Here is a 72,089-nt window from a genome sequence, read left to right as displayed (position 1 = left end):
TATAATAGTTTTTCCTGTAAATACTTTTGTTTATAGCGAAACACAGACTTGATGAATCTGATAAGAAAAACGCGTGTAATCATCAACAGATCATTTTTCACTTCCATGTATAATGATGACTGATAAATTGCTGGGAACAATGTTTGCTGACAATATGGGAGTTTCATACCTTATATTTTTACGTCACACTACAACAATGTTCAATGTACGATATTATGCTGAAAATATCTCTATTAACTCCCCATGTGCGTTTTTTTGCAGTGGTGGTCAACAAAGGAGAGTATCATTCGCTGTGGCTCTTATGCACGATCCAGAACTGCTTATTCTGGATGAGCCAACTGTTGGTGTGGATCCACTTCTACGACAGAGCATATGGAATCATCTTGTACATATAACCAAAGCTGGTCAAAAGACAGTTATTATAACGACACACTATATCGAGGAAGCTCGACAGGCGCATACTATTGGCCTTATGCGCTCTGGTCGTCTTCTAGCTGAGGAGTCCCCACAGGTCCTTCTTTCCATGTATCGGTGCCAGAGTCTAGAGGATGTATTTCTTAAATTGTCACGAAAACAGGGTGCTAATGGGGCTGTCGCCACCACAGAACCAATGAACATAAGTAACAATATCTCCCTATCAGCCTTAGCATTCGGAAATAAGAAAGACAACCCCGTCTATGTTAGTCAAGAGAGTGGCGTTGTGGGTCTGAATTTTCATCAGAGTAAAGAGATCCTTATTAGTGATGCCAATGGATCCACTCTAGGAGTATGTTATCTTAAAATCAACATTTTGTCAAGTTTGTAATTTTTAAATCTTTTTTACAGATTAATGATTCTCCACCACATCCTCCTAATGCTGCAATTGATTGCGACGATTGTGGAAGATGCTCGAACTGTTTTAATGTAAATAACAACCAATTTATTTAGAAAAAAATTGTTTTCCCTAAAATATATTTCGATTTCTCTGTAGATTACCTCCCGAGGAAAAATACGTGCTCTTCTTCAGAAGAATTTTCTTCGAATGTGGCGAAATGTTGGCGTTATGCTTTTCATTTTCGCTCTCCCTGTTATGCAGGTGATACTCTTCTGTTTGGCAATCGGAAGAGACCCTACTGGACTCAAGTTGGCCATAGTTAATCAAGAAATAACTGGAGATGTAAGTCTGAATATTAAATATTAAATATTTATTTTATTTATTTAATTTATTTAATAAAACCACTACAAATAGGGTACAGCCCTCTTACAAATGTGTGGCATAATAATAAAGAAAAGGAGTAAACGAAAATTTACAAAAAGAAAGAAAAAAGGTAAAAAAAATAGAAAACAGATGATTAAGAAAAAAATATCACTGGTCAAACCCAGTTTAGAAGTGTCTCTGGATACCCTATTATTAAATAATTATAACTCTGAGTTATGCTTACTTTTTCAAAATTTTGAATTTAGATGACTACTAATGTTTGGGATTTTAAACTTCATACGTTCGTTAAAAATTTAAAAAAAAAAGAAGCGAAAACATAATTTTTTCTCATATACCATTTAGTTATTGTCTTATATGATTCAGACCTAAAGTTTAACCTCTTTAATTTCTTATTAGGCAAGATTTTTTGGGAAAATTTTGATCTAATGTTGAATATTTAGGGCAAATGATCCATTAGATCCTTTGATTCTTTAAGATTTTTCTCAATAAAGATTGATAAAATTTTATCATCTAGGGGGAGGGGGAGACGTTATGCGAGCAATGCATACACCCAAGATAGTATATAGTAAGATAGTAAGTGTTGCACGTACATTATCTACGAATAAAACATTTGTGAACAGTAATATGTTTATTTTGATCAGTAGATTTCTCTATTAGGTGAGATTCTTAACAAAATCTCACCTACTATAATCCTAACAAAATTTCATGTCGTCCGATCGACCTCAAATTTGGCCAAAATGTGTTTCGCCACTTCCTGATTCCGAATATATATGTGGCTAAGTTACGTTCCCGGCCGGCCGGCCGGCCGCTTTTTGGAGCTTAATAGCTCCTAAACTAAAAAAGATATCGACTTGCGGTTTTCGGCAAAGGTTATATATCGGGTGAAAATTGCAACTTGGTGCATAGACCCCCCACCCCCCACCCCTCCTTCCGCCATTTTGAAGACCCCCCTTTTTTTGTTTTCTCAATTGCTCCGCCCCTATGGCATTCAGCGGACTCAAATTTTAGTATGTTATAGCTGGGCCTTAGAGCTTTCCATCAATACCAAACTTAAGGTCCCCCGACCCCCCTGACCCGAGCTATAAGGGTCCAAAAAAAATTTCTTAAAATGGCCATAACTCCGGTTCTAATTGTCAGAATTTAAAAAGTGAGGGCTTTTTGGAAAGCTCTCGTGAAATGCCACTTCCCCTTCTAACATCGCAAGTTAATAAAACCACCGCTAGGGGCGCTTTTTTTAAAAAGAAAATTTTTAAATCTTAAAAGTTAAATAACTCAAAAATTCCATTGTGCATCGGGCTGAAAATTTAGTATGTTGTAGCCGTTGATTATACCTATCAAACAAAAAAAACCTTAAGTCGATCCATAACCCCTGACCCGAGCTATAAGGGGTCAAAGTTCGAACTTTGACCGGCCTCTATCTCCGGTTCTAATTAACATAGCGACCTAAATTTTACCTTTTTGGTTTCGTCTCGATGAGCACTTTCAGATGGAAGTTCAAAAATTCACCACAGGTGGCGCTGTGATAGCGTCAAAATTCATCGAAATTCAAGGTCACTTTTCTCAAAAACGGCATTGTGCAAGTTAATGAAATTTTAGTATGTTGTAGTCCAGTCTAGGACGTTTCCAAAATGGTGCGTATGCGCGCCGTGGTTAAAACAGAACCGGAGATATGAGGGGTCAAAGTTCACGAAATTCAAAAAATCATATCTCCGGTTCTATGTGACCGATTTTGATGAATGAAGGCTTAAACGAAAGATCTCACCAAATACTACAACTTTCTAGAATATTTGAACTTCGTGGGACCAACACCAGGGGCGCCACAGTCGAAAAACCAATTTCAATATCACATAACCTCAATTATCTCGACTGTCGCTAAACCGATTTTGATGATTACTTCGACACAATTGTAGAACACATTTGTCTCTACATTTCGTCCATACATCATTTTCCGCTCAGACTACGCTATCACTCCGATTTTGCCGTTTAAGTGTGAAAAAAATGATTTTTCCCATAAAAACGCTTTGAAATCACTCAGATGCCAATTTGACTGCCTCTACTCCACCAAGACACTTAAAATAGGGTTTTAAATGGAAAGTCCCACAAAATACAACAATTCTTTGATATAGTTGAAGTTCAACAAATGACTACTTGGGGCACTCTGGATGAAAAAACGAGTTAAGAAACAAAAAAAAACCTCGCTTATCTTGGCTTCTGAGTAATCGATGAGATCATGTTCTATGGGAAAATTATAGAGAACATTCTGGTCTACATTTCATCCATATATCACTTTTCTATCAGTTCATCCAAATCCTTGATATTTTGGTTTAAATACAAAATTTGTATAATTTCACGAATTTGATTCAAGATAACTGAATGGCGTCTCCCAACTTCAGCTCTAAATCGAATTTGCATGCACTCCGAGTTAGCTCACGTTAAGAATCTCACCTACATAAGCCGGTTAGGATTATCTGTCCCTTTTGGTTAAAACAATGAAAAATATATCGAATATGACATTAAATTTAAAACCATATCTGAGATATCAATACGGTTCATAATTTCTTAATTTTCCCCTTGTTAGAAAACTATATATATATACATATATATATATATATATATATATATATATATATATATATATATATATACTAATTTTCACGCAATGAATATATATTAACATTTAAAAATTGATATTTCACATTTTCTTTTTCAATTATAGATTGTTTTTAGATTAGGTTGGAAAAGAGTTTCTTTAACCCTCTAAAGTCCAATTTTTAAATATGCAAAAAAATAGTGAGATAATATTTGGTAGACTAATTACAGTCCAATATACTAAAAAAATACCATCCGTTATTACCTCTTTTAGCTTAGGCGCCAAATAAGAAAATATTATTTTTTTAAACTCTCTTCGCTTATAAAATTCACTTTTTTATGTGTAAAAAATAAATTTACTTCAGTCAAATTATTTGTCTTAAATTTGGAAATGTGATTTTTGTACAAAAAGTTTTTCCTATTTTTCTCTGATATATCACACAAAACTGAGGATAGCAATGAAACGAAGAGTCACATTGAGTTCAAACCTTTAGAAGAATATCAGTAAAATTATGACAGAGGGGTACTAAAGCAATTTTAAATAAATGCAATCTCTATTGTGGCAAAATACGATTTCTGTGATTCTAGGAGGAAGCGGAGCACTTTTGAATGTGGGGCAGCTTTGAAATTGGGATTTTTTTAACCTATTTTTAACAAAATTGAGCCTCATCATGATATAATTTAGCTGCACAAACACATTGAGAAGCTAAATTACATTATGATAAAGCTCAGTTCCCTTTCAACATAAAAGAAAAATCTCAATATCAAAGCTGCCCCATATTCAAAAGTGGCCCATTTCCCCTTACCACTGGAATGACTTTTAAACTTTAGAGAGGGTTATTTTTTTAAAATTATTAAGGGAATAGCACCAGCGATCGACAGTGTTCCTCGGATCGTCAGGTTATTATCAGATTGTCGCACCAATTCAAATTAATTTTTAAAAATTAATAGCTACTTTTTACAATTTAACTCTCACAAAAATGCAGTGCATTAGCTCAGATTTAATTTATAAAACCAATTTTCCGTGAGACACCTGAATAACAGTGTACATAGTTGCAATTACATCTATTTTGTATTAATTTATTTAAAGAATTTAAAATTCAAATACGCAGATATAGGTTAATGGATCACTAATATACCGATTAGCATTCAGAAAAATACCAAATAGTATTTTGAGGCTTATATTTTCAACTAAATATCGAGCATGTCTCTTAACATTCCGATCCGGAGTACTCTTCCCTTATGTATTTGAATTTATGTAATCAAATTAAATGACGAAAAACATTTGTTCAATGATTAGCTTACCATAGGTTTATTTCGTTAATATCTACAGAATAACAATGTTAGTATTTTTTTATTTCAGAATTGCACATTTAATGAAGGATGCAAGTTTGGTAATCTATCTTGTCGCTATTTAAGCCATCTTAGCCCCAACATCGATCAAAATTATTATCCTGACCCAGACGCAGCGATAAATGCTGTAAAAGAAGGCAATGCTTGGGGAGTTCTCTATTTCACAGATAACTTTACGGATGCTTTGGTTGCAAGAATATCACTAGGTATGTTCAGTTTATGAATGCTTGTTCTGTGAATTAGGTCTTAATGTAATGATGCACTATTAATTACAGGACGTGATTCCGATGATGAAACACTGGATCAGTCGGAAATCCGTGTGTGGCTAGACATGTCAAATCAACAGATTGGAATTATGCTAAATAGGGATTTGCAACTGGCTTACAGGGACTTTGCACAGAGTTTATTGAAAACATGTGGAAATAATCCGAAACTTGGCGATGTTCCCATTCAATTTGAAGAACCCATCTATGGAACAAATGACCCATCGTTCACGGATTTTGTGGCGCCAGGAGTAATTTTAACGTAAGTGTGGAATGTTTTTAGATATGTACAAGTTAATGATAGTAATTTTCGTGATTTGTCTGCAGAATCGTCTTCTTTTTGGCCGTGGCTCTTACGTCGTCCGCACTCATCATCGAACGTACTGAGGGTCTTCTGGATCGTTCATGGGTAGCAGGTGTAACACCTACAGAAATCTTATTCTCACACGTGATCACGCAGTTTGTGGTAATGTGTGGCCAAACTGCCCTTGTGCTCATCTTCATGATTCTTGTCTTCGGTGTAACATGCAATGGTGACATTTTCTGGGTCATTGTGCTTACACTGCTCCAGGGTTTGTGCGGAATGTGCTTTGGCTTTGTAATTTCTGCCATTTGTGAACTAGAGCGCAATGCTATTCAACTGGCCCTTGGATCTTTCTACCCAACACTTCTCCTTTCCGGTGTCATCTGGCCCATCGAGGGCATGCCCGAATTTCTAAGGTAAATATTATTTCAAACTTTTTTCTAAACTTATTTCCGTAACTTTATTATTTTTCACTTTAACAAAAAAAAAAAGCAAATTTAATTTGGACAGTAAAAATCATATTTTTTTTCACAAAAATGGGTCCATTTTATAATAAATAATAATAGTTATTATCTTTCTGCTTTCAATTTTATAAATTTAGTACTGATCAAAATTATTTTTTTTACTTCTTATTTGTACAGTGTCCTTAATTTCTCAATTTCTCTTTTTACTTCCAGATACATTTCACTGGGTCTTCCATTAACGATGGCCACTACATCATTGCGATCAATGCTAAGTCGAGGATGGGAAATAACCGAACCCGATGTCTATTTTGGATTCATATCAACCATCCTCTGGATTGTGGGATTCCTTATCATAACATTAACCGTACTTAAATTTAAGCGTGGTTAATCTTAGTACCTATTTATTTGAGCTAAAAAATTAATTATTGTTAATTTTGTAATGAGTAACGGAATAATTGCTTTGTGGTGTACAATAATTTATCAAAATATTTCACAATTAAGGTATTGTATATTTTCAGTTTTGCATATGAGTGCAAAAAAACAACAATGACAAGGAAAATTCCAATTATAATCACAACGTGGAGAATCTCTGCATTGCTTTTTGGCCTGATTTTGAAATTCGGCATTATTATATGTTTTAATACGGAAGTTTGAGAAAATATGGGAATCTTTGCTTCAAATTCTACTTGAATTTTCTTACTGTAGATCTTCTGTTAGGTGATAAACTTGTTTTCATTCATCCTTACTTTAAAAATTTACAATACAAGTCATCATTTCCTTCTTTAGATTACTTAATATTTGCGGAGAAAGTGAAAAATGGTTTAAAAGAATGTCTGTGATTTTTTACACACAAAAAATCATTCTGTATATGTTAGTATGAAATAGCTTGAAGTCCATACATGTAATTTCAAGGATCTATTTGTAATATAATAGGGGAAAGTGTAGATATGATAAAATAAAAATTGATTTTTAATAAAATGATTGAGAGGATTTAATTTCTTTTTTTTTGTACTGTATATCCAAATATTATTTCGCTTGTTCAAATATTATTATTATATGTATATATTCCGCTTATTCAAAAACAGGTGGCAAAACGTCCCAGCATTGGTGAATGCTCGAATTCATGAGATAGACCTATCGGTGGATTATATTTTTGTATGTTTTTGGGTGCATATCGGTTTATTACGGTTAAATTTAATCACAAATTCAAAAACAATTCTGAACTAGAAAATTGGTTAACCCTTTAAGGACGATTGGAACACTGGTGTCCCATAAAGAAAATAATTTTTCCTGACAGCCTAAAGTTACCTTTTCCTTATGTGTATACGTAACTGCAAAGTAGAAAGTTGAAGGAATCTAGGATATTTTTTTGGAAGTCTCCACCTATTTGCTACATAGTAAATTTTTAAGCTCAAAAATGACGAACTTTTAATTTCTTATAAAGACAAATAATTTTAAATATTTTTTATACTTCCAATTTTTTTAAGCAAAACCGTTTTGGGGAAAGAAACTACAATACTCAAATATATTATTTTTCATTAGATTGAATATTATCATTCATTAGTATTGTTAGAAAAATTACTTAAATTTTTAGGCTATTTTTGTCCCTATTCTTCATAGAGACAAAAATAGACCAAATCAGACTCTGTTGGCTTTTCGAAGGCCAGATATCAGACATTTTACTGATTTTGTTCATTGGTTTCATTTTTAATACTGATTTTCGGTCCGCGAAAACTGTCTCGTCGTTAAAGGGTTAAGAAATGTGCATTTAAGAATGGCCTTTTCATTAGTGACATGCTTATGCGCAAATAAAAAGAAAGATTCAAGAAAAACAAAACACTTACGATTACTTGACCAATTCATCATCGATTGAGAATAATACGAATAGAGCCAAATAAGAAATGTTAAGACCTTTCCAAAAATCCAAATTTAACCAAATCGGTTATAAAATGAGCCCTTGGAAGTGATTGACCTTTGACATTCAATAATTCAAAATGGTGATTGTCCAGTCATAGGAAAATATTTGGAGGAAATGTTCGCCTGGATATGCGAATGCGAAAGCTAGTCTGGGCTAATTTTGAGAAAACCTACAAAAAAAACATTCTTTTGGAGGGTTCAAGGGGGGTGAAGAGGAAAAGGAGAAAACCGAGTGAAGATATAATGTTTGTTTATTAGGTGTTACCGAAGACCGGATGCTGATATCTTTACCGTTTAAGTTCCAGTTGGAAATAAGAGCTCTTTGAATTTGAACAGTAAAATGGAAAACCATATACCTACTTTTAAACTTCAGTGACATTATTGTAAGTCTGTTACGTTACACAGTAGTTCAATTAAATTTTTAAAAAATGAAATAATTTCAATTCATTATTAAATTTATTTTTACAAAAAAAAACAAGTTCCAAAGCCATTAAAATGATTTTTTTTTTCAATTCACCTTTAATTTACAGGTTATACTAATAAAGTGAACAACATTTTTTGTCCACTAATTCAGGAACAAAACATGCTTAAAAATTTTATAGAAAAATCTCTTTTCCTTTTTTAAATCATTTCTTTTAGAATTATCAGAAGGTAAATTATTGAAATCGCTGTCGCACCCATCAGCTTTTTAGTGGCCGAGAGAAATCTACTCGGACACCTCGCAGATTCAAATCCTTTTGTAACGACTCATTTACAATATAATGAATCGGATTAAACACTCAAGATTGACGATTGAAGCATCGGCGTCTCAAATTTCTTTTAGGAAATGTCTATAATTGTGTTTCGCTCTATAAGAAGTCTGAAAAAGTGTTTTTCTTTCTGACCCCCAATTTTTTACCCGCTCGTCCTTAAAGGGTTAAAGCAGTATGGGAAAAATATGAAGTGTTTGATTGAAGCCCAGAGGTATGTACGAAGCTTGAGAGATTTCTTCCGTGGCATTGCCACTATCTATGCTATTCAGTTCGTATTAGGTGAGATTCTTAACAATCTCACCTACTATAATCCTAACAAAATTTCATGTCGTCCGATCGAGCTCAAACTTGGCCAAAATGTGTTTCGCCACTTCCTGATCACGAATATATATGTGGCTAATTTACGTTCCCGGCCGGCTGGCCGGCCGGCCGGCCGCTCTTTGGAGCTTAATAGCTTCTAAACCAGAGGTGTGCAAGAAACCGTTGAAACCGAATTAACGTCAAATGAAACATGTACGTCAATGGTCAAAACGCTACTATAACAAACTTATTTTGACGTTAATTCGGTTTCAACGGTTTCTTGCACACCTCTGTTCTAAACTAAAAGAGATATCGACTTGCGGTTTTCGGCAAAGGTTATATATCGTATGAAAATTGCAACTTACAAAACTTACGAAACTATATTTCGTCCATACATCATTTTTCGATCAGATAATGCGATCTGTCCGATTTTGCCGTTTAAGTGTGAAAAAATTGATTTTTCCCATAATAACGCTTTGAAATCACTCAGATGCCAATTTGACTGCCTCTGCTCCACTAAGACACTTAAAATAGGGTTTTAAATGGAAAGTCTCACAAAATACAACAATTCTTTGATATAGTTGAAATTCACCAAATGAACACTTGGGGCGATCTGGTCGAAAAAACGAGTTCAGAAACAAAAAACCGCGCTTACCTCGACTTCTGAGTAATCGATGAGATCAAGTTCTACGGCAAAATTAAAGAGAACTTTCTGGTTTACGTTTCACCTATATTCAGTAGAGTCTCTCAAATTCGAACGATTGGGGGGTATTTTTGACATTTCTCACCTCCCAAATTCGAACGATATTTTTAAAACTAACTGAATTTATGTGAGATTAAATTGCACTTTGAATCAAATGCCCGTAATTTCTCACAAGTTTTAGTGGTAACATACTTCCTTTTCATTTTATTCGCACATAATGTGTGTAAATGTTGAGGAAACAGCGCGGAAATATGATTTTTAATCATCCACAACACGAATTTTTTAACATAACCCTACAATTGACATTTTAAATGCAACCGGCGTTCGAATTTGAGAGATTCAGATTTGAGAGACTCTACTGTATCACTTTTCTGCCAGTCCATTCAAATCCTTGATATTTTGGTTTTAATACAAAATTTGTATAATTTCACGAATTTGATTCAAGATAACTGAATGGCGTCCCTCAACTTCAGCTCTAAATCGAATTGCATACATTCCGAGTTAGCTCACATTAAGAATCTGACCTACAATAAGCCGGATAGGATTATCTGTCCCTTTTTTCTTGATGTGTAGAGTGCAACAAATATTTTAAATTTCGTCTTTTTAAATTACTGTTTATTCAAGCTTTTCCTACCATTTAAAAATACTTAAAATCTGTAGCAAAGTTTTTAGCAATTAAATATTCTGCCAAATTTAAATCGACACTACTTGGCACATAATTAAGGATCTTGTAGTGTTGTGATAAAAAAGCTTACGATGACAAAGACAAAAAAAGTAAAAAGTAAGTAAGTCAGTAAAAAATCAAATTCGAAAACTTAAAAAAAATCAGTAAAAAATTAAATCTGGTCGGTAAAAAGTCAAATTTGGTCAGTAAATAAAAAATCAAATACGGTCGAATCAAATCAAATCTGTTTTATGTTTTATGTTTTATGTTTTATGTTTTATGTTTTATGTTTTATGTTTTATGTTTTATGTTTTATGTTTTATGTTTTATGTTTTATGTTTTATGTTTTATGTTTTATGTTTTATGTTTTATGTTTTATGTTTTATGTTTTATGTTTTATGTTTTATGTTTTATGTTTTATGTTTTATGTTTTATGTTTTATGTTTTATGTTTTATGTTTTATGTTTTATGTTTTATGTTTTATGTTTTATGTTTTATGTTTTATGTTTTATGTTTTATGTTTTATGTTTTATGTTTTATGTTTTATGTTTTATGTTTTATGTTTTATGTTTTATGTTTTATGTTTTATGTTTTATGTTTTATGTTTTATGTTTTATGTTTTATGTTTTATGTTTTATGTTTTATGTTTTATGTTTTATGTTTTATGTTTTATGTTTTATGTTTTATGTTTTATGTTTTATGTTTTATGTTTTATGTTTTATGTTTTATGTTTTATGTTTTATGTTTTATGTTTTATGTTTTATGTTTTATGTTTTATGTTTTATGTTTTATGTTTCATGTTTTATGTTTTATGTTTTATGTCGCAACTAATAATTTCTGACACTACAATTGTGAAATTAAACAGTACATATATGCTAAAGAATTTTACCTAATATTAATTCACAAAGTATCTAGAATATTTCTGTCAGAATTTCCGTTTATAATTCTATGAAGTTTATCTGCACATTTTTTGCTTAATTTTTCTTATAATTCTCACATTTATTTTAATCCTTGATTTTGAAGTAAATTGTGAATAAATTAAATTGTTACGTACAATATTTTCTTTCAAAATTTTATCAATAATAAAAAGATTATAAAGAGGTAGCAAAACGTACCACATTTGCAAAATACTCTAACTCACGAGAAACTGAGATTCTTTAAAGGTGACCTCGAAATGCGTGCAATTCGGGGTGCTTGCAACTCGGAATGCGTGAAAATTCGATTGTGAATTGAATTTTGGGGGTAAAGAATCGCGTCCAGTAAACTGTTTCTGTCGGTCGAAATGAATAAAATTGGCTCGACGCGATACTTTACCCCCAAAATTCAATTTACACGAATTCCTAGTTGCAAGCACCCCGAATTGCACGCATTTCGAGGTCACCTGTAAAGAATCTCAGGTACCATAAGCTTATCTGGGCTTCTCACTGGCCATTTTCTATTTTAAATAGTCTGAGTGAAGAAGGCCAACAAAAGAAAGAAAAGTTTTTTTTTAAATCGGTAAATAAAAATTGGAGATAGAGTTCGGTCCATATGGATATAGTAAGGGTCGGGGTACAGTGGATTGGGGTAGAGAATGATGGGATTATCATTAGAAAGATCTTGCTCTCAGATACACTATATGCTAAAATTTCATCTAAATCCCTTCATAAACACAGAAAATGCAATCCGGGCAAGATATTTTTGGTTATAGCTTGGGTCAGGGACATCGAGGGTGAACTGCGACCCACCGCTGGAACGGTCTCGACCTCAGCTACAACATATTAAAATTTAAAGAAAAAGCATCGTCTATTTTGGAAATATTCAAGATCAATTAATCGAAAATGTCGAAAATCGATTTTTCGATTAATCGATCCTTCGATTTAATCGGATGAAATTGCAGTGTCACAAAGGTTGTAGTACTCCACGAGGGCTTTCCAAAACACCAAAATTTTTCCAAATTCGATAATTAGAAGCGGAGATATATCCATTTGAAAATTGAATTTTTGACCCCCTCTAGCTCGGGTCAGGGGAGTCGGAGGGGGTTAAGTTTGGTATCAATCGAAAGCTCTTAGGCCCAGGCTTAACATACTGAAATTTGAGATCGATCCATGCCATAGGGGCTGAGTTATTGAAAAAAAATTGGGGGTATTCCAAAATGGCGAAAGGGTGGTGAGGGGGGCTGGGGGGGCTGGATCTGATATCACCTACTTCTAGCCACCTATCGACATTTAACCCTTGCCGAAAACCGCTTGTCGATATCTCTTTCCGTTCTCTCTCCAGAAGTGGTTATACGACGGACGGACGGACGGACGAGACGGGACGTCCACGAAAATCGATTTTTAACGCATATGATATTCGTGATCTATGAGTGTCAAAATGTGTAAATCCAAAATTTGGGCCCGATCTGACGAGGTCGGATTTCACCTAGGACCACAAAAGCTGAGATTGTAAAGAATCTCAGCTAATTAATCTCTTTGTGTAAGGACTTTAACGTTCAAATTAGCTTCTCTGTCTCTGTAAAAGAACAAATTTAAGAAATATAAGGGCATTATCAATATAGAGAACTTTCAAATTCTTTCATAAACTTTAAAACTTGCGCTCATCTTGTCATTCTTTTAGTTTGTGATTCGAAAAAAGCTCTATGCGTGTTTCCTCCATGTTTTATTGAAGTCTGCTATTTTTCTCGTAATCTATATACACGGAACATTCGGCGTACACGGCATGGCTGGTAGCATGGCATGGCAGCATGACAGTTAATAGCGGCGGGCGGCGGACTGCCACGCAGCTAACAGAATGTTTACGACTCACACACCAAATTGACAGTCGTGTTTTGATTTTTTCGTGAGAAAGGTGTAACTTTTTATCTCACAAAAAAATGTATTAATCGCCGATAATTCTTAAATATTTCTTTTTAATTTGTATCTTGACCATTTAATGTGTCATTGTGTGTGTTGAAAAAATGGAAAAACTAACAATTGCAGGAACATTTCAGAAATCTGTAGAGGCTCTCAAGAATACAGTATGCAGGTAACTTGAGTCATTTGTTTTGCACAATTTCGTACAATTTTCCATTTTAATTGTCTTTATTCTAGCCAAAAAGATAAACTCCACCATTTCAATCAACTCAGTGAATGTATCCAATCACCACATTTTCATGTCAACCACTTCTTGCACACCAGCACAGCAATCAGTGTCCTCTTGCTCTTTTGTGAGGATACTGATCCCACTGTTCGCATGAATGCCGAGGAGAACCTTTGCAAGATTATACGATACTGTGAGAATGGAAATATTCCACGTGTGCAAGTAGATCTGTACCATGAAATCAAGAAAAACGGCAATGAGAGATCCCTTCGCATCTGCCTCAACATCTTCAGTCACTATTGCCCTCAAATTAAACAACGAAAAGCTCGGTCCTATGCTCAGAATCTTCTGCAATGCATAGCTGCTATTGCAAGGAGAAAAGAGACACTTCTCCTTGAAGCTCTCATGGATTTTATAAAGGTCTTCTGCGAGTATCTTCAGTGCAATGTTATGGACAATGAGTTGGTGGTTGTTCTACAAATTTTTCTTGATGACTTGTCATCCGGATGCGCTGTAAAAAGGCGTTGTTCTGCTCAGAATCTCGTGACATTCATTAAACATTCGAGGAAGACCAGTGAACTGGCTGATTTGGCCCTCTCCAAAGCTCTAGGTATTTATTGACTTCAATTCAATATTTTTAAAATTAACTTTCAATGAAACAGTTTTTCAAGAAAGTCTGACCAAAATATGCTTCCAACTTTTTATAGTTAGCTTCCATCTGGCGAATTATCATGATTAATGTTTCGAGCATTCATTTTTTTCTCTTAATTCTGCCTTATAATTTAATAAAATACCACCGAACTGAATTAGATACATAAATCACATCAAAAAGTCCAAAGCTAGCCTAAAAAAATTAAAACCCCAGATAAGCTTATGGGAGCTAAGATTCTTTGCATTACAGGGAACCCCTGAATACTCGGGGGCAATATACCCTGCAACTCGGGGGCTTGCAATTCGGAATATGTGAAAATTTGATTTGGAATTGAATTTTGGGAGTGAAGACACATCGAGCAAACTGCTCTAGGCGACCAAAACGATTAAAACAAGTGTTGGACCCAAATAAGCTTATGATAGCTGAGATTCTTTACAGATGACCTCGAAATGCGTGCAATTCGGGGTGCTTGCAATTAGGAATTCGTGAAAATTCGATTGTGAATTGAATTTTGGGGGTCGATTTTTCGATAAATCGGACCTTCGATTAAATCGGATGAGGCTTGTAGTATTCCATGAGAGCTTTCCAAAACTCCAAAGTTTTTCGAATTCCGATAATTAGAATCGGAGATATGTCCTTTTGAAAATTGAATTTTTGACCCCTTCTAGCTCGGGTCAGGAGGGTCGGGGGGGGGCTTAATTTTTTTAACCCTCTAACGGGTAAGACCGCCTCCAGGCGGTCTTCACAAAATCACATTTACAGCGACAATAAAGGTTTTATTTATTTAACACTTCGAAAAACCCTAACTAAAAGTGTCACGGAAGGACCAAGTGGCAGCCGCTGCCACTTATCGGATTTTACATAATATTTTAATATTTTTACATATATTTTAACATTCGGAGCCTCAGTCAGTTCTTTTCTGGTGTCTGAATTAGAAATTTCACCTCCTTGGGTACTGTATCTAAAGATTTTTAACCATTCGATGTTTTCATTTTTATCAGAATCATGGCGCCAGGGAAAGTGGTCTGCCTTTGAATGCGGCAGCCTTTGAATATTTCAATTTTTCTCTTATTTTTCAAAGCAAAAATTCTACATATGAACAATAGTTAATACTATTAACTATTTTCTATTAACTTCGCTTAACAAAATGGATTTTGAGCTTTGGTAAATAAGAGAAAAATTGAATAATTCCCATAATTATTCATATTTCATACATATTTCCCAATTCAATATTTCCCATAATTCTTCTCAATAATTTGCAAAAACTCTTTCAATTTGTTCTTTTAAGGCTTTTATATACTAACAATCAAGAAAATTACATCTGCAGAACGTCAAACCCTCATATAAAATGCATATGGCAGCTACTGCCACTTGGTCCTTCCGAGTGCAGTTTTTTGTTTTTGCAATATATTTACATTAATATTTAATTTTTATTAAAAATTTTATAACGAAAAAATAGCCAGATAAATTCTGCACGCATTCAATCAGGCCTCCAGGCGAAATGATATATTCTTCACTATAAAAAATAAAATTGAAAACTAAATTGGCAGCGGCTGCCACTAGGGTCCTTCCAAGTGTTAAGGACGTGAATGTTAATAATTGGGGTTAGAAAAAATCATTTTTTCTACCTTATTAGAACGATATATGAATTTAGATGGCCGTAGGAAAAATTTCATTTTTAGGTTTTCAGTGACCCAATCGTCCTTAACACAAAACCTACCGACCGTTTTGGTCGTTTTTCGGTCAAATAACAAACCGCGGTAGGGTAGGATACTCAATAAAATTTGTCTTGGAAAAGAGCTAAAAATTAAAATTTGAACACTGAAAAATATATTAAATGCGTATACACTCAGTTCCGGGATCATGCACATTTTCGGGACCGAAAAAACGCGCGAAATGGCATTATGCATCGAGAAAATTTGCATAACCGCAGGGGCTTTCTTTTGAATAAATCGGCCATAGAACGAATTTCGTGCGGAGTAAAAGTAGTTCAAACAAAAAGATTCAACTGTTTAAAAGAAATTCATCAACAAACAGTAGGGGAAAGTGCCCATGCTTTACACGATCCCAAACTGCATAATGACTAAATTTTTCCTATGTTTTTGAATAAATGTGCCTCTGCAATATATTTTAAAAACAGGACACTTTCCTCTAGTTTTTAAAATATTGGTGCGATGAGTCACATTTATTTGAAAACATACGAAAAATTAGTCATTATAAAGCTTGGGACTGTGTACAGCATAAGCACTTTCCCCTACTCTTTGGCCAGAGTTCTTCAATAAATGGTTAGAATATTTAAAAAATTTACCTTAATAAAAGAAATTAAAGTTTTATTCTGAAAAAGTAGCAAAATGTTTTCAAATGTCTCGCGTCGCAAAATACTATACATTCAGGCGTATTTAAAAAATGAGTTCATAAATTGACTCCCAAGGCTAGGCAAATTTGCATAATTGTATGTGCATAATTCCGTCAGGTGCATAATCCCGAACGACTTAATGCCGGGACTGAGTGTATTAAGAAATTCATAAAATTTGATAGTGCCATTGTACCGTTTAAATATGTGTTAACCCTCTAACGGTGTTTTCTTTAATATGCGAAAAAAGTTCTAAAACAATGTTTTCTGGGATAATTATGATCCAATAAAGTCGAAAAAACCATCCATTCTTCAATATCTCTTTTAGTTTAGGCGCTAGGTGAGAAAATATAAAAATTTTTTGAAACTCTTTTTGCTTCTAAAATTCACATTTTTAGTTTTTTCAATTTTTTTAAATAAAATATACAAAGTAGAATGACATATCTTTCAGTAAAAAATAAATTTATTTAAATCAGATAACTTTAAATCTGTATTTTTATGGAAATTGAAAATGAGTTTTTTTGCACAAATATTTTTTGTTGCTTTTTCTCTGACCTGTCACACAAAACTGGGAATAGCTATAAAACGAAGAGTCAAAATGAGTTCAAACTTTCAAGAGATTTTTATAAGACTATTACCGAGGACACTATAGCACTTTTAAATAAATAAAACCTTTATTGTCGCTGTAAATGTGATTTTTGTGAAAACCGCCTGGAGGCGGTCTTACCCGTTAGAGGGTTAATTTTACACCGATCAATTTGAGCGGGTTTTGGTAGGATTAATGTTAAAGGGTTAAGAAAATGTCTACCGGTAAATTCTAACGGTTTTTTAAAGTCAAACTTTTTTTCTGCTAAATTCGGGCAATAAAAATTGATAGAACGGAATTAACACTTTTTACACACTAAAACTTTAAAACAAATTCTAGTCCATAACATTAATCGTAGTCCAATTTTCAATAACTAAACTACCGTCGTTGCGGGTGACTTTGCACTCTGTTGTTCGCGAGACTTTCATTAATTCCAGAACTTATTGATAGTCTTAGTCGATCTGGTCTACCATGTCAAAGTATATAGGGATATGTTATGTACCAAATAAGGTACAATGATCCTCAAAAGGATTCTTGTAGTTTCAGTAATAGTCAATGAAATCCTAGTATAGGTATTTTGTTAAAAAACAACTCTCTGAAAAAGTTATCTGGAGGTCCAATTCTAAAATCAATTTCTGAGTAGTAAATAGCCCAAATCTATTCTAAATTTAACTGGCTAGAACAATCCACTTCGATTTTGTTCATTATTTTTATTAAAATATTTTTTTTCACAGTTATCTTCCTAAGAGCGCATGATTTATGTTATAAAATTGCATATAATGATCTTTCTAAAGCTTTATTATAGAAGTATTTGGCTAAAAATTATCCAATTTTTTGATAATTTAAGATAAAACGACCGAGATCTACAAGATGATATGGTCGCCATCTTGATTTGACGTTTCTGTCCGCCATTTTGAATATCTGTCAAAACAAAAATCTCATCCGATTGAGCTGAAATTTTAGTATGTTCTAGCTTATGTCAAGGCCTTTTCAGAACATATATAAAATAAGATGTAGGTCAAGCGATTCTCTAGATCAGAGGTGTGCAAGAAACCGTTGAAACCGAATTAACGTCAAATGAAACATGTACGTCAATGGTCAAAACTCTACTATAACAAACTTATTTTGACGTTAATTCGGTTTCAACGGTTTCTTGCACACCTCTGATCAAGATACTGGGGTTCCAAGTTCAAAATTTAGACATTTTCATGAATACAGAACTACCGGGAGCTTCTTTTGTCGAAACTATCACAAAAAGGCAGCGGTATCATTAGGCGATGAGATCTAACGAATAAACAAAAAGAAAAGTAATGTTTTTCTTTATAATAGCATGTTATTTAAGGATCTGAATCTGTTTTTGCAAAGATAAAAAAATACAAAAATAAACAAATTAATGCACTTTTCATTTATTTTTTAAATTATGTAAGAGTAAATAAATAAATAAAATACAAGCCTCAACGATTTTCAATGGTTACTGAGGCATTTTGTTTAGGTTTTAAAATTCAAAATTAGATCGCACTAATATGAATATTTCAACATTTTAAACTTTGAGCCTCTATATCTAGGTAAATGCTTAACGTAGACTGGAACATAGATATGTTCTGAAAATGCCTTAACATCAGCCACAACATACTAAAATTTCAACCCAATTCGACCAGTTTTAGGTTTTGACAGTTATTCAAAATGGCGGACAGAAACGTCAAATCAAAATGGCGACCACGTCATCTTGTAGATCTCGTGCATCTTACCCTGAGATATGAAGATCTTCATTGTCGTTTACTATCAGAAATTGTTGATTTTTTGGTATTTATTAAAAAGTGCAAAGTCACCCGCACATTATCCCAAGTGCAAGCCTTTTTTCTTGATTTTTTTAAACGTAGTAAAATTTTATAAAATTAATGCTAGTGGCACAAAATCCATTCATTAACAACTGAATACAAATAATTTTACTCAAAAACCCCCCTCCTTTCACTTTAACTGACCACTTTTAGAGGGTAAAGTTGAAAAACAGTGAAAAAACGTGCAAAGTCACCCGCAACGACGGTATCTATTAAAAAAACGCAAAAAATTACATTTTTAAGGCATTCATTCCTCAACTTACAATCAAGTATCTTAATATTATCCCTGAACATGGAGGGTAGATCATACATAAAATATAGGTACCAATAAAAAAACATTCGCTGAAAGCATTCCTTAATCTTTATTTTTCCCCAAACATACGACTTTTCGGAACGGAGTGAGTACTAATTGGCACTAATTTAATGCTGATATTGATGTTTCCCAAGTTTGCAAAGTACTCGAAATCCAAAGTTAGATATCATTATATCCCAAAAATGGTTTTACATCAACTATACCTATTCTAATAAAGTCCTTTAAGGTTGGCGAATATTTCTTCAATATACGAAAATACTGTTGAATTATTCCTAGCCACTGCTTTTCGAAGTGAAAGGTTAAATAAAAAAGTGTTAAAAAGGCTCTAGAGAGAGAAAGCTTATTTTTCAACTTAAAGGTATTATCTTTTGTGCTCGTGGGAAAGATTTCGAAATTACTGACAAGATTGAACCGATTCCAATCATTTATGAAACCGTAATGACCCAATTCATAACGCATACCTAATTTTAATCCGAATTTTAATTTTATTTTTGGGCGATGTTTTGAGTGATTTAAAAATCGCTTCAAATCGGTTATGAATCAGTTAATTTAAGCAGAAATTTCTCAATTGGAAAAAATAAATAATAATAATATGGGTAATTGATACAAAAGCACTTTGGGAGCATCTAAACGGGGGGATTTTATTTCGAAACCGCCATTTTGACACAAAAGTCCCCCACTGAGCTTTAGACCGGTGCATTTTTGCCTATCTTTCGGCGCTTAAAATCTCCCTCTTCGAAAGCTCCATTTGTTGTATATTCGAATATTTTGACATTTCAAGCGATTTTAAATCATTTTTTTTTTGTTTTTCGAGAGATGTTTTTTTCGTGAACTATTTTCAAAGTTATCAAGAGTCGAAAAGTAGGTGAAATAGTGACACGATAACGATCAGTCTTCTGAATGTATCGTTTAATCTTCATTAGAAAATGGAATATCTCGTTACCCGGACATCGGATGACCACCAAATTTTCACCAGTTGTAGATCTCGGTTCCAGGAACAACATATCTCTCAGAGTAATAAAAAGCTAAGTCGACTTAGCATAGTATGGAATGTAGCCGTCGATATATTAACTTTACCACTCTTTAACAAATTCTTTGATTGTAAAACACTGTGGTGATTGACGTTCGAAACCTTTCAAAATAAAACAGAAATTCTTCCAGACTATCTATTTTAGTTAGAGCACACTTGGAGAATTTATAACAAAGAGTGGAGAAAATTTATCTCAGGATTCAACCACTAGGGGAGATTTCCCAAGACTCACCGGTGTATAGCACAGTGGGGTGCATTTCGAAATCCCCCCGTATAGAAGACGCCTATAGTGTCTAAGTCACGAGTTCGAGCACTTCGCCAAGCCTGGGACACTTTGTCATCACCCCGTTATACTTCTGTATTTTTTTTTTAACTTTATACTGTAAAATAACACTACTAATATGTTTTTTCTCGAATACGGCATAGGTTTAATAGTGATATCTTTTGATATGTGGTACAGTTCATTGAGAATATCGGAATAATGATGCATCAGTATCCGGTCAACGGTTCTTAAGATATTTATTACATTTTTAAATAGGGATTTTTTTTTAAATATTATTTTATCCAGGTTTTTACGTCAGTTTCGATTTTTCACGTGCCGCGGATTTTCGTGGGCGGTTTATTTTGTGAACTGAAGAATTTTTAGTATATGCCACGGATTGCGGATTTTGCTGATTGGAAAAAAAATCGAGTAAGGAAATTTATCATGACTCGTGGATCAATAGCCGATCGTAGAATTCTTTGCGGCTCGTGTTCTATTTTATGTTTGGCGTTCGCCGTGGCGTTTTTATGTGATTCGCAAATTTTTCCAAGGGTCGCGGATGTATATCTGGAATTTTCATGTATAACGGAATTTTGCATATTTTGGTTAGTTATAATTCTAAGAAATTTTTTAACATAGATGTTTGTCAATTGACAGAAATATTGGTAAAAAAACCATCTTCAGAGGCTACTGTTGGCGTCTTGGGTTTTATTCGGCTAATAATTCCTGTTCTTCCATCAGAAAATGACTGTGATCTCTCAAAATTGCTAGAAGTATATGAAATTTGTCTGGGATATCTACAGGAGGGAAATCACAGTATTATTAATGCATCTCTCGAAGTCCTTAATATGATGACCTCCAATCCGCCTGTAAAATGGCGGCAGATCCTGATAGATACAGAACTGGCGTCTAAGGCGGTTCTCCTTAAGAAGCGTGGACTCATTAAGTCCTTGGATGTTGTGGAAGAAGGAACAAGTCCAGAACAATTGGTGATTGAGCAGAGTCCCGATGAAGAAAATATCCATCTGAAGGCAGACCTGTTGTGTGAATCATTGGAAAGCACTTCTCTACTTGCAGGAATGTCTGATGTCGAATCAGAGTCATTGCAGAGTATGGACATTAAAACAGACTTCACAGAGTCAGGCACCGTAGCCAGTGGACAGAATCCTGATGGGAAATCGTTGAAAAGCCAAAATTCAACAGATTCTATTGGGTCATTCTTCAATTCTCTACTCACAAATCCTTTACCAAGTACCACAGAGACGGTGACAAATTTTTTCCGAGGACAGAAATCAAATGAATCCTCAGTCACAAATACTCCCAAGATTGTCCCACGAGTCTTAGAAGAAGCACCTGATTCTTCTGAGTATGAGCATAAGAAATCAGAAAATGCAGATAAAGTCGAGGTGAAAAATAGTCCTGTTGTTGTGAAAGAGGAGGATGAATTGATTCTCGAGTACGAAGCTTCCACAAATGATGCATTGCTCAGTGAAGTGAATGTTGAGATCGGTACAATATTCGACCAATCAGTAATTTCTTACACTGTTCGCCTAATTGCTTCGAAATTTATTCTAAGCGGCGAGAAAGGAGGTTTTCTGTCAGACCAACAAGTGAGAGTATCTATAAAAAATCTGTCATTGACGGTAATTGCCAACTGTATATTGCTATCACCGCAGACTCTAGTGCAACCTCTTGAGATGGAGTCGAGGAATGAATTAATAAAAATTGAATTGGAAAAAGCCACAGAAGAAAACGAAGTTGAAATGGCAGAAACGGAGCATGAGTCGAAAGAGGAGAAAAGTGTCGACAGTGAAGGGTATCTGGAGATGAAGGATGATCATTTTGGGAAAAGTGGAACGTCATACAAGGATTATTTCACACCATTAGCAAAAAATGTCGACAATACTCTCCTTGGTCAGCTGGAATCATGGACAATGCCAAAAGTGAATTTAGCACCAAAAATCAATAGAGATTTGAATGCACTGCTAACAAAGGCCAGTGGACAATTAAAATTATCCACTACACCAAGTAGCTCAACACCTCGAAAATTGTCGCCAAAAGCATCAAATATGACCCAGTATCTAACTGATATCCTCCAACTGCATTCACATCCAGATCCAATTATTCGAAGTGATATCATACAAATTGTTAGTAACTTTGTTAAGTGCTTGAGTTGTGGTTTAGTGAAATACGACCAAGTTGTGGAAGATGTGAGCGAGTTATTGAAATTTCCAAAACTCATCGAAATTGTTTTGCAGGTAATTATTATTATTTAACAAACAAATTAAGTTTTCACTAGCTGAAAACTTCCATGCACATAACAATGCACTTACAGCATACCTATTCTGTAGATTTTAAACCAGTATAAATCATATTTAAATTAAGTAATAAATAAATACGAATTTGAATTTTAGGAATGTTATAAATTATATTACATTAAATAGAAAATTGATTTGATTATCTAAATCTAAAATCTAAAATAATGCGATAGAAATGAGTAAATTCGGTTTATTGATTAAATAACTTTTTCGGTACATTGCATTAAGTTCTTTGTTAGGGGAGACTGGGGCAAAAAGTCACAAATCGAAAATTTTAAAATTCAATATCTTCTAAGATAAATAAGATAGCGGCTTAAAATTTTTTCCATAGATAGCCTCCATAGATCTTCTTCAATGTCGTTTGTTATAATTTGAACAAGGAATTTAGAAAATAAAAAAATAATATCGAAATTTTTAGCCCTATTTTTGAAATATTTTCCGTGCAGAAGATATCAATTATTAGCTACTTATATAAAATTTGATGCACTGGTAAATATTTCCCAAATTACAGTGGAGTCTCGCTATAGTCCATATTTGGTTCCTGATTTGACACTTTGGTCGCACTAATAGTCTATATGTTATTTTTTAAAATATTCAACGACTTTTATTATTGAAATTGTTTGACGGCTTCCACTTTCTTTGCGATTGTGGTACTTGTTCTCGATCTCTTCACTATGGATCACAATTATCACAACTACTCAATAAAGTTTGCCAAAAATATTAAAATAAATATGACAACATTGCATGTCGCGTACAAAAAACATAACATAACTTAAAATCAGTGTTTTGAAATCAACGGTCGCTAAATTGTGGACTATAGAGCGATGGCTTATAGCGGGACTCTACTGTATCTGGATATTCTTTGAATACGAATCCGCTATCTATTTTAGAATCTTGCAAAAATTCTTTTCTCCAGAAATCCTTTTATTAAAAACGACCACTTGGGGTTAAAAGTAACAAAAGCTATGGAGCAAAAAGTAATAAAAACCGAAACAATTTCTGATGTCCCACGGTGAAAAGAAACGTTAATGCTATGTATCGCCGTTTGTTGTTTGCATTGGTCAAACGATTTGCAATCTTTTGTGTGTGTGTTTTTTTTGTGAAATAGCTTGAAATGCGCTTTTCACCCTCAGATAGAGAAAACGGTGTTTTACAAAGGTGTAGAAGAATAAATTTCCTATGAAAATATGTAATCGAGGTATTTTACTTAAATTTACGAAATCCCGTAATAAAGCGAATAAAAATGTGATAGTATATTATGCCTGATACTATTTGCCCCAGCATTTTTGAGAATGATCACAAAATTACCTTTTAAAAAACGCCTCGATAAATATCTTTCCTTACAAAATAGAAGAAAATGACTTTCACAGAGTTGTAGAGCGGTAAATTTCCTATAAAACTGTGCTAATTAGAAATTTTGGAACTGCTCGGGTAGCTTGTAAAAAAATAAAATATCCATTTTGTGACTTTTTGCCCCAGTGTCCCCTATTGAGAAAAGTAAAGTGGCAGGAAAGGTTAAAATAAATGGGATGATTGGCGGTTGAGATCTTTAATCCTAAGACAGATAACAAGCAAATATGGACAAATAGAAAAGTAATATTCGAAGATAATAAGTCAATTTTTGATACTTTATTTACATATTCACTATCATTTTTAAATTTCAAGTCCTTTTAAACTATAACCCGAGTTGACCAAATCAGTTGAGATACATTATATTTTCTCTAACCCTCCAAAACCAATTATGTTTGGTATATTTTAAAAACAGTTCTTATGATATAGTTTGTTTTCGAATATGCTTTGGAATTAGTCCATGCAAAGATTTCACCTGATGGATGGTCCATGAATTTCTCCAGGGTCAAAATCTAGTTTATAGAAATTTTATTTCATAATCGACTTATTCTAGATCCAATTTATTTGAAATGTCTTAAAATTTCGAAGTAGCGTGAATCCAACTGGGATTAATTGGGATGTTTTATGAACTGGTGCAAATTTGTTAATCAGCACAAAATTTCCAAAATTTTATTTAAGGCAATTAATTACTCTACACATATCAAAATATTTCGTAAAACTGTTTGTAAATGTTTGTGAATTCCCACTGGGAACTTACGAAACGCTCGCAAATCATACACCCAGCGAAATTTAATTAAAATTAGGTAGGGGAGACTGGGGCAAAATTTGTCAAAACGAAAATTTCAATATTCCCTATTTTCTAAAATAAAAGAAACTGAGGCTTGAAATTTTTATTATAGATAGCCTTCATGAAACTTCTTAAACTTACAAAGTTTCAAGGGATTCGAGGAAGGATTATGTAAAATAAAAAATAATTAAATTTTGAGCCCTATTTTTGGAATATTTGGCTTACAGAAAATATCAATACTGATAAGCTCAATTTAAGCACATTTCTCGTTAAGATAGAAAAAAAATTATCTTCGACAAAGTTGTAGAGGAATAAATTTCCTATAAAAATATGTCTATTTGATATTTTTAACGTTTGCGAGAGTAAAACGTCACAAATTATCCGAAGACTGACAAAATTTGCCCCAGCAATTTTGAGAATCTCCACAAAATCGACTTTTAGGCGTCTTCTATACGGGGGGATTTCGAAATGCACCCCACTGTGCTATGAACCGGTGAGTCTCGGGAAATCTCCCCTAGTGGTTCATGCCTGAGATAAATTTTCTCCACTCTTTGTTATAAATTCTCCAAATGTACTCTAACTAAAAAAGATAGTCTGGAAGACTTTCTATTTTAATTCGAAACGTTTCAAATGTCAATCTCACAGTGTTTTATAATCAAAGAATTTGTTAAAGAGTGGTAAAGTTAGTATTTAACCCATTGAGTGATTTTTGATGATTTATTTCTGGGCAATTTTTATCCGAATTGCTGTCGAGAATGGATTTTTAGTAACGTTAGTTATTCAATTACTTGAGAAAAATTGTCCGACAGAAATGAAAATACATTTTGTTATTATTTTCTTGCTTCGCGGAAGGTCATACAAAATTTTTGCTCAAAATGGCGGACAGAATATACGACATCCCGTCGAATTTGTTAAAATTGGCGTCTTTCCTCTTTCCTGATTTGAATTCTAGTTGCCAATTGGTGTTCTTGGATAGTCACTCTATCTAAAGCAATAAAGTTTGTAATGAATTAATGCACAGAATTTAAATTTAGTGACCGTTAAGACGTGTGTTTGACAGAGGCTCCCCGCGCCCCATAATAGATAAAAGTTTTTTCTTTTCAAAAAATTCATCTAATAATCTGTAGGAAACTAATCCCAAAATATGAACATTCTATCTCAAGTATTTCTGGTACATTGACTGAATGGGTTAAGTTATTTTTAGAACACTTCATAAGGAAGAGGAGATGGGGCACCCATCGAGCTTTCGAAGAGGTAGATTTTAAGCGCCAATAGATAAGCAAAAATGCACCGGTCTAAAGCTCGTGGGGGACTTTTGTGTCAAAATGGCGATTTCGAAATAAAATCCCCCCGTTTAGATGCTCCCTTTAGAAAATGATTCGAAAATCACATTTCTTTCGAGATAGAGGAAAATAGTCTTCTGCAATGTTGTAGACGAGTAAATTTCCTGTAAGAATATGCTCATTATAAAACGTTTAAGTTTTCTCAGAGCTCGTGAAAAAATTAAATATGCGTTTTGACAAGTTTTGCCCCAGTTTCCCCTACATATAGAAAATTTAAGTAAATTTTTTTTATACATATAGGTCTGTATAACACCATTTTCTATGGTAGTAACCCAAGTTCACTACAATCCGTGCGCACACGAGAACCATCTTATGCAAATTAGGTCAAAACTAGAACGAAAATTAATTAAGTTCACCACCATTTTTTTTTTAATAAAAAACTAATGAAAATTTAAAAATATATATATTTTTTATATTCTATGCTGTTCTCTTTATTGAGAATAACACACTAGAAGTGAATTGTTATGCTCACATATCGTCAGTTGGATCAGCAATTGTCGTAACTTCCTCATCACCGCATCAGCAGTTCTTGTATAATATGTGTATTTCTATATTGTTAAAAAAAGTCCGATGAGATGTTGAGGAAGATACGATAGTTGCTGATCTAACTGATGATATAGTTTTTGAAGACAATCTCCAATAATTTACTTTCATACCCGTTTTATGTTAGTTTGAGCGCTGAAGTTGGATTTTATTGGCAGCAGGCTTCAAAAATTTGACTGAACTCATCGAATCTGCACACGACCCACACCACCCACTTTATGAAAGTTTCTTAATTAAATTTCACTGGGTGTATATCACACTAAAACGTTTCTACTATTTTCACATACATTGATGTGATCCGTGATCAGTAACATGATGTGTTGACAAACATTTTTTTTTAATTCTTTTACAAACATTTGTTCGTATATTCTTGTTTATCTGGCAAAACTTTACGAACCAAAGGCAAAATTTTACAAACATTTTTCTATTTTTATTTTGGTTGCTAAAACAAAAAAATACTCGTCACGTGATTATGTAACGTGCAGTGTTTGTGAAGAAAGTAGAAATTTTACGAACTTTTTGGTAAGATATTTACGAGCATTTTGAAAGTCCACACAAACACTTACAAACAATGTTACTAAATATTTTTTCCTGTGTAGTGCAAGCAAACTATATTATAATAAAAAAAATAAAATAAAAACAATAAAATGTCCAGAAAACAGTAGTGATGCTCTGTAAAATTGTTTTTCGGCATTACTTTTGTGTGCGAATTAAATTAAGACATCAGCAGATTGGTCAGTACTGCAGTAAAATTAGTTTACAATTAAATATTATTATCAGATGGAAAATCAAGAAATTATAAACCATTTTAATTTTTTACTTACCAAAATTGTATTAGGTGAGATTCTTAACAATCTCACCTACTATAATCCTAACAAAATTTCATGTCGTCCGATCGACCTCAAACTTGGCCAAAATGTGTTTCAGCACTTCCTGATCACGAATATATATGTGGCTATTTTACGTTCCCGGCCGGCCGGCCGGCCGCTCTTTGGAGCTTAATAGCTCCTAAACTAAAAGAGATATCGACTTGCGGTTTTCGGCAAAGGTTATATATCGGGTGAAAATTGCAACTTGGTGCATTGACCCCCCACCCCCCACCCCTCCTTCCGCCATTTTGAAGACCCCCCTTTTTTTGTTTTCTCAATAGCTCTGCCCCTATGGCATCGAGCGGGCTCAAATTTTAGTATGTTATAGCTGGGCCTTAGAGCTTTCCATAAATACCAAACTTAAGGTCCCCCGACCCCCCTGACCCGAGCTATAAGGGACCAAATAAATTTTCTTAAAATGGCCATAACTCCGGTTCTAATTGTCAGAATTTAAAAAGTGAGGGCTTTTTGGAAAGCTCTCGTGAAATGCCACTTCTCCTTCTAACATCGCAAGTTCATAAAACCACCGCTAGGGGCGCTATTATTAAAAAGAAAATTTTTAAATCTTATAAGTTAAATAACTCAAAAATTCCATTGTGCATCGGGCTGAAATTTTAGTATGTTGTAGCCGTTGATTATACCTATCAAACAAAAAAAACCTTAAGTCGATCTAAAGCCCCTGACCCGAGCTATAAGGGGCCAAAGTTCGAACATTGACCGGCCTCTATCTCCGGTTCTAACTAACATAGCGACCTAAATTTTACCTTTTTGGTTTCGTCTCGATGAGCACTTTCAGATGGAAGTTCAAAAAGTCACCACAGGTGGCGCTGTGATAGCGTCAAAATTCATCTAAATTCAAAGTCACTTTTCTCAAAAACGGCATTGTGCAAGTTAATGAAATTTTAGTATGTTGTAGTCCAGTCTAGGACGTTTCCAAAATGGTGCGTATGCGCGCTGTGGTTTCAATAGAACCGGAGATATGAGAGGTCAAAGTTCACAAAATTCAAAAAATCATATCTCCGGTTCTATGTGACCGATTTTGATGAATGAGGGCTTAAACGAAAGATCTCACCAAATGCTACAACTTTCTAGAACATTTGAACTTTGTGGGACCAACACCAGGGGCGCCACAGTCGAAAAACCAATTTCAATATCACATAACCTCAATTATCTCGACTGTCGCTGAACCGATTATGATGATTACTTCGACATAATTGTAGAGCACATTTGTCTCTACATTTCGTCCATACATCATTTTCCGCTCAGACTACGCTATCACTCCGATTTTGCCGTTTAAGTGTGAAAAAAATGATTTTTCCAATAATAACGCTTTGAAATCACTCAGATGCCAATTTGATTGCCTCTACTCCACCAAGACACTTAAAATAGGGGTTAAATGGAAAGTCCCGCAAAATACAACAATTCTTTGATATAGTTGAAGTTCAACAAATGACTACTTGGGGCACTCTGGATGAAAAAACGAGTTAAGAAACAAAAAACCTCGCTTATCTTGGCTTCTGAGTAATCGATTAGATCAAGTTCTACGGCCAAATTATAGAGTACATTCTGGTCTACATTTCACCCATATATCACTTTTCTGCCAGTTCATCCAAATCCTTGATATTTTAGTTTAAATACAAAATTTGTATAATTTCACGAATTTGATTCAAGATAACTGAATGGCGACTCACAATTTCAGCTCTAAATCGAATTTGCATGCACTCCGAGTTAGTTCACGTTAAGAATCTCACCTACATAAGCCGGTTAGGATTATCTGTCCTTTTTCTACTGTCCAAATTTCTTTATATAATGAACTAAAATGTTTTTCTCTTGAATTTAACTGAATTATACCAGTTTATCATTTCAAAAATATTTATAAATATATAGAAGCAAAACAATTCAATTTTCATAATTACAAATTTTTTAAAGCTTATGTGAAAACAAACTTAAAAATTTTCTTGAAATATTTCCTTTGGATGAATAGAATTGTGGCATTAGTTATGACATGACCTTTCTATACTTATGACCTCATTGGGGTTTTTTTCACAAGATGATTTCGAAAAAAAATCGCGATGAGCAATCATAATAGAGCAAATATTCTTAACTTTTTATTTTAAATTATAATTGAGGAACTCAGAGCAAAAAAAACGCTAATTTAATAGATACGACTTAGAGTTGTTTTGCTCTGAGCGCCTCGATTATTTTATTTTAAATTTAAATTATATATAAATTTGCCAAACAATACGGCAAATGATTGAAACTGATTTTAAACAAGGTTGATGGCTAAAAATTAACACCAGAAACAAATAATGCATAAGCTTCGATTACTAAAGAAAACAAATAGAAATTACAGATTTTAAGACAATTTTTTTTTCATAAATGTTTTAGACCATCCCTGTCAAAGGAATACACTCAGTCCCGGCATTAAGTCGTTCGGGATTATGCACCTGACGGAATTATGCACATATGTACAATTATGCAAGTTTGCCTACCCTTGGGAGTCAATTTATAAACTCATTTTTGAAATACGCCTGAATGTATACTATTTTGCGACGCGGAACATTTGAAAACATTTTGCTACTTTTTCAGAATAAAACTTTAATTTCTTTTATTAAGGTATTTTTTTTTTTAAATATTCTAACCATTTATTGAAGAACTCTGGCCAAAAAGTACTGTTTGTTAATGCCTTTCTATTAAACAATTGAATCTTTTTGTTTGAACTACTTTTACTCCGCACGAAATTCGTTCTACGGCCGATTTATTCAAAAGAAAGCCCCTGCGGTTATGCGGGTTATGCAATTTTTCTCGATGCATAATGCCATTTCGCGCGTTTTTTTCGGTCCCGAAAATGTGCATAATCCCGGGACTGAGTGTAGAAAAAATCACGAAAGATTTGACTGTCTCATCTTAAGAGTATGCGTCGTCCTCCTGTATTTCAATTTTTTATAATATTTTTTTTTTGTTTTATATTGATTAAATTTTATAAAATATTAATTATTTTTTTAAAGCCGTTTTTGTAAGTTTAAGAGCCTGTGGGTTTTCAAATTTAGTTTATTGAATAAAATTTGAGAAATCCCCAAATCCATATAGGGGAGACCGGGACAGTTAGCTAGCAAATGAAATTTTTCTTCGCCTAAATTTGTGAAAAATATGTTTGAATGAGACTGATACATATTTTAATGAATCGGAAGAGAGTAAATTATAACACCACACTGCACAGTGGGGCCACTCCATACAAATTGCGGCCAAAACCCTAACTCTGAGGTAAGAAAGTCATATATAGGTAATTTGGGGTCCCTGAATTCATTTTTGTCCATAAAAATAAAAAAAATCATAGGGGAAAGGGGGGTAACACGTACACAGGGCGCACGAACACCAACAAATCATATTTAGTAAGACAAACGGTTAGAGATAGGGACTTGGAATTTTTGAAGGACTCCCCATAAGGCGACCCAAGGACTGTTATGATACCTTCGATTTTCCCCCCACCTCTCCCCTTTCCCTCCAAAAACCATGTATTTTTGTGATTGCTCGAAAACGTGTGGTACGATTTTTTTTTTAAATTTTTGGATATGTTGCAGTCAAAACACGGTATAGACTTTCAAGAAATCTCCTCTATTTCCTCCTCTTACAACGTTTCGGAGATGGGTTTTGACTGCAACATTCATTGATAGACCGAAAAAATCCATTTTTGGATATGTTTTAGAGATTACCCAGGCGGACATTTTGCCGTTAAACGACAATACCGTTGAGTCATTCCCAAAAACGGTTTTTCAAGGTCAAAGGGTAAAAAGACCTTAGAGAGCGTATTTTTCAACCGAATGGTATCATGTTTGAGCTTGTTGGAAAGGCGTTGGAATTCTTGACAAGCCTGAACCGACTCCAATCGGTTATGCACGAGTAATAAACCGATTCATAACCGATAAGTAATTTTGGTCCAAAAATCAATTCTATTACTCTTAAACTATATTTTGAGAGATCTTTTGAGTGATTTATGAATCGGTTCATTACCGGTTCATAACCGATTAAAACCGCTTCAGACTTGGTAGAAATGCCAAAACCTTTCTGACGAGTCCAAACATGATACCATGCGGTAAAGAAATACGCTCTCTAGGGCTCTTTTAAACTTCTATACTTTGAAAAACCGTTATTAGAAGTAATTCTTATGCACATATATAATCCTAAAATATTCTCTAAAACATACTAATCTTAAACAATCTCTAAAGCATACCCAAAAATGAAAAAAAATCGCAAAAAACAGAAATTCGAGAAATCCCAAAAAAAACATGGTTTTGGCGGTTAAAAGGGCGGGAGTGGGTGAGGGGCATGTTAACGATTCTTGAGTCGAATTATGGGGGTACTCCTAAGGTATCAAGTCTCTATCTTTAATCCCTTTGCTCCTAGGTACTAAAAAGCCTCATTCTGGGTGTGCATAGTCTCAGAAAATTGCTTCGGAAGGGTCCCCGGGCAACTTTGGGCAAAATGAGGTTAGTATTTCCTGAAAGTAGATTAAATTTGAAGGAAAAAAATGCTTTTCAGAATAGAGGCAAGTAGCGGCTTCATAAGTAGAACCTTTGATGAAACTTAAGAATTTGAAATTTATTTCAAATAATACGCATTATATGCATCGAGGTCCTGGTAAATCCTTATGAGGACAATTTTAAATGGTCAATTTGCATTCAGTGATATGTCTTCTGAATAAATATGGCATAATTTCTTTAGAAAAGTACACTTGGCTATATCAATTAGAGTCCATGAAAACGTCGCTAAAAAGCCAAAAATGACGAAAAAATTTATAAAAAGGTGACTTTAAGAATCTCCATAGGCTACAATTTTGGACCGATCTTAATGAAAATTTCGGAAAATGTTCTTCATTTATCGCTAAATGAAATAAACATAATTTTGGTTCGATTAAAAATGGTTGAAAAAATAGGTTTTGGCCGTCTTGGCCTCACTGTGCACTAGGGCGTTTCAACTAGGAAAAAAATTTTTTGACACTATTCTCACGGTGCTGTATTTGATGAGACAAGAAAGTTTTTCATCTACGACCATATGATCAGACGCTGTTTAGAGGTGGCTGAACGACCCTCTCTGTAGTGTAAAATCCGGTAAAATCAGAAATTTGTTCTACAGAAAGGGTCGTTCAGCCACCTCTAAACAGCGTCTGATCATATGGTCGTAGAAGAAAAACTTTCTTGTCTCATCAAATACAGCACCGTGAGAATAGTGCCAAAAAAAAATTTTCCTAGTTGAAACGCCCTACTGTGCACTGTCCAATTTCCCCCCTGATTATAACTGCCCCGGTCGCCCCTATGTACTTTTTGATTAGAGTCTCAAAATGACCTGCGAATTTCTTGTATATTCTTTATGAAAACTTTTTTATCGAAAATAATATCGAATTTTGTAGATTTTATTATTTCGATATATTCAAGCTATTCAAGCAATTTTAGTCTAGGTTTATGTTTTTTTAAATTTTACTCTTCAATTAGTTAATTTTGTCTTTTATCTGATCCACATTCCTTTCTCTTTTTATACCCAAAACAGGGATTATCTGATGAAAATCATGCTGTTGTTCGTCAAGCTCTCGCTGCAACAGACAATATTCTCCCCTACTGGCTTTTGTGTGGTCTCCATAATACCCCGAATGCCACAATCCACGAAATCATTTCAGTGAATCGTTATTTAGGAAGTTTGTTGGACATTAATGAGATTAAATACTGGACAGTACAGTGCAAGTACAGTGAAGTGTTGGCCAATTTGGATTTTCGTGCATTACACAAATTACTGGGCCATGATGTTGCTGCTGAATTTGAGACAATATGCCTTGAGCACATAATCTCGATGCTAGGCGATGAGGATGGTCGAATAAGGAATGCTGCCGCCAAGTCTCTCTCACAGTATGTACTAAAACAGAGTCCCAGGAGAACTTCCAATGAACCTATAAATAGTATGAGAAAAGATATTTGTAGTAGAATTCTGCAAGAACTGCCACCTGAACTGAATACCATTGAATTGGGAGGAAATGGTGAAATTGATCCAATTCTCGTGAAGGTTCTCTACATTCTGAGCAATAAATTGATCAGTACTAGTCATAGAGAGTCAATTGTGGGTGTATTGAGTGCAATCAAAGAGCTTTCGTGTAACTTTAAACCGGGCAATTACTACAGTGCGTGGAATGAATTCAACTTTCTGGGTGTTGTGATTAAATATATTCAAGAAAACCCAATCACAATTTACGACTTAACGGCTCACAGTGATGCTTTAGAACTATGTACATCACTATTGGCCGCAAAAGCTCTCCATGGTGACACGGACGATGTCACAGAAGCCCTGTTAATCCACTTATTGAAATTGATTAATGTCTATCATCACATATTTACTGCTACAAAGGTGATTACATTGCCCAAAGGGCAAAAGAGTGACATTTTTCTCAGTGGTAAGGATATCATGAAATTGAATAATTTGGGATATTTTGGGAATGATTTTGTATATGTAAAATTATACAAAATGCTTAAGATGGCATTTGACTCCAGGAAAATCACAATTGATCGGGAGGTGAGTGGGAAAATGATGATTTTACTTGGTAGTTGTCTCAAAGCGCTCACTCTTGTATTTGATATCAAACCAATGGTATCCATAAGTCAATCGACATCCACCATTGAAGAAATTCTCACGTATCTGATGAGCTGTGTAAATTATCAGCCCAAGTGGTGTGTGCTGTGCACAAAGCATATGCTAAGGCATTTCTTTGATAGAAATTTTGTGACACGTCGCAATGAATTTCGCCAAGTTATGTACACCTGCAGCACTATGATGGATATTCGAGATGTAGAAAATATTCTCACGTGTGTTAAAGAGTTCACTGGCATGGAGAAAAAAACACTTCCCTATGAAGATGTTGGGCACCATTTGAAGATTTTCGAACCAATGGTCATTCACAGTCTAAGACTATTTATGAAAGCCAATTCATCTCTACAATCCATCATTCTAGAACTGCTGTGTCAATTGCTTGACTTTAAAGTCAATTATTATCTATTGGATGCGAATAATGTGTTTATTGAATATATCCTGAGGCACCTGGAGATCATTGAGACGGGCTGCGTGAGAAAGTGTGAAATGGTCATTTGCAGCATCTTCAGATTTCTCTTTCATTTGTGCAAGCAGTCCAAGGAAAAGAAAATTATTACAATCCCAAAGATAATTAATATTACGGATAATTTGCTGGCCAATAGTAATATAAGGATTTGTAGTATTCGTGCTCTTGTAGAATTGGGCCATGAATTGTTCTTCAATTGTGCACCGAGTCCACCAAATCAGGGTGGTAAGGGTGAATGGAATACGGAGAGGGAGGTGGTGTTCACGATGATGCTAAAATTTCTCGATTACGCACAAGTCCAGCGTGCTGTAGCATTAATTGTACTGTCACAGAGAAATATGGATATGTCCTATGAAATAGATGCCTTTTCTTATCTCATGACACTATTCAGGGATGAAAAATTCACAATTGATTGTGAGGAAAAGTTCAATGGTGTGACTTTAATGTTTCATGCCCTGCAGCGAGCACCGCCGTCAGTGAATGAGGAAAAATTGGCGGAATTTCTCAGGATCTTCCTCGAGGCGTGCACATCACCTGGAATCCATTACAACAAGTTGACAAGAGTTCACCTCCTTTTCTCTCATGTTATTTTGAGTGTGGACGAAGTTTGTTTGATAAATTGCATAAAAGTGCATTTAGTCAAGATGAAGTTAGTTGGGATGGAAAAAGACAGCAGGACGAAAGTGGAAGATGAAGATGGTTGGGTGTTAGATTATTTTGCTGAAATTGTGTCGAGAGTTGTTGGAGACAGTGTAAATTTTCTGATTCCCTGGAGTGATTCCACTTATTCAGCTCTTCTGGATATGTTCTTGGGAAAATTGTGTCAACTGACGAACTTTAATACACTCACCACGGTGCTCTTGGCAAAATTTGTTCAGGGTGACTTTATACAACTTTTTTATGCCATACGAACAATTTGTCCTAAACTGTTTATTGGTTTTATGGATGTGATGATACATCTCAATCATGAGATGTATGCCATTATTGAGACACTGTGTCGTTTGGGCAATAGCTTGTGTGATAGACAACTTAGGAGGCAATTGTGTATAAGGATAACAGAGAAATACCATCAGCCGACCGATTGGCAGCCAAATACCGTACAGTTACTTCTTCAATCAGATCTCCCTGCATTCCTGCGAGACCACCACAAATTCCTCTGTCGATTGTGCAACAGCGAGATGCATGCCAATGGGATTTTAGCTCTCGTTGCTGTTTGTCACACGGAATTCCACTCTATTGCTATTGACAATGAAATATTAAAATTGATCGATAAATCACACCATTCCACAATGGTGCTCTGCTTGCGGATGCTACTTGGAAAATTTTTGGCTCACCCAAGCAAATCAGTGCAACAGCGTGCACTTGCGATAACTGTCGACAAACTGGACATGCTCAGAGCCAATGCAACCACTGAGATGTACCACAATTTGCCACTTAATGAACTTAGTGCTATCGTTGATGATTGTAGGCGAGAGAATTTGCCCAAACGCTTTCCCACACTCTTCCATGATCTCCAGGGGATCCTCCACAGTGTTATTGATGACAGGCAGGTGGTACCTACTACATCGACAGTTGGAGATGTCCTGAGAACCAATGTGGATGAACAGTGGTATAGTCAACAGATATTGCACCACATGCGTGTTGGATATAATAGAGCGGGACTTGTGGCAAAATTGCTGATGGAGATAAAATCTGAAATGCGTCTATCCTCATTGATTACAGCACGGGAATTTTCCAGTAATTTTCTAAGTGCCTGTCTCAGGGTAGCATTTGATACCATGCAACGAGCATTTCAGATGGACTGTGTACAACATAGTCCACATATGACTTACCTCAAAGTGCCGCCACTCCTTAAGTTCATTCAGCGTCGTCTTGAAATGGACCTGATGAAATTGACTGATGATTTTGGGGGCGATGAAATGGCACATGATCAAAGCTTTCGTGTATGCCTTGAGGCAGCGACATGCTTCATTGAAAATGTATCAGAGACGGAACGTATTTGTCTTATATATGTCGATGGCAGACAAGTGGAGAAGTATATTGGGGAAAATCTGTTGCGTCCTCCACTATGTGCGGTACTCCTTAGTTTCGCCACACGTCCTGTCTTAACCACATTGAACCACATGAGACATCACCATGGCCTCTTATCTGCCCATGTGGACTTCACTGGGGTAGAAAAATGCTTGAAGTATATTAAAGTTGTCCTACACCACCCACGAATATGGCAAGAATTTGATTCAATTGACAAATACCATGAAGAACTGAGGGCAATTATTGAGTTAATCCGCATATTTTTAACTGACATACTGCAGAGTACAAAGTTTCTCCGTCACCATTCTGATCCGGACATATTTTTCAGCGTGGGTGAAGATGAGCGTACTAATGGGATTAGAAGGATGTATATGGATGCCATTTTTGTGGCACGATTTATTGAAGAGGAGAGGGATATTGTCAATTGTTGCATGATTGCTAAACGAGGTAGGGTTGTCAATACTCTACGAGTGCTGTCTGAAATAGCTACCGCGATTCTTCGAGTGGGTGCCCTCTATCCCATAGCGATGACCCCTTTTATTTTACTCCATGACATGGGTCCCCTAGCTGTCGAGTATCCACCGAAACGATGTCCAATTCCATCAATTCCGATCGAACAACTCAATGATTCTGAACTTCTGCCAAAATTTATATCGAGGTAATACCCCATGTATATATCTTTTTTTTTTATCTATTATTTATTGTTTAGGGTCACTCTTTCCCTATATATCTCTAAAATAATACTCTTTATTTTTTCTCCCTTCTCCATTTAGACTCAATTTAATTGGATTTTCCACAAGACAACAATTTGAGGAGATTTTCATGTCACTCCTCGTGCTCCTCAATAGCGTCGCTGATCCTCAGCTTGTTGGTAATTATATCTTACAATACTTTAATATTCATTTCAGAACAAATGTTTTTTTTCTCCTCATATTTTAAACTAGAGTTTTTGTTTCGACAAGGACAAGCACTTTCACTTTAATTCAATTTTATTAAATGACATAATTAAATATTTGTGCAAAAACTCTGAAAAATTATGATGCTCCCGGACATTTGCTACTTCAATTTGATAAATCAGATTTATTGCGAAATTTACTCTATATCGCTCCTTGGAAATTACAAGGGGCCAACTCACTTTTTGGCGATTTTGAGGTTTTAATTCACTCAGACAGAGAATTTAATAAAATTTCAGATGATATGCGTCAATAAATTTCTTTATTACAAAAGTTTTTTTCAAAATTTTACTCTTTATGATTGCTTGCGCGGTTTTGTTTGAAGTCAAGGGGCACAAAATAGATTTATCGTTCAAATTTTTGTAAAACAAGGGACTACCTCAAGCAAGTTGATCCCGTGTCATTCTAATTTCATGAAAATTTGCGCATCATTTAGAATGACAAAGAGCTAACTCACAAAAAACACATATTTTGAAAGGTAAAAATATGTATGTTTCGATGTTTATAATAATGCTCATACAAATAGAAAAGAATTAAATTGTTTTTATTAACATATTTAATTAAGATAATTATTTAAACAAAGTTGAATCTTTCATGCTGTCTCCTGAAAAATGTCTCAGATTGAGTTGGCCCCTTGTAATTTCCAAGGAGCGATATAGTCATTCGAGAAGAGATGGAACACCTTTTTTATATTCAATATTGCGAATACGTTTTGACTGCGAGACAAAGACGAATCTTATTGGTTTATCATTTGAAGACTCTAAATTTAAGATATCAATATTAGAAATGCCTAGATGAAAATAGTCACTTCGAAAAACAGCATTTAAAAAAAGTTCCATTTTGAGGCACTCAAAAAAAGTTAGATGGAACACCCCTAATTTTAGCAAAATATTTCTAGTTTATTTTATTAATTTAGAATTATTTTATTATTTAGAATTAGTTTATTTTATTAATTTAGAATAGGAGGGAAGTGATTTTAGACATGAACACTATTTCATTGAATTTATTGGAGTTTATTATATTTTTTCAGTATAAATGATTTATTTAGTGGAATATGTGGCTCATATACTTCGATGGCAATTTCGCTGAGTGTATCAAGTCAGTTTGACCAGAAATTTAAGGAAAATAATTTTTAAGATTTACTTGAAAAGTTTTTGAAGAACATTGACCAAAATTCACACCGGAAGTGTTGCCTAAACTATTAAGTTCCATCTCTCCTAAATCCCCAAATACACGTATTCTTATGGCGAAATAAAATTTTTTGGCCATTTTTCAGTCATTCAAAAAATTCAATTTCAATTTTCTCGTACAATTTTAAAGGTAGAAAGCTGTAACTTGGGGTTTTTCATTAAAATGTTGAAGGGCACAAATAGACCAAATGAGGTGGAGATCGTGCATAGGCAGGAGACGAAGTGGTCCATCTCTCCCACTGTTCCAACTCTCCTCGAATGACTATACTAGGAGCTTGATACAATTCAACGATTGTTAATTTAGCATTAAAAGACAATTTTATTTTTTTCTGATAAAAACAAAAAGAAGTTCAAGCTCAAAAGAATTATGACAAAGTGAAAAATATTTGGCAGCATACTCGAACTGATTATGATCAACGCATAATAACTTTTGTTTGTAAACATGTTTTCAAAGTTTCCTGTAAGAGAGAACGAGATGACTAGATCTCTGTTTCATTCACTCTCATTGAAATGTCAAAAACATATTTACAAAACAAAATTTATTGTGCGTTGGGCATTATAATGCCTAGCGCACAATAACGTTTGTTTGTAAATATGTTTTCAAAATTTTCTATGAGAGTGAGCGAGATGACTAGATCTAGATCTCACTCATTCTCATTGAAATGTCAATAACATGTTTACAAAACAAAAGTTATTGTGCGTTGGGCATAATATAGCTAGCACAAAAAAAACATCTGGAGATATTGTTTTTTTTTTGTATTGGATGTCACCGAAAACCGGAAGTTGTTATGTTATACCATTTAAGCTCCAGTAGGGGAATTCTGTAGCAGTAACGATATGTCAGATGACATATTTTCATGGTAAGTTTTAGAGTAGGACAACATTAAAGTCGAGTGACCATTTAATGGCCATTGTAGGTACTTCTGTGAAGTTCCAAGTAACTGATATTAGTCGGATTTTTAATTTATTATACCGAATTTACAGAATTCCCCTGTAGGACGACGACAGATTTAAAAAAAAGTCGATTATATAACTACATCCTCTTTGAGTTCCAATAGTAAAAATTACATTATCCTCTGGACGAATATGAGAAACCAGAGCTGAATTTGTCAGAGGTAGAATTACGCAATGTATAACATGCACTTTCTTAATTTCGGCCGTTGAGGTTCAAAGTCATGATCACTGAGACTGTCGGGTTCCCCATGTACTAAATTTCGGACTCCGAAAGTCTATGTTTTGTGCTATATTGTGTATCTGTGTGTGTGTTCTTTCCCACCGTCACAGGGAGAGAGGTAATTGTACTGACCCTAGTGGGGGCAGTCGGGGACAGAGCTTGATAGTGAGTGGATGTTTTAAGTTTTTTCCTCCCGTCAGGAGGGCGAAGGTGAAATGTCAGTGGGGTGCTGAGGAGGCTCCTTGCGGTCCAGGAGAACTTTGTCTTGCTGATGGCGCCCACCGTTTCTTTCCCACGGAGGGAGGGAGACGTTTCTTTACCGGTTCAGCGGACAACGAAGTCCAGAAGACCCGAGAAGAAAATCCATCTACCGGTCGGAGGGGTTTTATAATGGGAGGCTCCAGGCTCGCCTCCGGACATCTTCACCGAAAGATCATCGGGTTATAGACTTCAATGTTGCGTCAGTGGAGAGAATGGGGATCAGCGGAGTTATCATTCTCCCGTCTTCCGGCTCCTTGAATCTCCAGGCTCATACAGAGGAGAGACCCTACGCTTATGCCATCGGATATCATCGAGGATTCCGGATCAACAAAACCTTGAGTATCATTTACCCCATTACTTGTCAACTCCTTTTATATATTGTAACTTTGAATTAAAGTATTAACATTTATATGGGCCATAGATCGATAGTTTTCCCTAAGTGATATTTAATTTGAATCGGAAGGTTTTAATGGGGTCTAATGTAATAAAGAACAAAGTGAACATAGGATCTAAGTATTGTCATTCTTTCGGTCCTTTCGGTGGTGCATTGGAGATAATCGGGTAGATGGGACTGTGAAGGAAAGGAGTGAGTAAATGATTCTGCCCATAATTTCTAGAGCCGATTAGGAGAATTCAACATCGGTGAAACGGGATAAATAAGCAATTTTTTCTTATAAATCTAAAACACTCTTTACACTTGGCGCCCAACTCGCGGCTTTTTGACCCAATTTGAGTTAACATAACCTGTTTAAGAGTCTCATTTCAAATTTGCTTTCCCTACGAAGGAATTCTTTTTTCTTTTTCATGGTTTTCTTTTTTGTGAAGTGGGAAGAGGGTCTGTGTCGTGATCTTGATTATCATTTTGAATTTTTAATTTTGATGCATTTATGGGATCATTCTTTGGGACGAATGAGAGGACTAATGGTTTATCTTGAATGAAGCATATCTTCTCCCCAGGGATGTCCTGAGGTATTCAATTCACTTTTTTTGTTTTAATCGATTTCCTAATTTCTTCTAACCTTTAGTTTTTTTTAATTTTGTATCGAAGGATTTCTTTGGGACGAATGGGAGGAATAATATTTGATCCAGTATTAGGTATTTCTTCTCCCCAGAGATACCTTTCATAAGTGATTTACCTCTTTAAATGCTTTGAATCCATTTTTCAATATTTATCGGGAATTCTTCTGGGACGAATGAGGAGGGTTAATGTTTAGTTTTACATGGACATTCCTTCTCCCCTAAAGACTCCCGGGATTAATATAATTATTTTTTTTCATCTTAAAATTTTTCTTCATCGTTAAATCCGACATAATCTTGAAAGGAAAATCTGTGACTTTGGCGAGTCTCATAAATCTGCATGCTGCGGTATTGTATGCTAGCTCAATTTTCTGGCCCATATAGTATTGGGTATGATATTGATTTGCCTTGATCTAATTGATCACCTTAATTGGGAAATGGGGTGGCATATATGGGAAACATCCTGTGCGGGAATGGTATTTCTATTGCATATTTTGTAATTCGGGCGCAGGGGGTTATATCGAAAATATTTTTCGAATTGGAGATTGATTCAAGCGGATCTGTATCTAATAATTTTGTACGTTTTGTTTTGTTCTGGTGAGTGTATGTGCTTGTGGATCCTGTGTGATCCTGTGCTGTGTACATCCTTGAAGAGGGCGGAAGAAAAGTGATCAAATTTCACCAAATCATTTTTAGCATTTGGCACGCGCCACAGATTTCACTCTTATCATTTCAGTGGGTACCGTTACGATAATCTGATTACCCATTGAACTCATTTCATCTTTGTCTCTGGATAATCCAAGAGTATGGAATTTTATATTTCTATACAAATGTATCAACATACAGCTAGGGTAATTGATTTCCTATTGAATTTGATGTTTCGGGTGCTTTTCTGCAATTATCTTGGATCACAATTTGCCCTGGATAAAGGCTCTTTTCATCACATATTTGTGCTTTGTCTTGTTCCCAAATCTGGTGAACTTTGAAAATCCATTCTAATCCTATTATTTTCTCTGATATTGTTGGACTTTGGTTAGTCTCTGGCCGTGATAACCATGAGTAATTTTCTTGGGCTATACCCATGTCTCGTCCTCGATAGGTTCTCTCCCATTTGGAGGCTCCTTAAAAGAGGACGTAATATTTTCATGGATCCTAATGTTGCTGAGGCGTTTACTTTTGTTTCGGAATATACTCTGGGAATCTAATGAGGGGATAATACACTTATATGCCCTGGATGGAAGAATTTAGGAACATATGAACCCAAGGTTCAATCCAAACCTTTTCTACATGTTAAAGTGAGTACTTATGTTGTTTGTAATTAGGAGAACTCAATCCTTATACTGAAAGTAATTACAGTCTTTGAATATAAATCGGTCATTTACGTGTCTAGGATTACGGAGATGATTCTTTCGGATTGGGATGTCTCGGTGCTGTTCTTTCGGGGAGTGCGGGTCATTGGGCCATAAGGATGTAAAACCAGATTTTTTTTTATTTTTTCCCTTATTTTCGGTCATCTTTTCATTCTTCGGGTTTTCCTCTTCTATACCTCGGACATTTTCTATTAGGAATTTTGGCGTTCGCCTTTCGAGGTACCCTAAAATATTCTTCTTCTTTTCGGCCTTTTTATCTCTGGTACAGCTTCGTGTGGGGGCTTTGACGTTGGCCTCTGAAAGGGCTCAGAACACAATTAACTCGGTCTTGTGGCTCCTTGGACAGCTTCTTTCAGAAGCATTGGCATTTGCCTTTCAGGGTGCCCAAGTACCTTTCTTTTCGGTCATTCGGTTCCTTGGACAGCTTCTCTGGAGGCTTTGGCTTGAGCCATTCAAGGATGTTTTTCGGTTCTCGGTGATATCTTCGGATATCTCTTTTCGGAAAATCACCCCTGTGGTTGCGCGTGTGGCTACTTGGGTGTTCTCGGATAATTTTTCGGAATTTCGGTCGGAGTCGGTCATAATTGCCCAAAGGTTTCAGATCCTGTTTCAGAGCCTATAATTATTCCGGAAGGGAGGTGCTCTTGGGGAGGACTGGGATTCTGGCTGTTACGTTCGGTTCTATTTGACGAGGGACATGTCGGTTACTCCTGATAATGATTCATTCCTTTATTTATTTAAGTTTCATGCCGGTCTTTTTCTTAATTTTCTTATTTCTTTTCCCCGGAATACAAACGGTGTAAGCCTCGGAATCCGGAATAGGTTTTTCATTGCAATTCTGGCGTTAGTTGATTCATGTTCCTTGCCGTTGACCGTGACATTTTTATTGATATGCCGGTCGGATGTCAGAGTTTTCCGATGTTTGGAATTGAGAAGAGTTTTCCATGCCTCCCGGGTGGCGAACGCTGGATTGGTTCCGAGAACTGCATACAGTACCCCGGTGAATCGGTGTCCATTCCGATGCACGAGGGGGTCAATGTAGCTCCAATAACATTGCCAAATCGGTTATTCCATTCTTCGTCCTCTGGTCTGATGCTCGGGGGGGATGGTGGTCTGACCCCTGACATGTATTCCGGCCATTGCCTTTCTTAAGGCAACCTTCGAGAAGAACTTGCACCGCCCTCACGAGATGCCGACTCAAAGAAAACTACGGAACACCTAAATCAATAACAACTAAAGAATCACCGCTCAGCAAACGTCTTAAATGGAAGACATCTGAAGAAAGCCTCGTTATAAATAACCAGTGCGAGATAGATGCAGTCAAACAACTCTAGCCATATACCGACTGTGAGGTGTGTTTCAAGGACATCTTGATAATCGGAACAATCCGCTTGTTGATGTGGCGGCCGATAGTGGTGCAGATACAAGAGGATCTCCATGTACGTCAAAACAATCGCAGCAATTACTCAGTAAGAGACCAACAGCAGTTACACGGATTGGTCTGAGTTATGTTATCGGATTCCGGAGCTTCCTGAAGCCAATCACGCTATAGGAGCATAAGCCAAAAGCTCTTTAGCCCAAGGTTAAGTTTACCGGATGATTCGCTGCTCATGGAGACAGACCGGACAGAGACCCGACAAAGTGAGAGGAGAGAGGGTCCCGTGGGTGGAGCATGGAGGGGAGGGGATGCCTTTTTTCCGAGTGGACGGCTGAGTCGGGAAATGGATTAGCAGTCCCTCTAGTGTTTGCCCTGTTTGCATTTTTTTTCTGATCCCCTCTGCATTACGGATTGCATCCTTGGTCGGGAGACTTATGGAAGTTGAGTAGGGGTTCAGTGGGGTCCGAGGGGGGAGGTTTGGAGACTCGTAATTTTATTTGTTAAATCCATTTATGGCAAGGTTCTGGTGAGTCACCCTGTCTTATTTTCTTTCCTCATTATCACCTGGACTACGGAATGTTCGGAGGGTTTCGTGGGGAGATGTGAGGCAGGTATTAAAACGGTTGGACTTGTAAATGGAGTTTGGCCTTCACGATTTTGAGCATCCGGTGAATTTTTATGTTCACTCAAAACGGAATTCATTTCGGGGATTCGGTGAGTGGCTGCAGAGATTTTTTTTTGCTATCCTGCTTGAGGATCTTCTGAGAGATATTCTGAATTTTTCTATTGGACGGGAAAGCGGGGGGGAATCTTCTTGGCTATTGAATCATTCAATTCCATTGGTATTCTTATTCCTTATTTTGTTTTTCCTTTTAAAGTAACTGCTGAAATATGAACCCGGAACCTACTTTTCTCATTCATTATAAAATTTAATCTGGTATTCCTTTGGTATTGTAATCATCTGGCTACCAACTGACTATCTCCCTGATTTAATCTTGAAGTCTTGAACTAAAGTAACTTTCCATCTTCCTTTTTTTTAAGGAATCAGCCTCAAATATTCCCTTATTTCAATTAATTTTTCACTTGACTTTCACTCCGGCCCAACTAAGAGAATTTTTTTCTTTTTTTGTTTTCTTTTTTTTTCACGAAAGGGGAGATATAACATGCACTTTCTTAATTTCGGCCGTTGAGGTTCAAAGTCATGATCACTGAGACTGTCGGGTTCCCCATGTACTAAATTTCGGACTCCGAAAGTCTATGTTTTGTGCTATATTGTGTATCTGTGTGTGTGTTCTTTCCCACCGTCACAGGGAGAGAGGTAATTGTACTGACCCTAGTGGGGGCAGTCGGGGACAGAGCTTGATAGTGAGTGGATGTTTTAAGTTTTTTCCTCCCGTCAGGAGGGCGAAGGTGAAATGTCAGTGGGGTGCTGAGGAGGCTCCTTGCGGTCCAGGAGAACTTTGTCTTGCTGATGGCGCCCACCGTTTCTTTCCCACGGAGGGAGGGAGACGTTTCTTTACCGGTTCAGCGGACAACGAAGTCCAGAAGACCCGAGAAGAAAATCCATCTACCGGTCGGAGGGGTTTTATAATGGGAGGCTCCAGGCTCGCCTCCGGACATCTTCACCGAAAGATCATCGGGTTATAGACTTCAATGTTGCGTCAGTGGAGAGAATGGGGATCAGCGGAGTTATCATTCTCCCGTCTTCCGGCTCCTTGAATCTCCAGGCTCATACAGAGGAGAGACCCTACGCTTATGCCATCGGATATCATCGAGGATTCCGGATCAACAAAACCTTGAGTATCATTTACCCCATTACTTGTCAACTCCTTTTATATATTGTAACTTTGAATTAAAGTATTAACATTTATATGGGCCATAGATCGATAGTTTTCCCTAAGTGATATTTAATTTGAATCGGAAGGTTTTAATGGGGTCTAATGTAATAAAGAACAAAGTGAACATAGGATCTAAGTATTGTCATTCTTTCGGTCCTTTCGGTGGTGCATTGGAGATAATCGGGTAGATGGGACTGTGAAGGAAAGGAGTGAGTAAATGATTCTGCCCATAATTTCTAGAGCCGATTAGGAGAATTCAACATCGGTGAAACGGGATAAATAAGCAATTTTTTCTTATAAATCTAAAACACTCTTTACAAATGGTTATAGAATTCCTTAGAAAGAATATTAAGCGAACTTCTATTTACATATATTCAGTGTAATTAATTCCCTACCCATTATTGAAATATTTATTAATATTTACTAGTTGAGTGTGTTTTTCACAAATTTACAGACTACCTTATCAGTTTATCATTATTAATTTTAATTTATCAAATCGAAAGACGACTTAACGTTTGTAATCAAAATAATTATCAGATTACATTTCCACCATTTTCTGACTAATCCGTCTCTTGACTTAAGCCGAGTGGGTAAGTGATGGGAATTTAGTAAAATTATTTTTTTAATATAATTACGTTGTGCTGTCTCTCGGCTTAAATCGTAAGTGTGTTGTCTAGGACACTACCTTTCTGTTTACACCGTATTATAATTCCAAGCTATTACAGTATGCAATAATTATATGAATGATCTATGCTTTCTTTTCACGTCTGTATAAACCCATTCAGCGCTACAATTTTTTCTACATAAATTATAGATAGACAATAAACGTGCTTAAAAATTATAATATGCTTATAGCTAGACAGATCGTCCCGAAAAAGGGGTGAGTTTGCGAGAAAAAATTAAATTAATGGACGTTTTGAGATAAATAATTTGTAATGAAAGAGGGTTAGGCAGTTTAACGAAAAGGCAGTTTCAAAAATATATTTCCTAAAAGTGTATTTAAACCAAAATTTTAAAAAGAAACAAAAATAGTTTGTAATGATTTTAAATTGTCAATTTCATTGTAATTATATTTCAGAATAATTTCTGCAAAATATTCTATAACTTACGGAAGTAGGGGAGACAGGGGTAGAATTAGCCAGCAAATGAACCTTTTTTTTTCGCGCATGATTTGTGAAAAAATGATAAAGTTTGTCTAATGTTTTTGTGTTTCATAAGTAGCATTAAGATATTGGCTGTATAAAACCGTATAGTTCAGAGCTCTAAAAATCCTTGGCTTTTTCTAGAGAGGATAATGAAAAAAGTATGACGCATTGGCTACACCTGCCGCGGCCTGGGTAGATTTAGCCACTTTCGGGGTGCTATTTGCCACCAGTTTTCCAGACGAAATTTTAAAACTGGAAATACCAAGTGTTATTTCACTTGATCCACTGAAGCCCACTGATACTAAATATGTAACTTAAACCTAATGAAAAAGACTTTAGCCGACTTTTTCATGACATTTTTGTAATTGCGGCAAAATTGATGAAAATATCCTGAAAAAATCTATTTCACAAATTTTTCATCCGAATGGCAATATTGCTTGGAATATTAATAGTAGGTACTTTTTCATCTAACAATTATCCATGTATTAGTGAAAAAATCATTGATAGTTTTATCCGGCCACGGAAGAGTGGCTACAACTACCCCGAGGGCTGTTTTAGTGTTTTTCATCTTATATAAAAAATTGGATAATTATTATCCAAGTGAAAAATATTTTTTAATTAGGTTTATGAAACCAGAAACGAGGTAAAACTATGAAATCTTGACTAGAAACTCAGAAAACCAAATGCTGGTCCAAAAACTGAAACATCAAAACTGCAGTTTTATACCCATTTTATAAAAATGCTTCTAAATTGTAGGATAACAGGATCAGACTTATAAATATTTCTGGGAAAATGGGGATGTGTTCCTACTTTCATTAAAAAATACTTTGCTCAAGGTACATTTTAAGGGAACCGAGAAAAATCCACTGTCTACTTCTGCCCCTGGCTAATTGTACCCCGGTCTCCCCTATTATGAAAATTCTGTTCATAAAGAGTTTAACAATACCTAAATCCTTGCATTTACAGATTAAATTGTCAAAATTGTCCAATTAATAACGAATTATGACAATATTTTGAGTTTTCTTATTTATAAAAATTGTTATTAAAATCTGAAGGCAGGACACGAATGTCCCTTCCGGAAGCGTCAGTGGAAAAATGATTTTCAACTCAGAGAAAAAACCTTCTCAGTTTCCCATAGCTTTCGGCGTACTGCACGCCTTCCTCAGTGGCTAGAGAGGAAAATTTATTGGCATAAGTTTACATTGAAGATACATAAAGAGCTCACAAGCAAGGGAATCATCTTTGTCTTACGACACTTACTCGCTGAATACAATTTAGATCTCTGAATTACGTTAAAGATGGAAAAAGAACACCAAAAATGAATAGGGGGTGAGAGAGCTGATACACTACAAGAAATTGAGGGAATTGGCAAATTAATTATAAACAATTTTAACTAAAAATTAAAAACTAAATGTACCATGGATCTATCATAGCAGAGAGACAAAGAACTAAAGTTATTAAAATCTTGTAATGAAATCCTTGCTCGATCATATTTTTGCATGTATAAAGCCTTAAAAAGCCATAAAATACCTACTTAGTCTAATTATGTCCTGATGGATTTGCACCTAATTGTACATAATTGTAAAGAAGGTTGAAGGAATCTAGAATATTTTTTGCAAGTCCTAGCTATTTGCTATGTAGTAAATATTTAAGCTCAAAAATGGCGGATTTTTAAATTCTCAAATTCATAATTGATTTTATTTATTTTTTATACTTATAATTTTTTTTTAAGCAAAACCCTTTTGGCAATAAAAACTACAATACTCATGCGTAATATTTTTCATTAAAGCGAAAAATATTATTCATTGGTATTGTCAGAAAAATTACTTGAATTTTTAGGCTATTTTTGTCACTATCGTTCATAGAAGCACAAAATACACCGAATCAGACTCTGTTGGACTTTCCAAGCTTAGATTTAAAACATGTAATTGATTCATTTTAATTTTTATTGTTGATTTTCAGTCCGTGTAAAATGTCTCGTCGTTAAAGGGTTAAGAGAATTTATGGCGAATTGCCTTCAAGACTTTACTTTTTCCGTTACTTTTGTTCATTAAAACATTTTCCCCACAAAATTTTATTCAGCAAAAATTAATATAAAACTTTATAAAATAGATTTAAATTTATTAATTCTACTTAAAAATTAAATTATTATAAGGTGTTAACCTTAAATTTATTTAGAATAAATAACCACTTACAAATACTTATTTACAGCCTAAAAGGTAAAATCGTATTACAATTCTAAGAATACTAAAACCAAAAAATCAAAATATTAATTTTTTATGTTGGTATGACTGGACATTACGTTATACGACTGATTTTTTTTTTGAGACTTCTTTTTCTGTTGAGATTCTTTAAAAATTGTGGGGTGAAATTATAATTATTTCCACCATTTTACTGTGTTTCATTGCAGTTTTTATTAAAAAAAAAAACAACTTTAAAATTCAATTTGCAATTTAGAGGTGAACTGTTAAACCCTCCTCGACTATATTTAACTCATAATGATATAAAATATTCTTCATATTCCGTGCTAATTTTGTGGTCCAGCAGGGTTGGTAAATTGAACAGTGGATGCATTACAAATTTACTTTTACATTATACTTGTGACAATCAACATTTTTTCTAACTCAACTCCTCAGTAAATCAGTTATTGTGAATTAAGGTGCAAATTAAAATTTAAAAAAAAAATGTGAAAGACCCGTCGTCCTTTACTTGAGAAAATTCCTACAGATTTGCACCTTAAACCCCCCATACAATAATATAAATGTATATGTTGCGTTGGTTATAAACATTGTAGTCAGGAAATCTAAATAATTACATCACACTCCATTTCATCCTGTAATTAGTATTTCGTGTTCGAAATACTATGAATCTCTGTGAGATTCGTTTAGAATTTTAAATAAATCCTATTAAGAAGAGTGTATTTCGCGGAAGTAATTGTGTCAAGTTTGTGCTAGTGCTAGTATTTAAGAGGTTTCATTTTCTCTATTTACAGACTTTTCCCCCCTGAATATAAAGTGGTATTGTTTGCCTAATTACATGCATTATAATGCAAATGATGAAGTTTTTCTTGAAAATAAACTTTAAAATTTTGTACTTGTAACAAAATAACCCATTCATTTAAATGTCTTCTAGTAATAATTCTCAAATTTGTTTTGCCAAACACAAACTTCTATTCTGTAAACTAACATATCTTTGTTTTATTAAAAAAAATGATTTAAATGTTTAAATATACTCCGGGAAGTTTCATTATACAATTTTATGTAGCACAAAAAAAGGCAAAAAACAGATAACGTGTTTGTTGAATAATGTAATTTTTACTATGTGAGAATCCTTGCAATATTGCTTTCTATAATTATCATATATATATATATATATATGATTCTCTCCGATTGAACTCAAGTATTGAATTCAAAAAAAAATTAAGCTCTAGTCGATTAATCCAACTAATAGAGAAAATGCTGAAGAGTTGTAAAAAAAATGAAATTACGCGTGATTTTAGCTCGAAATACTTAAAATTGAAAAATTACCATAGATATAAATTTTTCAATTGAGGAACAAAAAACTTTATTATTATTGATCATTTAAAAGGATTTTTAACATCGTTTGCTAAATGTATCCTGTGAGTGGGTTTTTTTTTATATTAAGTGCATGTCAAGATATGTTTGTTAATACAATTCGAACATTTTGTATAACATTTTATGATTAAATTTTTATGTTTAATTTTTCGTAAAATAATTTTGTAATTAATTTTTGCGGTTTTTACTAATCCCCCACCACCATTTTGGTTTGTGCATGCATGCGTTTATCAGTATGGCTGTTACCACACCTAAAGACAAAACGGTTAGAGATAGAGACATGGAACTTTCGGGTGACCTCCCATCAAGGGGTGAATAAATGGCTCTCAGAGTGAACCGTGAGCGGCGATCGGCAAAATTGTGCCGATTTGGAGGTGAAAATCGACAGATTGGCACTATTTTGCTATGAAACCGACAGATTAGCAGAGTTTAACTTAGAAATCGACAAATCAGTATGTTAAACATACACATTGTTCATTAACAAAAATCGGCAGATCGGTACGATTTTAGCGAAGAATCCGCCGATTTATATGTCAGTTTGCTCTTAAGAAGTATAACGTTCGTCTAAGCTCGTGTAACATTATAAATTCCTTACAGACAATTCGGCTGGTAAATTTTGATGTACTGTACTGGAAACACTAATCTTGTAGACTTATTTGCGGCAAACCGGCACGAGATCAACAGATCGGCATTCGAGTGAACCGTGAGCGACACAGTTATCTACCCCTTGCCTCCCATAAGTCAACTTTCAGATCGGCAAAATGCCCCTTATTTTGTCCTCACCCCTTCCCTTTTTCTCCAAAACCATGTTTTTTGCGGTGGCAGCCAAAATCCCGAAAGCCAAAATCCCGAATTTTAAAATTGATGAAATTATATGGGGGAAAATGTTTAGAATAATTTCCTAAGACTCAGAAGAATTCCCTTTGCCTCCAGCAAGCGTGGATACAATCGTGGGAGTAGCTGTGACACTTTTAAGAATTCGAGATTTTGGCCCATTCGGGATTTTGGCTTTCGGGATTTTGGCGTTCGGGATTTTGGCTTTCGGGATTTTGGCGTTCGGGATTTTGACCGGGACCCCATCTAAGTCACGAGTTCGAACACTTCGCAAAGCTTGAGACGCTCTGCCACTCCTTTTTATGCAAATTTATTTCATATTTTATGCATAAAACACAAATCAAATTTAAATAGGGACAGGGGAAATTTAGATCAAAAGCACAAGATTTTAAGTATGAATATTCAAATTATCGGGATTACTTGGCATTATGTCTATCAGTAATGATAAACCTATAGTCGGTTATGATCATTAGGGTCGTAAATTACCTTTTTAAATGGTCAAAATCATTCATTCCTTCATTTTCAACCGCTTATCCCTATTGCGATCGCGGGCCCATGACATCCAAATTAGCAGCCCACGCTTGTCGATCCTCCGCCACTTCAGGACGGCAAGATTCTGAATTTGATTCAGCCACCTTGTCCTAGGTCTGCCTCGAGGTCGACACCTTCTCACAATGGCTTGTATAGCTTTTCTGGGGAATCTTATGGTCAAAATCAATAACTTCTAAATCTATACAGTATTTGCGTAAGATAATATTATAAGAGGGGATGGTGGAGGAAAGACAAAAGACTGCCCTAGATAATATTGACTTATGTGGGGGTCGTTGAAGTCCGATAGTCTATATCTTTTAACGTTTGGCTTTTAACCGTGCCACATGTTGAAAAAAAATGCATTATATAACTTCTTTCTCTTTGAGTTCGAGCAGTAATAAAATACAAGATCAAGATATTAATTTGGTGAAACAGTATATTTGTAGAATTTATTGTATGACATTTGGTTATTTAAAAAAAAAAATGAAAGAGACAAGCATAAGTGCGAACGGTAAAAAAATAAACTCCGAAAGAGTTAAATATGAATGTTTTCTATATTTTGATTATTCTATTTGACTTTTGTGAACAAAATTTCTAATTATTGACATTTATGAACAAGAATACAAATATGAAAGCCACATTCAATATGATAATATTCATCCTAGAAGAATTCCCCTCTTCTAAGTATACTGTATATATAATATGAATACCGATTTGAATTAATCCGATTAGACGAGAATTTTTTTCTGATATTCTTTATGCACAGCGAAAATGACGTAAAAAGAATTTCTTTTTCTTCTTCTACAGATGCTCACGAGGAATATTTCATTAAAACAATGTGCCTTGGAGCAATTTCGGAATTGTTGGTCACATGCAAAATGTTTCCGCGAATAGGATTTCGTAAAGGTGAATTTCACCATTCACCCCGAGTCGACAGAATAAAAGTGGATAATATAGGTGTAAAAAAACTACATAAGATTCTCTGTCTGATACCGGGACCTAATGTGTTCTACCATGGGAATTTAGAGAGGAATTTACTATGTGACAGAGTCAATGGTACCCAAGCTTTTGCACCTAATCAATTTAGCATGAATTTCATTTGGCAAATTGTTGAGGAAAATGTTGTGGAGATGGATACAACACTCAAAAGTGTGAATTACTTTGTGGATCAATGTGGAATCGACTTTAGGAGTACAGTTCAATTAATTTTTGATGTTTTTGCTCAACTGATCGATCAACAGTGCACACAAACTTTAGTAAATGTAGCAAAATTGAGTGATATCTGTGAGAATAGGGATCAATGCAAATGGATTAAGAATACAATGCAACAACTTCAGGAGAGGATACCACTGGAGAACACTGTGGCACATCAATATATAATTTATCTTCTCTGCAAATCACATGCAATTCTTGTACCATCGTTGAGTGATTTGGCAAATTTATGCTCTATAATTCCTACATATCTGAAGAGTACCCATGTTTTTGTCCGAAATGCAGCTCTTAATGGGCTCCTGTGCCTTCTGGAGAGTGCTATAAATACTAACACAAGTATTGGCGCTCTCAGCGAAGAGATAATTCTCCTGCGGAACATTGCAATCAGCTACATCAATAGGAATGGGGTCACTGATGAGAGTGTCTATTCATATAGTGATATGCACACAAAACTCGTCTGGACGCTAACATTCTATTTAATAGAGAAGACATCCAAATTCGTGCCTGATTGCACTCTCTTGTCCAATCTCATTATATCCGGAAATAATATTCTAAAGAGAACGACAAACCTCCATCAGTATTTGTGTATTGTTCACGTAAGTTTCCTAAATTGTTCCATTTAACATAAATATCTATAGAGTCTGGAGAAGCTATTAACCCTTTCAAAACAACAAATGCATCTAACATACTATCCAAGAAAAAGGTTCTTCTCTCTCGCAATCAATTAAGTTTCTTTCTTTTCCTAATGCAAATCATTATAAAAAGATCAACCCTGTTAAAACACTTGCACATACAATGGGATTGGCACGAATTGTGCCTAATAAGCGTTCAAATTGATTCAAATGTGTAATTTGTGTTTCTAAATCACTTAATATTTAGAATAAAATAAGTGGTCTTGGCCTGCAAAAAACATGTTTAAATTTACTTAAAGTACATAAAAGTGCATTCAAATTTAAGAAAAAATTAGTGAAAATTCACTTCATTTTTGAATTAAACTTATACATTTTATTCATTTTAAAACAATTTTAAATGTATCACATTAAAATCTTAATGATCAAGTAAGACAACACCGGAGATGCACTTAATTATTTTTTATATAATTTACTAATCTATATAATTCATTCTTTTTAAGATGTTTTTAATGAAATTGACTCATTTTATTATTATATTTCAATAGCTAGTCCGATTCTTTAAATTTCCTATAAGAAATCATGGGTTAAAACCATTAGGAACATAGAGAAAAAATTGAGTTGTTCGATGCTTGAGTCGTCCGAAGGTAGCGCGCTTTCCCCTATAAGTTTCTTTCTTGTATCCTGGGCATAAACAAACAAATTATTATTATTAGTTAAATAGAAATTAGTTGAAAATAATAAAAGAAATTAAGTCAATTTTAGACTTAATAAATATTTTACATAATCACCCTATAGATATTTTGGGAGGCTGCAATAACTACCCAGAGCCATCTGACAATCTTGAAGTTTTTTTGTTGACATTTAGCGACAATTGAGAAATTGTTTTTTTTTAATTTTATTTTATCTAGAAAGAAGATGAATGGTACCTTTCGTAATATGTTAAGGCCGTGTCTTTAATTAAGAGGACAAAAAAGTTTTTCGCGATTTTTTTGGAAAACAAACAAACAATAAATCTTAAATGTTTTGGTGGATGTTTATGCATATTAAAAGTTCTTAAATAATTTTTTTCAGAAAAAAAATATCACAAAATGGCGTAACTAATGAGTAGTTTAATGAAGCGTCTCGTCAAATAAGCGGTAAATGTACAGATAGTAATTCTTATCTGAAAAATACACTAAAAACAACAAATTTTTATAAGTGTATTTTATAGTTAAACTATAAGAAAACCCGAAGAAAAAAGTGAAATCGCAACTTTTTTTTTTCTAGGGTTTAAAAAGCACGCATTTTTTGGTAAATATTTTTACTTTTTTGACTTGCTGTAGAACATAAAAAATGAGTGTTCAACAATTCATTTAAGGGGTGTTCAACAATTCGAAGAAATTGTCAATGAGAAGTGGAGAAAACGCGCTTTAAAATTTTGAGTATTCGGTTAAACGCTTGCAATTCTGGTGGGTCTTCTTTGCTTTCATCTCTGTCTATTCGGACATACATAGAATTGGGTTCTGATACTTCCATAGTATACGGTGGAGTCATCACTTATTGATGTTATACCTTTTTGCCTATGGACAATGGACATCATGCAAAAATCTTAAATTCTTATCTAAAACAGATTTCGAAAAATCATAAAATTGTTAATGACATCATAAACTGCTCATTTTAAGATTTTTCGAAATCTGTTTTAGATTAAAATTTAAGATTTTTGCAAGCTATTCATAAGTGTATAACTTCTATCTAAATTTCCCGTCTAATAACAATAAATGTTCAAATAAGCCAACCCGTTCCAAAGTCAGCACCCCTGGGGCCGTATCCTCCACTTTGTGAGAGAAGATTTACGCGGGCTTCTCTCCGTGAAATTTTCGCCTATTTTTCCCATCTGCCTTCTCTCCGTATCCACGAATATCGGAGAGATTCATGCGAAATTTTCGTGTATAAACTCTTTGTAGGAATCGCTTTTTGACGTTCCGCGCGCTGTTCTTGGTCGCAAAAAAACTGAATACTGAAGTAATTATAAATTCAAGGAATGAATAAACAATTAAATAACATTGTTTTAAGCTTTGATTTATTCAACGCAACTGCTCTTAACACTTAACGGCAATGGCATTTCATGCCAAATTTCTCTTTTTAATATTTTACTGCAGTAAAAAACTTTAAAAAGGCCCTTTGCATTTGCACCAATTCAATTATGAATACGTATTTGTACGTATAAAGATTTTCTCATTTTCTTGTGGTTTTGTATAAATTTTCTTAAAATTGTCAAATAATGCTAAAGTGAAGTTTCAGAGATTTTTGTAACAAAAAACTAATTTCCATTGAATTTTTCTTTTTTTTAACAATTTGACAAGGAATATTGGATTCATATCAATATAGTATATGTAAGATTTGGGAAAGGGAGATATTGAAGGATAAGTACGTCTCCTCCCTTGAACGGAACTCTATATGTTATTTCTTCTACTGATCGGGTACTGCGTTTCCAGTGAAATCATTCCAAATTCATTCCCACATATATATTCCTGTAGAATTTAAAATTTCTCATTTAAAATTTGCGCGTTTTTTTTTTTGAAAATAATAAGTAAAATTCCAACAGGAATTCGGAAAAGAAAAAAAGGTGCAAAGATAATTTCCATCTTATACTTTTTTCTGCAATATTATTCTGCAGCAATTCTTATTATTAATTTTTTCAATATTTTAACATTTTATTGTATTTCTTTGTGATTTTTTGAAAAAAAATTTCAAGCGACGAGGCATATTAAATGTTAAGAGGTTACGAGTTTTCGCCAAGAAAAGTTTTCATAAAAAGTTTTAAAGAGTTCACGGCCAAGTAAGCTGCTAAATATCTGTTCAATTTCGTATTTATTAAGAATATAAATAGGTTAATCAAAGATCTAATCATTAAATGGCCGTTTCCTTATTTCCGAGAGCTGAAACAAAATAATATTAAAATAAGAAACAATTTTGAAAATGATTGGTATCAAACTCAAAAAATAGAAAAATAATTAGAGATAATAAGAAAAAAAATCGAAATTACTGCACAGTTTATTAAGAAAGAAAACTTCATTGAAATTTATTATAAATATATGGAAATTGTATTTGTTAAGTGACATAATCATTTAAAAACAATTTAAAAGAAAACGCGATATTTTAATTTATTTGCTTATTTTCTATGTAAATTAATCAAACTCTCACTTGGAATACGACTCGAGAATTCTCCCCGGTTTTTGATGAGAAAATTTCCAATCAAAAATTTCGTGGATACCAAATAGGCGAGTTCCACACGGAGAGTTGGCTTTTCCCACAAAATCAAACTCTCACATCTGGAGGATACGGTCCATGGTGGTGGAGAAAACGACTCTATTAGGGTGATCGATTGTACGGTCTCAGGCAGTTTTGGTGCCTGAGAGAGTTACACTTACAAGGGATATAACATTACTGCGTAAAGCTCTCATCAGTCTAAAGCCAAAATCACTCGATTGCCGGTCATATGCAAGTTATATTATTTTTTGAGTAGATAAATATTGCTTTGCCTCTTAATCATTCATTTACAAAAATCTTTTTCGTTCTTAAAGTGCTGTTGTCTTTTGAAGCACTTTGTTATGAACATTATACATTATTTTGAAATTTAATCAGAATTGTTGTGAAAAGGGGATGAGAAATGAAAAATAAAGAATCTCAGCTAACTATACGAAATACGAATGGATTAAACCGAAAACTAGAAGTATCTTATTACCTGCAGTAATGGTTGACATGATCCTTAGATCGTATTATAGATTACAAAAAAAAATATATCACGCAATAAGTAGAGACGCTTTTTACCATTTAATTTATAATATTTAATAAAAAAACGAAAATTATTCAAATAAATAAGTACTTTCTCTTGAAGTTTAAGCGTAAAAAATAGTTTCGTCAGAAACATTGCGTAAAGTAGAATTTGAAATGAATTTTAAGGCCCCAACACATTGAAATCTTGATTCCACGGGGCATGGGACTGACAACCCCATCCCTAAGAAAAAAATAATCATGGATGTCCCGAACTCCCCTTGAGGAAAGGCCTAGTTCCTCTATGGAATGTTGTGCCACCATTATTATTATTATTAACATATTGAAATGTATATTCGTCAAAAATTACTTTTTTTTTTGAAGAATCTCATATGGGGGAAATCTCAAAATTCCATCAATAAGATAATTTTTAATAAAAATTATTTCAAATGTAAAGCGATCTTAACATGGCAAATTGTTAAAGTAGAAGTTCTCAATGCTTTATATATTATATATCCACCTCTATTTAGCTGGTAGTAATGTGAATTAGAGTTTACTTTATACTTTTTGTACTTTTCAGGGCATGCAACGTCTGGTAATCACTAACTCGGTAGAAAAGGTTTATCGGGAAAAAATTGAGAAAATCTCGCTCGATTTAGTTAAATGTGACAATGAAGAGTTTTCAATACCAGCTCTGAAACTACTAATTTCCTGCATGTATATCGGTAAGTTTTCTCTATATATGTTTATGTATATAGTTGTACAAAATCCACATTCACTTACTCTCTCACGCTTCCAATGCACATATTAATTAACGTACACCATTTCCCAAGATTCCCCTTTACCAAAGTAGTCAAACACGTTTAATTATTTCCCACTGCAATTTTCCTGTCTCCACACCCACACACTACGGATGTAGGGTCTCCTTACCAGCTACACCTTCATCGAGCAGACTTTGTACTTTCTAATTTTTATGCATTTCACCCACTTCACGTATAAATGATTAAACAGATTCATGAAATGCAATTACAGTACAGTATAAAATACGATGTCTATGAATTATTTAAAAACTACCCATTTGTCTCCTTCTATACAATGTGAGTTTTCCATTGCTATCAGCTTTTGTATTTTGTTGAACAAAAAATCGCAAAGAAATAATACATAGGGGAGACTGGGGCAAAAAGTCACAAATCGAAAAATTCAAAATTCAAAATCTTCCAAGATAGTGGTTCAAATTTTTTTTCTATAGATAGCCTCCATAGACCTTCTTCAATGTCGTAAGTTTCTTAGAATTCGAATAAGGAATTTAGAAAATAAAAAATATCGAAATTTTTAGACCTATTTTTGAAATATTTTCCTTGCAGAAGATAAGAATTATTACCTACTTATTTTCCAAAATTCATGCACTGGTGAATATTTTCTAAATAATTTGGATTTTTTGATTACGAATCCGCTATCTATTTTAGAATTTCACAAAAGTTCTTTTCTCCAGAAATCCTTTTATTAAAAATGGCCACTTGGGGCAAAAAGTAACAAAAGGTATAGAGCAAAAAGTAACAAAGAAGCGAAGCAATTTCTAATGTCTTACGGCGAAAAGAAACGTCGTTACCATGTCTCGCCGCTTGTTGTTTGCATTGGTCAAATGATTTGCAGTCTTTTGTTTGTTTTTTCTAAAATAGCTTGAAAAGCGCTTTTATCGATTTCTCACTTTTCTCGCAGAGAAAACGGTGTCTTACAAAGGTGTAGATGAATAAATTTTCTATGAAAATATGTATGTAGGTATTTTTTCAAATTTACGGAAGCCCGTAATGAAGCGAATAAAAATATAATAAATACCCAATGTCTGGTACTATTTGCCCCAGCATTTTTGAGAATAGTTACAAAATTACCTTTTAGAAATTGGCTCGATAAACGTATTTCCTTACAAAATAGAGGAAAATTACTTTCACAAAGTTGTAGAGCGGTAAATTTCCTATAAAACTGCGCTAATTAGATATTTTTGAAGCGCTCGAGTAGCTTGTAAAAAATAAAATATCCGTTTTGTGACTTTTTGCCCCAGTCTCCCCTACTATGCACATTTCATTAATTTTGTTAAGAGAAAAATTAAATAAAAAGAAAACTTTACGAAGTATTTAAACTTACTGATGTTGCGACATCAGTAAGTTTTTCTTATTTCTCAAATTTTTCTTATTCTTTTTTGGTTGTGCATTCATTGATAATTCATAAAAACGCAAACTAAACCAGTTGTACAATTTGTTTTAGAAAAAAAGTTAATTTATGGTTCGTTATCAAATGATTATTATTTCTTAGTAGTACCGATTCAGAGTTATTGGGAATTTAACTATGGCTTTTTAAATTAATACAATTTTTATCAAAATTGTTTATATTAACGTTGGTATTTTAGAAGGTTTGATTTTTAATCTTTGACTTTAGAAAACCAGTTAAGTCTGATAAGAGGGTCATTCGCAGAAATGGGCAATATATTCACCTCTTCAAAGCATAATGAAAAAAGAAAAAAAAATCAAAAATTAAAATTATAATAAAGTTATTTTAATATTTATTGCTCGAACGCAAATAGAACAGTGTAACTATCCACACACATATATAAAATTCTCACCTCAATTTACAGTGTATTTATTTCGCCGTCAAAAAAAAATCCGATGATATTTTTTAAATATGTTTAAACTTATTCATAACAATGGATTTTCACTTTATTTGCAGCACAAGAAACCAAATAATGAAACTATAGCATAAAATATATACAAATAAAAAATTAGTACTATATATTTATCAAGAAAAAATCCCTGTCCAACTTATATCACTTTACCCTAAAATTCAAACGGTAAGAGATATCAACTTGAGGTTTGTAATAACTTCTCCTAAATTTATATTATCTTGAGACTAAATAATCTTTTGCTATTCTTCCCCTCTCCACTTATTTGATTCCTATTCCAAATCAAAAATGAAGTTTTTCTCATTTTTCTCAAAAACTATTAGTTTTAGAATTTCTTTAATTTTTGGATATGTTTTGGAGGTACTGTAACTGAACATTTCATCCATAGTCAACTTTCACCAGAAAAACCGCCATTTTGAATTAGAAGAGATCAAACGTCGAAAAATGTTAAATTTACCCTCTTGATAAATTGTCAAATTTTAAATTATTTTATAAGGATATGGACTAATTTAAATCACTACTAATTTGATATAGGGGAGAGCCTGTATGTTTGAGATGCGGTGGATTATTCTTTGTAAGAATTTGCGAACTTTTTGTTCAATATTAATTGTATTTATGTACAATGAATTGTCAATCAGACCAAATCATCCAGTCTTCTCCGGAATGGAGATAGTTAAAAAAAAAAGTGCTCCATCCAGGATCGCACTGGAGATCTTTCGTTAACTAGACGAGTGCTCTACCAACTTTATTCATTTATTATTTAATTAAATAAATGTGACAAAAACACTAAACGAGTTATTTTAACCCTTTAAGAACGAGCGGGACACCGGTGTCCCAAAAACAAAAACACTTTTTGGACTATAGAAAGTTATTTGTCCGAAAAATTAGTTTTTATTTTTGGCACACTACTGGTGTCCCATTCGTCTTTAAAAAGGTTAATAAAGTATGTACTATAGTCATAGTATACTACGCGCTATATAAAATTTCAAAATAATTTTCTGAGTTTTGGAAATAATGCTTAAAGTCAAAATATTAAAAAGTAGCTCAAACATGCCGGCTCTCCCCTACACAAAAAAAAATTCTAAAGAGATGAATATTTACACAGAACTCTTTCTTGTGAATTTGAACACTTCGCAAAGCATATGACCCCATTAACAATCACTTTTTCCTTCAAAAGAACCCAAATTTATTCTCCGGTCAGATACGACAATTATATAAAGGAGGGTGAGGTAGTTTCACAAAGTTCCACTATCTTCACGACTCTTGTTTGTAAGCGAATATGAATTGTGTTCCAAGTTAACTTATGTTCTGCAATTTTTACATAAGGCTTACAGTAGGTGTCAAAAGTTTATTGCCTCACGTATGATCGGGAAACCAGGTGCAAAAAATGATAGAAAAAATTACTTTTTCGAATTTTTCTTTTTGCAAATTAGTTGCCTGTAATCCGTAGATCTTATTTATATATTTAAAAAAAAACAATTAATTTTATTTTCATATTAAAAAAACATATTGTTTTCCAAAAGTTGATCATTTGTGATTCGTCAAAAGTTTGTTGCCTCAATTGAAAAAGTCATTCAAAATGGTCATAACATGCAAACCAACTTTATGTAAACTGGTTATATTTTAAGTTAATGTCATTTGAGAGACAAATGGTGGGTTTGTACGTTTCTAAAGTTCTCAATGAAAAATATATGTATATACAGTATCGATGAATAACAAGAAATAATCTGTTTCTTGATAATTTATAATTTAGGTTAAAAATTGCAAATTACAAAAAGTTAAAAGGAGGGAAATTGTCCAAATATATTGCCGGAATAAATCTTCGTCGTTATTTGTTTAATTTTATGGAAAATATCTACACGATATGCATAAAATCGTCAAAATATCTGGTGATAAGGCACGACCACATCTAAAAAACGCTACTGGAAGGGTTTCGACTCAGGGCCAGGGGGTCGATAACAGCATTATAGGTATCTCTGATAGTAATCCTATGATGTCTGCTCCAAAAATTCACAGTCAGTTGGTTATTGAAACGATACAGGTCCCTGTTGTTATAAAAATCAACTGAAAATGGTCAGAATATTTGGGAGACAAGCAATATTCCCAATATTCCATTCATTGGTCAGCTATAGTCTAATCTGGGTAAAAGGTTGTAGTTTTACTTGTTTAACATGTTTCAAGTAAATCTACAACCTTTTATTTAGATTGGTCTTGTTTACCAATGGAATAATGCGAGCCACCCAAACATTCTTACCATTTTCTTTCAATAAGGGCTTGTTTTTGTAACACTAAGGACCTGTGTTCCTTCAGCAACCAACTATCTTTCAATTCATGAAGCAGACATCATTGGGTCACTATCGAAGACACTTACAATGTTATAATCAACCCTCTGAATCGATACCCTAGGTCTGCCAGCATCGTTTTTCAGATGTACTCATTACTATCTTTGGTGATTTTTCATAAAATTTAGCAATTAACGACACAGATTCATTCCGGCATCTGGACAATTTCATACCCTTTAACTCCATTTAACTTGCCATTTTAACCTAAATTATGAATTTTCAAAAAAAAAAACAGATTATTTCTTGTTATTTATCATTACTCTTATACACATGTATTTACCATAGACAACTTTAGAAATGTCCAAACCCACCATTGGTCTCTCAAATGACATAAATTCAAAATATAGCCGGTTAATTTTAAGTTAGTTGCATGTTTTTGACCATTTTGAGTAGCTTTTCAAATGAGGCAACACACTTTTGACGCACGAAAAATGAACAACTTTTGGAAAACAAATATTTTTGGATTATAGGCAACTAATTTGCGAAAAGAAAAAAGTAATTTTTTCTATAGTTTTTTGCATCGGTTTCCCGAACATACATGAGCCAACAAACTTTTGACGCCTACTGTATTATTAAATTATGCCTTTTTATATTGAGTAATAATTATTATAATTACACTTTTTTATTGCTTTTCAATAAAAATAATTGTGATGAAGGATCATCCAGTCAATTGGAAAACACAGAACACTCAAATGGAATTGTCCAAGATGAACCTGAAGTGATTGTGCAATCAACTGAAAAAATTGATGTGCTCTTCCTGAAGATTAAGTCATCAACTCCTGAGGCAGCAAGTATTATAGGAGATGTCCTATGCCAAATAACAAGAGACCTTCTCCCACCAAATGAGATACTCACGAAAGTTATCAAGGAGCTGCTGTCTCTCACTCAGCCACATGGAGCTGTTGTGGCTAAGATTGTATTTCAGGTGAGTGAGTAAAGGGAAAGAGAGAACGAGAGAATGTAGATGATCACGTGCGAATGGGTTAATTTTGTCAAAAGGATGCATTCGTACATAAGGTGAGCAATTTCCAATTAAATTTTGCAGGTATTTCGATCTGCAATTGATTCTGCGTACATGGCACTCCTTCAGGACTGGCTCATTTGCTCGCTACCTAATTTTGTGACGTTGCCACCAGCAAATGCGGTTTCTTGCTTGAGCGTTATCTTCGTGTCGGCTTCATTAAACTTGAATCTGATAAAGATTTTCCCTGAAATCCTCGAGAATTTTGGCACGCTTGGATGTCGCGAGGAGTATATATTTCATGAGGCCACTCGAGATTTCTATGGGAGGCTGAGTGTGGAGCAGAAGGACAAATTCCGCAGTGTTTTCTTTAAGCATGAATCATCCATTTATGCAAATATGCTCAAGAATTTATAATTCTTTTTCCATTCTATCCATATTTAACAATTTCAGCCAACTTGAGCATTTTTCCATTAGATCCACTCACCAGATTAAAAGTATTTTCCATAGTCCATAATGTGCATACTTTTCCGCACGACCAGTGTGTGGGTGGAGATCTCTATAAAAATTGTTGTACATTGGAAAGCAGCCCCTGAATACTAAATTGTACTATTGTAGGCTTGATATAATGTGAATAGCAGGGGAAGGCTGAAAAATATATATGACTATGTGTTTTATGAAATTTATCATGGATTTCACTCACACTTCCGGACTGGATATTGCGTAAAATGCCCCACTTTAACTATCACGATTGCTCTACGATGAATTGAGACACACTTATGGCGTCATAAAGTACCAAATTATTTAGGTAAACATATTGCTCCGATGAAAGGTCGATTAAGATCTGTTGAATACAAGCCTACACCATATAGGCTGAGCACGCATGCAAAACGATTCAAACTATAATCAAGATATGATTCCCGTTTTCCCACTCCAAGGACTCAACCCTCATTACCCACGACAAGCAGCTATATTTTGCTGAATTTGCGATGGGCGCCTACACAACTGTACACAGGTAGGCCCTTCGTATAGTTTACATGTGTACCTGTTGTGATGGTACACTACGTGGTGAAAGTTTTTCCTATAAGGGTAGAATTTGTGCTTATGGAGGGAGAAAGATGATGTGAATGGGTTTCCCATTACGATGGATTCCTCTGTGCATTGCGTGATGGAAGTCGCTACAACTTGTTTGTCTGAAAATTTCTTTATTTTCTAATTCACCCTCGTGGGATAATAGGATTTCCTACCGCGCGCATCATCGGTGTACGTGAATGAGAGTCACACGAAGTTTTCTCAGCTACAATAAGGGTTCGCACTTTTTTCCTTCATTTTTTTTCAAGATATTTTATGGAAATTATTCTCATGAATTATTAATAATGTTAGTCTATTTTTAGAGCCAGATAAAACTTTGTATAATTTAAAAATAATTTCGTTTTGAACCATACATTAATCTATATCCAATGCTAGAAAAAGTACACACATTCTTTAGCCAAAATAGCAACCACTTTTTAGATAGGCCCACCAATTTGGTAATTTTATGTCCATCAAAAAGATACTTTGCGGTATGCCCAAACTCGAATTCTATATTTGCTCTGAAAATTTGTTTCGTTATAAATTATTTGGGCTAATACACACGTTTAGTTGTCCTATAATGGGGAAAATATTGTGACGAATTTACCTCTTTTATTGTCCTCGAGTACTAAATTAGTAATTACACTTTCTCCCCTTCTCTACGTAATGCATTTTTGTGTCTCTCGTGGCGAATATACTTGAAAAATTCTATACATATTGGCTTAACCCTTTAAGGACGAGAAGGTCAAAAATCCGGGTCAGAAAAAATCACTTTTTCTGACTTTTTAGAGCAAAACATAACTTTAGAAGATTGTAGAAAAAATTTTATATTTGGGTCACCGGTGACCCAATCGTCCTTAAAGTGTGATTTTTGCACTCGAGCCTATACTTCGGGAGGTCAAGACCTATGCGTTTGAATGAAAAGGGACTCAAGGCTTGTAGAATAAGTACAAAAGGAGGAGAGCTATTGTTGTCCCTCAGATGAAGTCCACAGTTCGTAGTTTTCAATTACCAGTCAAGCGCATCCCCTTATTTCAGTAGATTGAATCTCTACGATATCGCGGTTGAGATTGAGTTCATCTGCCGTGAAAACATTTGGCCAGATGAGTCGTCTTGGGGCCTTATGAAATTAAAAGAAGCAGAAGATCTTATATAAAGCGATCAGTTATAAAAATTACCTAGGATCCTGAGAGCTTTAATTCGCACAGCCCTACAGCCACATCATCCCCTAAATACGCCTTTATTAAGAAACCCAAATATTTGATCCAAGAAATCCAGTTAATCCTTAGCTTTGTATGTCCCTCCTTCTTCTTCAGAAACAACTCTTTCTGAATTACTTTTAGTTTTTTTTTAAGTTTATAGAGAACGGGATAGTGGAAAAAAATATTTGTGACAATTATGTTCTTTACATAAATGGACTAGGTAATGGTGTAGTATTCAGATAATGCATCGGTTTGACTCTTTGCCCAGAAAATATATCAGATTATTTTTTTATCTGCAAGCATTATGATTAAATTATTTAATATTTAACAATAATAATAAAACGTTTACTAATGCCCCAAGCAAACTGTTCTATGTTCAAGAAATTATATAAAACGATTTTGAAAAAAAATCATAAATCAGAATTAGAATAAACATAAAAATTTGAATATGGAGGAAAACGGTACAGAGTGGAGATTTAATTTAAAGATGAGTTGTAAAATATATACTTTTAAAAACTATTTTGATATTTTTGGGTGTTGTGTAAAATAGCTAAATTGAGGTATTTCTTAAACTTTTTAAACCAAATTTGGTACTCTGTGGTTTAATGTTTTGAGTAAACTAAGAGAAGAACATTTCAAACGTGTGATTCAGACCATCCGATTTGCAAGATGGACCCTATTCCTGAAATAAAATAAAATATTTTAAATTGTTAACGTTTTAGCAATTATCTTGCGCAAATGCAACATTATTTAAATTCCATCTACAGAATTAATATTCTCGTCGAATTTTTACAAAAAGTTATAACTGTTCGTCTCAATTATTGTAAACTCCCTTTTATTATTGGTTAATTCACTTCTGGACGATACAATGTTCATAGTACATAGTTGCAATTATAACTATTTTTATTAATTTCTCTAAATAATAAAAAAATACACTATACCGATATATTGATAAATTAAATACTAAACTTGCAATTAGTGTATTGAATTTAGTTCTGATTACTATATTTTAAAATTATAATAGGAACTTGAAGCATCTTATATTAAGCGTGACATTAAACAATTATTATCGTATTTCAGTATCAATTTTGACTTACCTTATCCAAAAATTTACAGATAAGTGAATGATTTCAGAATGATTTGGAACCTCTAAATATGCTTCTATTGTATATTTTAAAATTTTCCGGAGAGTTTGCACATTATAATTTTTAATTTATGGTAAAATCTGCCTGAAGGTACAAGGCAGGATTTGGAAAGATACAAAAATGAAAAATCTGCAGTGATTCACATGTTTCTAGGCAGATTTTTCACCCAAAATCAGCAGTTCTCGTCTAATAAAGGAAAAAGATGGGGATCTCGTGAAGCAGTTTATAAAAGCACTAGTCAGCTCTTTGGCGAAGAGATCCCTGACTCAGTAGATTTGTGAAATTTGCCATAAAACCATATAATATAATTAAATTGCAACAAATATCTCAATATGATTATTAACAATAAAGAAAAAGCTGTTATAATTTCCAAGATGATTTATCTCGAGTTCACCTTTTCTAAATGAGCAAAGAAATTCTTCTTAACAATTAAAAGCTTTTTGATAATGACATAAAAAATATATACAACTTGTTGTAAGCAAAATTAAAACAATATGTGCTACAAAGTTGCAAAAGAGTAAATTTCTTATAAAAATGTTAACTTGATAAATCTTTCGTGTAAGAGGACTTACACTAAAAGCGAATGAAAACACCACAAAACCTCATTCCTGCCAATATTTGCTTCAACACTTTTGAGAATTTCTGCAAAATCAACTTTCAGAAAGTGGCTCTAAACTTTGCATGATCTTTTACAAAGTTCTACAAGACCGATGAACTTCCTGTAAGAATCTTATCAAAGGTCTATCAATCTTGGAAGCTCATGAGAAAAAATATAATTCCAAGTAGAATTTCACTTAATATCCGTTTTGTCATTTTTTGCCCCACACTTTTCTATAAATAGTTAATATTAAATTTTCTTTTAAACATATTAGCTTATTCCAACGCAACACAATGTGTAATCAAATTTTATAAAATCTAGTATTTTAAAACTCATTCATTGTTTCTATTTAATTTCCAATATGTTTGTCATATGCATTACTAACTTATATTTGAGTGTAGGGCAGTTTCACGCATTTCGATCTTTTCGACTGTGCCCTTTTTTTATTTCACTTGTGTATTGACTATTCAAATATCTTAAGCTTTCATAGCTACATCTTCCTCTTTGTAAAATGTATAAGCCATCGACACGATGAATGAAACTTTCCATCCACTCAACACAGTTAAGAATATATTAGAGAAAACTCCACAATTTCCATTTCGACTTAGTTGTTTGTTGGTCGCACAAAAAGTTTAGAGGAAAGTCTTATTAAAAGTTTGTCAAACCGCGCAAATCGGAAACCTTGTCGGAAGCTTCGAAATGCTTTCAAGGGTTGTAAATCAGTTATATAATTCTAATGAATTTTACCATTGGTTTCTCAAATAATAATATATAATTGAATGACCTAAATACGCACAAAAGTTTTTTTTTAAATGGAGAATATGAAAGATTATGTAGACATAATTTATACATATATGTTAGTATTCCTTTTTATGTACATATTAGAAGTTATTATTTTTCATCCAAGAAGATAAATGTTCTTAAACTATATAAAGTGAAACATAAACACACTTTGAGCATATTTTTTGCATAATCTCACCATGATATACAATGATATGAGGTGGTAAAATTACGAACATGAAGAGGGAACGTTTATACTTATGGAACTAACAACACCACGCATTATCCTTGCCGCACTTCGCCGCTTCTGTGAACCCCATTAAATATTGAAAGTCTGTATGAAACATTAAATTGAAAACTTTTCGTTATGTGTGAACCCTGGTGAATGGGATCGATGTGAAAACCACGAGGGGATGAGAAAACGAAGTTATGTGAGGGCGTGTTTTTCGGTAATATCGCCCTGGGAATTGGGTATGTATCCGATTAGATAGTATCGCCGTGATATTATTGATGGCAAAAGTGCGATATGGAAGAAAGTTAACTTTTAAAAGAGGTTCTCAATTTTGTACCAACACCAGAAAGGCAACGTCAGTTCCATTTTTTTCCCTCTCTGGATATTGGTCTTCACTTGAGGTGTATTTTGTTATGTTTTTTCTATACGTTTTTTTTCTGCCTCTTTACCTCACTTAAACATTCACACAGAGACTTCAATCGTAAAATTTTATATCCGTGAAACCATCATAAAATGCCGTGAACACTTTTTCCTTCGTTCGTCGAACAACATGCACGCCACCACTTATCCTCCCAACCCTCAACTTGTAACAAAAAAAAGCAAACTCTTCATCAACCACCTACACTTATCGCCCACCCTCTTTCGGAAATCACTGCGTTCACACAATTTTCTTTTGGTTATTATGTACATATACGTATGTGTAATATGTTGAAAACTTTGGTGACAATGTTGTTGTACCCCCATTTTAGCACTCAGCTTGAGAAAAAAGCGGGCCACATAAAAAGACAAAGAGTACATTCATTCCTTGAACTTTGCCCATAATACAAGGGGTTGAAATTGAAAAAAAAGAAGAAGCAAAGAACAGAACATTTTCTTTAAAAGAAATCCTATCAACGACAGCATTACTAACTGCTTTGGGCTTAGCGTAATAGAGTCGGCAACACCCAGAAGGAGTTCATGCTTACAATAGAACTTTACTTTCACATTTTGTCTGGTTAAATGAAGGAGGAGTGAATATGTGCAAATAGCATTCAATTTACTTGAAAATTTTCTTTATGGATATGTTGCGTGTGCAATTGACTTGATAAAATCAATAAAACAGAGCCAATTCACTTCTCAATGCTTCACCACTCAGTTAGGGATGTCTTTCTGCGAGCCAGATCCGGAAGTAGCAAAAAAGCACCTTGTTGAATCTACATCTACCGCATTATATAAACTAAATACAATTATTCGTGGGTCTGTAGTGCATTATCTAATGCAATATTGGCTGATGAAGCACATCATCTAATTTCATCTGTAGAAAATTTATAACCTGTATACCCAGTTCATCAAGAAGAAATTATGAAGGAAATAAAATGTACATTCTGCACTCAGAAGAAAGCATAAAATTTATTTCTAAACAAAATAGTAGAATTTCGCATTATAGAGTTCATATTCTGGAACTCAAAATTACGTGATAATTTTTATATCGCTCCTTGGAAATTACAAGGGGCCAACTCACTTTTTGCCGATTTTGAGGTTTTAATGCACTCAGACAGAGAATTTAATAAAATTTCAGATGATATGAGTCAATAAATTTCTTTATTAGAAAAGTTTTTCAAAATTTTACTCTTTATGATTGCTTGCGCGGATTTGTTTGAAGTCAAAGGGCACAAAATAGATTTATCGTCCAAATTTTTGTGAAACAAGGGACTAACTCAAGCAAGTTGATCCCGTGTCATTCTAATTTCATGAAAATTTGCGCATTATTTAGAATGACAAGAAGCTAACTGATAAAAAAAAACATATTTTGAAAGGTAAAAATATGTATGTTTCGATGTTTATAATAATGATCATACAAATAGAAAAGAATTAAATTGTTTTTATTAACATACATAAATGAGATAATTGTTTATACAAAGTTGAATCTTTCATGCTGTCTCCTGGAAAATGGCTCAGATTGAGTTGGCCCCTTGTAATTTCCAAGGAGCGATATTAACTATATTTGGTATAATAAAATTGGGCATAATAAAAAGCATTCAGAGTCTGTATAAAAATTTTCCTAGCTACCGTAAAAACTTCTTAAACTAAAATTATATTACGGATATATCTTCATTTTATTTTATTGATTTAGTTTTCAAAGTCCAAATGAGAGTTCAAAATTTTATTTTATTTTTTAAATTTTTACAAATAATACAATATTTTGAAAATTTTTTTTATTTCCATTGTGGTTCTTATTTGCAACTTTTCTGAAATTTGGCACAAATTTCATCTTACTGTTTGTATTTCTTCTGTTTGTAAATTATAATAGCTATATTTTCTAGAAATATAGCCAATCTTTCTTTACTTATAGTACTTTACTTATATAAAAAAACGGGGTGGTAAGCGTTTCAGGCTTTGCGAAGTGTTCGAATTCGTAGCTTAGATACCATACCTCAAAAGTACTTTCAGGTCATATATCGTTTACCACATCTCAACCTATTTAAGACAATTCATAAATCACTCAAAAATTCCACAAAATAGTTTTAAGATTAATAAAATATTATTTTTGGACGAAAATTACTTATCATAACAAGTTTATTTCGGGCTCACAATCGATTTGAACCGATTTATAAATCACTTAAAATACCTTAGGAGTAATATGATTGAATTTCGGATAAAAGTTTATTAACGGTTATTAACCAGTTCAGAACCGATTTATAAATCACTCGGTAATGAACCCTTTCATAACCGAATCAAAACGTTTCAGGCTTGTCAAGAATGCCAAGACCTTTCCAACGAGCCCAAACATGATACCATGCAGTTAAGAAATATGCGTTCTAAAGCCTTTTTAAATTTGACCTTGAAAAATTGTTATTAAGAATGATTAAACGGTATTTCCGTTTATGGACGAAACGTCCGCCTATAGGTAATTTCTGAAACGTATCTGAAAATGAAAAAAAAAATCGTACAAGTTTTCGTGCAATATCCCAAAAAAAACTGTTTTTCGAGGAGAAGGGGAGAGTTTTGGGGAAATGACAGGCATGTGAATGGTCCCAGGGTCGACTTGTGAGGGGGATCCCTCGAAGGTGTCAGGTCTGTATCTCTAAGTGTTTGGCTTCTAGGTGTGGTAACAGACTGACGGGACAGACGGATAAACAGCGTGGCGTTAAAAACCTCTAAACTACAAATTTCCAAAATTATACCAAAATATGACTCCTTTAGGGCGTAAGAAGTCGAATAATTTATATAACTCAAAATTGTGGGATTGTATATTCATGTAATAAAAAAAGTCTTTATATTGTAAAGAAAAATACACATTTTT

At 34.1% G+C, this 72,089-nt stretch overlaps 2 protein-coding genes and 2 long non-coding RNA genes across 7 annotated transcripts in view; 3 read left to right on the top strand and 1 right to left on the bottom strand.

The window, feature by feature from the left end:
• Nucleotides 1–7,161, top strand: part of LOC129799472 (ABC transporter G family member 23) — a 38,542-nt gene extending 31,381 nt beyond the window's left edge. For all 4 annotated transcript variants that reach the window (XM_055843366.1, XM_055843367.1, XM_055843369.1 and 1 more), the window contains 7 exons: nucleotides 262–766; nucleotides 826–903; nucleotides 971–1,156; nucleotides 5,151–5,346; nucleotides 5,416–5,665; nucleotides 5,731–6,123; nucleotides 6,385–7,161. In XM_055843366.1, the coding sequence (XP_055699341.1) occupies nucleotides 262–766; nucleotides 826–903; nucleotides 971–1,156; nucleotides 5,151–5,346; nucleotides 5,416–5,665; nucleotides 5,731–6,123; nucleotides 6,385–6,559 (1,783 nt within the window). In that variant the 3' untranslated portion in view covers nucleotides 6,560–7,161. The remainder of the gene's footprint in view (nucleotides 1–261; nucleotides 767–825; nucleotides 904–970; nucleotides 1,157–5,150; nucleotides 5,347–5,415; nucleotides 5,666–5,730; nucleotides 6,124–6,384) is intronic.
• Nucleotides 7,162–13,304: 6,143 nt separating this feature from the next.
• Nucleotides 13,305–64,460, top strand: LOC129799469 (huntingtin). Its single transcript, XM_055843364.1, has 9 exons — nucleotides 13,305–13,513; nucleotides 13,579–14,177; nucleotides 21,259–22,859; nucleotides 33,356–37,596; nucleotides 37,712–37,809; nucleotides 53,012–54,012; nucleotides 58,382–58,526; nucleotides 63,474–63,742; nucleotides 63,863–64,460. Exons 1-9 carry the CDS (start codon nucleotides 13,446–13,448, stop codon nucleotides 64,193–64,195), a joined length of 8,355 nt encoding a protein of 2,784 aa, XP_055699339.1. The 5' UTR covers nucleotides 13,305–13,445; the 3' UTR covers nucleotides 64,196–64,460.
• LOC129799470 (uncharacterized) lies at nucleotides 40,219–46,250 on the top strand. The gene is made up of 2 exons (XR_008751514.1): nucleotides 40,219–40,855; nucleotides 45,682–46,250. It is a non-coding gene; the product is annotated as an uncharacterized LOC129799470 (long non-coding RNA).
• On the bottom strand, nucleotides 48,399–48,716 carry LOC129799471 (uncharacterized). Its single transcript, XR_008751515.1, has 3 exons — nucleotides 48,682–48,716; nucleotides 48,525–48,610; nucleotides 48,399–48,433 (listed from the first exon to the last, which is right to left on the bottom strand). It is a non-coding gene; the product is annotated as an uncharacterized LOC129799471 (long non-coding RNA).
• Nucleotides 64,461–72,089: the final 7,629 nt, after the last annotated feature.

Source organism: Phlebotomus papatasi, chromosome 1 (genome assembly GCF_024763615.1).
Source record: "Phlebotomus papatasi isolate M1 chromosome 1, Ppap_2.1, whole genome shotgun sequence".
NCBI classification, from domain to species: Eukaryota; Metazoa; Arthropoda; class Insecta; order Diptera; family Psychodidae; genus Phlebotomus; species Phlebotomus papatasi.
This window is presented reverse-complemented; position numbering and strand designations above follow the sequence as displayed.

What these genes read in the sequence shown, in the direction of transcription:
- LOC129799469 (XM_055843364.1), top strand. Translation starts at nt 13,446, where the DNA reads ATGGAAAAACTAACAATTGCAGGAACATTTCAGAAATCTGTAGAGGCT. An exon ending in CTGCCAAAATTTATATCGAG is followed by an intron (nt 37,597 to 37,711) that starts GTAATACCCCAT and finishes TTCTCCATTTAG; the next exon opens with ACTCAATTTAATTGGATTTT. An exon ending in AGTATTTGTGTATTGTTCAC is followed by an intron (nt 54,013 to 58,381) that starts GTAAGTTTCCTA and finishes TGTACTTTTCAG; the next exon opens with GGCATGCAACGTCTGGTAAT.